A 72,089-nucleotide genomic window follows, 5' to 3' on the forward strand; every position below is an offset into this window, starting at 1 on the left:
ACAGGATTAGATCAACACGAGTATCCTTATTGTGGGGCTATTTCCACATAATCTAAACAATGTGACCCATATTACACTCCACTGTTCTTCAGGAAGATGAAAATGATAAAGATGACGGCTATTTCTACATAATATAAACAATGTGACCTTTATTACACTAAACTGGTCATCAGGAAGATGGAAGTAGAGGTGGTGGTGGAGGTGATATTGATGATGATAATGATGATGATGATGATGATTATGATGATGGTGGTGGTGATAAAAATTATGATGATTATCGTTATTGTTATTATTGTTATTATCACTGTCATCATCATCATCATTATCATTATGTCCACGTCAACACTACATACCCTAAAGTAATTACATAGTACCCAAAGGGTTCATGGAAACCATTTGCCCCAAATTGAGATAACCAACTCACCACAACGACGAAGTACACCATTTTCGAAAACATACGAAGAGTGTCCAGAGGATCTGAAGGAGTGCCAACAATGACCACCAGCTCGAAGGCCATTTTTCAGGTCTTCGGCAAAGCCCTTCGTGCGGCTTCGAAGAAGCTTCGCCAGGCTTTCCGAACCATTTGCTGTTGTGAAGCCTCAGCACAGCGACCTTCAGAGGACAAAATGGCACAGGTAGACTTCGAGGAAAGGGAAGTTGATGGTGGTACAGAAGGACTCCTGCAACCGGAAGACAGGAAGAACCTTCTCGAAGAACGAGAGACGCTTCAAGAAATCCAGAAGACTTCTGTCTCTCATGAAGACTCTTCCCAACGGTCTTCCGACGGGAATCAAGAGCCCGAAGTAACTGAAGAGGTTCCTACTCCTCCTGAAGAATTATGCAAGGAGGACATCGTGGACATGGAAAGACAAAAGGAAAACAATTCCACTACATCAACGGAAAGCACTACAATGCTTCAAAAGCCTTCTGAGGAAACAGAGGAGGAAAGAGTGCCCTCAACTTCCGCGATTGACTCCGTTCCAAAATCGTTCCAAAATCCGATGGAGGACTTAGAAAGAATGTCCACCCACAAGGCCATAAGGAAAATGGCCGAATCTGCAAGAGAGCCTCACATCAACACTGCATCCACGGAAAGCACTGGAATGCTTCAAAAGTCTTCTGAGGGTGAAAAGAAAGACCCAGAAACAGAGGAGGAAAGAGTGCCCTCAACTTCCGAGATTGGCCCCGTTCCAAAATCGTTCCAAAATCCGATGGAGGACTTAGAGAGAATGCCCACCCACAAGGAACGACGAACTCGGAAATATAAGACCTATTTGGCAGAAGTGATGAGGGAAGAGTTTGGTAAAGTGCCTCAAACCAACTCTGCACTTCAACGAAAAGCCAAAAGGAAAATGGCCCAATCTGCAAGAAAGCCTCACATCAACACAAGCCACACACCAGACCACCATCGGACTGGTAACAACATCAAAACCAGAGGCCACAACAACTATAAAAAAAAAATCAATACAATTATCATTCAAATCATGATAACAACACCCATCACCAGTACCACCAAAACCACGATACTAGGAGGGGCCAGGTACACAACTGAGGGCAAATGGTTTACTACAACTACCCTAGCTACCACTACAACGCCCGAGGCATTCACGACTACGATACCATGAGGGGCCAGGTATACAACTCGAGGCAAATGGTGTACTACAACTACCCTAGCTACCACTACAACGCCCGAGGCATTCACGACTACGATACCGTGAGGGGCCAGGTATACAACACGAGGCAAATGGTGTACTACGACTACCCGAACTACTACTACTACAACGCCCGAGGCATTCACGAAGAGGACCAAAGCACTCCAAACCGTTACTATCGCGGTCAAAACCAAAATAGAAGACGTCTTCGACATTAAGGTTTAAAAGAAAAATGGCCTATAAACTGATTCCAATCAAGTCGGCACGATTCAAAGCAGGAAAATCATAAACTCCTCCTCCAGACCATGTAATACGGCGACTACTATATGTGCCAGTACAATAAAAGTTATCTACATAATAATAATAAATTCCTGTTGATATAGATCTAAATCGGCCCGGAAACCGGGAATCCCTCAAGGGGACACGTTCCCTCCGGCCCCTGATTGGCTGAGAGAGTGGTGACGTGACGGCAACGGAGACAACTGATTTGGCCAAGAGCGGTGACGTGACGGCAACAGAGACGATCGATTGGCCGAAGGCGTCTGCGAGCGAAGCGAGGTCACCCGAAGTGCCTCAGGCGTAGCGGGGTCGGACGTAGCCTGTGTGTGTGTGTGTGTGTGTGTGTGTGTGTGTGTGTGTGTGTGTGTGTGTGTGTGTGTGTGTGTGTGTGTGTGTGTGTGTGTGTGTGCGCGCGCGTGCGTGCGTGCGTGCGTGCGTGCGTGCGTGTGTGTGTGTGTGTGTGTGTGTGTGTGTGTATCAGACGATTGTAAATGTTGCAGCCAACTTTCTCTTCCAAAAAGCAGAATTCTGTGTAATCCAGGACCACTATCTCCAATCAGGAAATTTTCTTCTCTCCCTTCTTCTGGAATGTAAATCTTGTACTGGTGTGGCAACTCTAATTCTTGAAGATCTACAGGAGTCGGAGGGGGGGCACTTACGGCTCTCCTTTTGCGTTTAATCGTTTTTCTCATAGCTGAAGCATCAGGTAATGATCCAAGTGTAACTTGTGAAACATTAGTTAATATTTCACTTATTACTACACTTGGTTTTTCAATGGTGTCTACGGCGCGTCGTTTCAAGGCTGTGTAAGCTTTAGCCACTTCTACATTGGATACAGATGAATTATGGGAATGCTTGTTTACTTCCTTGATAACAGACCCAAATTGTGTATGAATCCTTGCATTGCACCTAGAACCTTGATCACAACGCCAAAATTTTATATTATTATCTATTTTACTAAACTTATCAAACACAAACTTATGTCCTTCGTATGCAAATTTCTCTTTTCCTCTTTGACTAAGTATTTCCATTTTGGGTGTGATGAAAAAATTATATATATATTTTTTCACAAATATCTTTCAAAATTTCTAAGTCGTAGACCGATGTAAAGAGATGGACAACCAACACTGGTATTGAGCTATGCTTGCTTCGTGTTACTACTGTGGCAAAGTTGGTCAATTTATATGACAAAAGAAGGAACGTGGCAAAGTGTCAGGTGTGGCGGGCTGTCACAGCGGGTGGACCAAGTATCCGCCTGTTGTTCGCGTGGCTGAAACGTCCGTCTGGATCTGTGGCTCTGTGTTTATTGTTCATTACGACAAAGCGTGCTGCTGCTTTAGCCCATATTAAATCCCCAGTCCTCTTATTGATGTTATCATAGATGTTGATAAAAACGGACTCCATCGCCTTTCTTTCCTGCCGATCCAGAGCCCCTGATCCAGACGGACGTTTCAGCCACGCGAACAACAGGCGGATACTTGGTCCACCCGCTGTGACAGCCCGCCACACCTGACACTTTGCCACGTTCCTTCTTTTGTCATATAAATTGACCAACTTGACTTCAAACTATGTTCCTCTGAAGAAGCCACTTAGGCGAAACTAGTCAGGAATAAAAGTATTTCCCTCAGCTCGTGTTCCCTTGCCTCCTATCCACATTCGTCACAATGTATACACATTATTATTATTATTATCATATCATTATCATTATTATTATTATTTTTATTATTATTATCATTATTAAGGCGAAGTGGTTTATAAAGCAAATGGTAAATCTGATCTAACGAAGTCAACTATGATATTCACAAATATGTTTTTCAAAATTATCATTTACATTTCTTTTCATTGTCTCCTATCTATTTCTTCATTCTGATTACCACACTTTTGGTTCTTTTCATTGTCTTTGCATTTTTTTTCATTGTCTTTGCATTTTTTTTCATTCGGGACAACTCAACACCTCTCCCGGTGTTGAGTTGTCCCGGTGTTGAGTTGTCCCGGTGTTGAGTTGTCCTGGCGTTGAGTCGGCGGTGTTGAGTTGTCCCTTCCCGATTTCCCCCCTGGAAGAGAGCTCAGAGCTCGTATGACCGATCTATGGGTAATGCTGTGACCATGCACACACGCACCCAACTCCCCACCCACGAGAGTTGGAGTAACGACTCGAAGAGCAGCGATACTGAAATGATTTCAGCCCTGGGCAGCAGTCGAACCCGGACCGCCGTAGTGGTAGGCGAGAACTATAACCACAGCGCCACGAAGTGTGTGTGTATGTATACGTGTGTATGTATGTGTATTTACCTAGTTGTATTTACCTAGTTGTATTTACCTAGTTGTATTTACCTAGTTGTATTTACCTAGTTGTATTTACCTAGTTGTATTTACCTAGTTGTATTTACCTAGTTGTATTTTACGGGAAGGGGAGCTATGCTCGTGGGGTCCCGTCTTCATATCTCATTTTATCTAAACTATTTTTAAATTCATGTATTGTTTTTGCACACACCACTTTCTCATCTAATTTGTTCCAACTGTTTATTACTCTGTGAGGAAAGCTGTTCTTTTTCAAGTCTCTTCTATAGCTATCTTTTTTTATTTTCTTTCCATGTCCTCTTGTATTTCTGTTATCCCATTTTATCAGATTCTCTCTATCAGTAATTTCTATGCCTTTCATGATTCTGTAAATAGCTATCAAATCTCCTCTCTCTCTTCTTTGCTCTAGTGTCTGTAGTTCAAGTTTTTCTAGTCTCTCTTCATATGATAGTTTTGAGAGCGTTGGTGCCAGTTTTGTAATTGCTCTTTGTATTCTTTCAAGTTTTTTTTATACATTTTTTTGTACTTGGTGACCATATCGTTGCTGCATATTCCAATCTTGGTCTTATCAGGGTGATAAGGATTTTCTTCACCATTTCTTCATCCAGGTATGTAAATGCAACTTTGATTGTTCTTATTAAATTATAAGTTTGTCCAAAAATCTTATTTATATGTTTCTCAGGTGACATATTATTCATAACAATGACTCCCAGGTCCTTTTCATTTTCTACTTTTTTTATTCCTTCTTCTCCCAATTTATATGCTCTTGTTATTCCTGTTTTTGCTTTTTCCAAATTCCATTATACTACACTTTTTTGTATTGAACTCCATCTCCCACTTCCTACTCCATTCCTGTACTATATTTAGATCTCTCTGTAGTGATTCACAATCTTCTTCAGTTTCCACTCTTTTCAGTAGTTTTGCATCATCTGCAAAGAAGCTCATATAGCTTTCTATTCCTTCATCCATATCATTAATATATAAAGCAAACATTATTGGGGCCAGTACTGTTCCCTGCGGAACACCGCTTATTACTTCATCCCATTTTGAGTGCTGGTTTCTTATCACTACTCTCATTTTTCTTTCTTGCAAAAAGTCTTCCATCCAATTTAGTAGTTTTCCCTGTATTCCTCCTTCAGTTTCTAATTTCTTAAGCAACTTCTTATGTGGTACTTTGTCAAAAGCTTTCATTAGGTCTAGAAATGCACAGTCCACCCATCCATCTCTTCCTTGTATTATATCTATTAGCCTTGAATAGAACCATATTAAATTGGTGACGCATGATCGTCCTTGTCTGAATCCAAATTGCCTTGGATTTAACACTTTGTCTTTTTCTAAATATTTTACCCATCTACTTTTGATCATACTTTCACAAATTTTTGCTATTGTACTTGTTAGAGAGACTGGTCTATAGTTTGTAGGTTCTTTATTTCCTCCTTTATATATAGGTACTATATTTGCTTTTTTCCAATCTTTTGGAACTTTTCCTTCTTTCAAGGAACTGTTTAGTATGCTATGTATTTTGTCTGCCAGTTCATTCCTGCATTCTTTCAGAATCCAGTTTGCTATTTCATCTGGTCCATGCGATTTTCTGACATCAAGATTACTCAAGTGTGTCAATATTTCATTCTTTGATGCTTCTATTTCTTCCATAGGGGGGACTTTCTCTTTCCATTCAATCTCTTCAGGTTGTATGTTCTCCCTTGTAAACACTGATTTAAAATGTTTGTTCATAATTTCCGCCATTTCCATTTCCTCAGTGTATTCAACTCCCTCTTGTCTTAATTTCTCCAAGTCTTGTTTGTTTTTCAGTGTATTGTTTACAAATCTGTAGAATAGTTTTGGTTGATCTTTACACTTTTCTATGACATCTTTTTCATATTGTGTCTTTTCCTCTCTGCACGTTTGTACATATTAATTTCTATAAACGGTATATAAATTCAATTTTTCAGTTCTTCTGTCTTTTTTCCATCTGGTCCAGGCTTTGTCTCTATTGTCATTTAACTCCCTACAACTATTGTTTTACCAGCATTTTACATATTCTTTTTCTTGTTTTTGTCTTGGGACATACTTTTCCACTCCTTTTTTGTAAATTTTTGTCAAAATATTCCATTTCTCTTCCACTGTTGTTTCTTCTTTGTATATTTCTTCCCAGTTTTCTTGTTGAAAGAATTCTCTTATTTTATCAAAGTTTATTTTTTCATACATCATTCTTCCTTTTCTATATTGCTCATTTCTTTTCCTATATTTTTCTTCATTAAGTTCCAGTTCAATCAATATGTGGTCACTTTTGCTTATTGGTGTTTTATATTCAATCTTGTCCACTATTCTAGGTTCAGATGTAATTAATAAGTCTAGTCTCGATGGTTCTTCTTCATTTCTATACCTGGTGTTCTCCTGTATCCATTGTGTCATTGTATGGTCAGTAATCATCTCAAGTAGAGCGTTTCCCCATGAGCCGTCTCCACCCTTTACTGTCATTTCTTCCCAGCAGATTTCTTTGCAATTAAAGTCGCCCATTATAACTATTCTTCCTCCATCTTCCATTATTTTATTTAATGTTATCTTTGTGTCCTCTAACATACTTTTATGTTCACTCTCCTCCCATGAGGCTGTTTTCGGTGGCACATAATTGATCACAAATTTTCTGCTCTTCTTATCTCTGTCTTCCACTTCTATCATAATCATCTCTACTGTATTCTTTCCATATATGACACCCTTCACGTTTATATCCTTCTTAGTCAGGAACATAACTCCACCCCCTTGCTTTTTCTCTCTGTTTTTAATCCAATGATTATATGCATCATGTCCTACACTGTTGGGTGGTAGTGGGCCTTTTAATTTTGTTTCTACAATTCCCATTATGTCCGGTTCTTTTTCTTTCAAATAATCATTCAGCTCATTCAATCCTGTTATTAATCCATCTATATTTGTGTAAGACACTCTTAGTTTTCTGTCACTTCCATTGTGTTCTCTGTTTCCCTTTTGTTTTTCTCTTGTATGTCGAACTGCCTTAGTTTCATATTCACTACTCTCCAATAGAATCTCTCTTTCTCTGACTCCGTTCTGTTCTCGTTTTTTGTCTTAGCTTCAAGTCTTTTCTGCTTTTCTTCCTCTCTTTCCTCTTTATTCATTTCCCTTTTTATCCATACTTTTTCATATTGTTCACTTGTTGCTAGTTTCCCTGTTTTGGATAAGATATTCTCTGCCGTCGTTTGTGACCTGAATTTAATCTTAATTGGTCTGGTCTTATCCTTACTATACTTTCCGAGCCTGAATTTTTCCTCAATTTCCTTCATAATTTCTGGTTCATCTTCCTGAACTTATTTTAGTTAAATGGTTACTTTTTAATTTTCCTCATTGGTTCTTGAGGTTCTATCAGGGTTATGTTTCTCTTCCATTCCTAATATAATTATACATTTCTTTTTGTCAGCTAAGTCTCTTACTATATTCTCCTTCTGTCTCATTACTTTAATAACTGAGTCTCCAGTTTGTTCTCTCATTTGCTGTTTAATTATATCAGTAAATGCAACTTTACTGTTTTCTTTTATAGACTTCCATCCCTCTCTGTTTTCTTTGCTATTCCTCTTCAATTCCTCATTCTCCACCTTTACTTCTTTTAACTGTCTTTTCAGGTTTTCTATTTCATCAGTTAAGTTTTTGTTCGCCTTCTCTAGTTCTTCCAATTTTTCAACCCGCCTTATAATATTGATCACAAGACCGAACCTACGCTCCAAGTCCTCGATCATCTTATCGACCTTCTCTTCTAGTCTTGTCAGTCGGGGGGGGGGGGGTTGTGTCCCCCCACCCTCTTTAAATCCCTGGAAAATATTCTCATCACTTTCTACTGTATTGCTCTTATCTATACTTCTAATCTTTACATTTTTATTAGACATTTCATCGTCGTCGGGGGGTCTTTTGTTTACCTTTCGCCTGTCTGTCTGGGCCAAGTCTACTCCTTCCTCATTTCCTTCCATTTCCCTCAGTAATCCCTCCCCTTCTCCTCTTTCCCTACTTTCCTACTACCTCACGAGCAATTTCCCCCCCACCCTGTAAATACAATAGGCACTTCTCTTTGCGTTGGGATCCACAATACTTCAATTTTCTTCAGAACGTCTTCTAAGCCGTCCGTTCGTTGAAGTGTGTGTGTGTGTGTGTGTGTGTGTGTGTGTGTGTGTGCGCGCACGCGAGCACGTATGTATGTGTGTATGTTTGTGTGGGTGTGTGGACTGGTGAGCGTGCATTGGTATATGTTTGCATGTTTATGTTTGTGTTTCATATAATGTGCTCATTCTTAAACAGCTGCAGAAAAAGACGATAATAATGTCACGCACTGAAAATAGCAATACTTATCTTTTGTTTAGCAAATATCATACAAGCTGCAGAGTTAATGTTCAGAAATGAAAAATAAAGTCGCTTTGTTGAAGTAAATTATATTTTACCTAAAAAAAAAAAAAAAAAACTCCATCATGCTTGTAAAATTTCAACACAACCACCATTTGAGTAGATCATCTGAGTCGAAGATTTAATGAGAAAAAGAAGAAGGAGGGAAAATATGGCACCACAAAACTACAAATTAACCCTTTACCTCCTGAGAAAAAAAGGTTTCAAATTTTGTTATAATCTTCTTAGTATTATTCTATTGATTGTAAAAAAGATCAGAAAGACCCCTAAAGTGAAAGTTATATATCGAATATTGAGATATATATGGTGACCATATGGTTACCTAAGGAGACAATGGGTACAAAAATTCCACATTCCTTAAACACTGCTTTATTGACTATAAAAACAAACCATTTTCTGTGGTATACTTAAACATAACATAAACGAAAATTGTCTCTTCTACTAAAATGACATTCCATTTTGTAACCTCTGTTGGCACTACTGGAACAAACAAACTTACATACACATGTGTATCTTAGATACGCTTGTGGTAAGAAGCAAAACATGGAATACATAGTCCGACATCACATTTGCAACACTCTGTACGTACTACAGATTTACAGTTTTCACCCATGCACTTCCTTCTTGCATGACCCTGAAGTGGTTGTACATAGTGACCCAAGTTGTCATATCTCATTTCTTCAGCACCAGGTACAGAAAGCTTCCTTCTCCCAGGGGCTTTTGGCTCTACTTTATACCTGAATAGGTATGCCATGGCTACCTCTCTCCTAAACATCAACTGGTCAATGTTTGTTCCTCTTCTTCGAGCTATTTGCCAAGCATTGTGAATAGCAGCATCTACCATCCACGTAAAGAGACACCACCACCACTTTTTTCCTCGAATTCCAATACGATACGCATTCATATTCTGATCCATCCTATCCGTCCCACCCATGTTACTGTTGTAAACCTGAACAGCTTTAGGAATATTTATTTGCACATGCTTATTGTCTTTCTTTGACCACCTTTTGGCTTTTCCTGTAGGATTTTCACCATGGAGTGTAGAACATACAGTTACGACAGCATTATCTTTCTATCTTGTTACTTCTATTTCTTTTGAATGTACTTTTCCTGACACAGATGAAACAGTCCCCCTTTCTTTCTTATCTATTTGAGCAACACTGAGTAGAGGGCAGGATTTATCTAACCTATTGCTTCGCATGGTTCCTGTTCCATCATAGCCTCTCTTGGCTAACTCTACTAACAGTGGAACTGTAGTGAAAAAGTTGTCAAAAAAGAAATGGTAAGGCAGACATTTTGCACTATCACTATACCCACTAATGAGATGCATAACAGTAGATGCAGCTTTTCCAAGGTCACTCTCCATTTTTTCATCCCCTTTGTAAGTCTTGCCTTGGTATGGATCAATTGCATGGAGGTAGCCAGAGGTAGTGTTTTGACACCATATTTTATAACCAAAACGAATGTGTTTGTTACGAATGGACTGTTTACAGCCATGTTTCCCAAAGTATTTCACCATTGCTTCATCATGTGATATACACTGTGAAGGGATGAAGTGTTCCATAAACTTCTCTTGGAGATGAGTGATCAGAGGGCGCAATTGGTGTATTTATCATTCTTGTCTTGATTAGTAGTGGCATTGAAATGAAGGCATTTCTTGATGGAATCAAATCTGTCCCGACGCATTGCATCACCTATAGCTTTGTTGTGTAGATCCGGGTCATGTGACAAATACATAGATTTGCTAGGCAATGAGTTGTAGCCAGAAACAATCAAAATGGCCAGAAAAACCTTGAGCTCATTTATGGATACAAAAATATCAGGCCAATTTTTCATCAAACAGTACTTCGTCACTTGTTCTTTCGTGTGTGCAAGGATTTCCTCGTCAAAGAAGAGCTTGAAAAGTTCTACAAAACTAAAGTCTCTATACTTACTGCAATCTACTTCAGGGAAAATACCTGCTCGAGCAGCTGTTCCCTTATTCTTCCCCCACTTTATCTTTGCAGAAGTGTCTGACACTTTACGTCTCTTCCTTGTAGGTTTTTTTCTTGTTTCATTCTGTTCTACAAGAGATTCTTCTTCCTCTTTTTCTTCAGTTTTTTTCTTCTTCCTCCTCTTCTTCATGACGAGATGCTCGAAATTCAGCAGGGGCTAACAATTGGTTTCCAGATAGGCTTTCTGGGTGACAGACGGTGCCTTCATCCTCCAGTCCAGAATCTTCGTCAGTCAGGTTGCTTACATCTGGGGGCTCGATGTACAAACCTCTGACATCATCCAACGCTTCAAGAAGATATAAGGCTTCATTGACAGTCAGAAATTTTTGTCTGAAAAACATAAAAAAACATTTATCAATAATAATGTAACTGAAATCACACACTCATGAACAAGAATAATTGTGCACACGTACACCTAAGGTAACCATATGGTATTCAACAATAAAAATTTCAATATCTACAAGTAAAAATGAAAATTTTCAAGTGGCACTTTTTTTTTAGTAAATCACTCATATATCACTATAGTATGCCACAAAATAATTGAATTTACCAAAGTCAATCAATATTTCCAAGGCTCACCTTTTTGCAGCTGACATTGTAACCCCAACCAAAATGGATATACTGTAGTTGTCTTGAAGAGTGTCCATACCCTATGAGTGCAGCTCTGAAACTGAGCTCACCACAATATATGTAAGAGGGATGCCTCACACTCACGTTGAAGCCTGTTTTAGCCTGTTTCCTGTAAATGTGCTGTTGCTAGCCTGGAGGGGAAAAGGATCTATTTTTAGTAACCATATGGTCATCTTAGGAGATAAAGGGCTAAGATTGTGACTTCACAAGGTAATTTCAAAATTATCCTAAAATATAATCTATTATGAGTGCATAACCCTTATTGGATTTCAGATACATTTTCAGTTCTAAGAAAACATGGTTTTGCTTTGCAAGGGAACTTCAGTCTGTCCGTTATATAATGTGTTAAGATATACACTTTTTTAACCTTCTATGTGAAAGGAAATGATTAATGTTATTCCAGAGTCTGTTACTGTTGACCTGAGGTCAACCGATCATCCTTGTACTTGGAAGACCACCTCCAATAGGGAGACCTGACCTCAAGATATTCATTTTCACATTCCTCACTGGTATGCTGAATGATAACTTGTCTTCGGACAACTGGTCCGCAAAACTGCAAACTTGGACAACTCGTCCACAAAAATGTGGACAACTCGTTCACGCAATTGATTCACCATCACACACATACCTCATTTTAGCAGCACATCTATCAACTTGGTATACGTAATACCAGACGTGTAATACAAGGTACCCTACAGCCTCTAATCCTCCTATTCTTATCTCATTTATCATTTATATATGGTTGTATTAAATCACCAATTGATAATAAGAAAATAATAACTGAAATTTTAAGCTGATTATCCTATTTTAACTTGACAAGTTACTGGGAAAACTAAATGTCCACATTTTTCAAAGGAAGACTAATTGTCAAAAGACTAATTAGTGGAGGACTAATTGTCCAGAAGACTAATTGTCAGAAGACTAATTAGTGGAGGACTAATTGTCCAGAAGACTAATTTTCAGAAGTCTAATTGTCAGAAGACTAATTAGTGGAGGACTAATTGTCCAGAAGACTAAATATCCGAAGACTAAATGGGTGGATCCCAAATGCAACAGACTTAGTAACCATGTAGTGAGCACTGAAAATATAAGTTGTTTTAAGAAACTGTTAGACAACTTTATGGGTGGGGATGACGGGTGGTAATGGACATGGAACTGCCTAGCAATCTCCTTCATTCTTATGTTCTTATTCCATAAAACAGATAAAAAAAAAAAAATGGGTATTGCACAACAATTCTTTTTTTATGAAAGGTAAAAACTTTAGTTCATTTGATAGTTGTGTGCTATTCCTCTGGGATATTGTTTCTTTCGCCATTATATTCATAAACAATTGTTTTTATTCTTTCGTCCGCGTCTATATTTTTTAGCTTTGTTGGTGGTGGGCAACCCGCTATCAGCTGTTAAGAGTACATAATAAAGCAGAGTAACATTGGTACGATATTAACTTGAGTTTGATTATTCGTATTCACTTTTTGGTTTCTGTTTTCCTGTGTTGTTTCTAACATTACAAAAAGGGCGAATATGGCTTGTAACGGCTGTAAGAATTTGGAAGACCGGCTCAGGCGTTGTGAGGAAGAGGTTTCACTTCTCACTGAATGGAGATTAATCTGAAATATATGAATAAATATATGAGTAAGTGAATAAGTAGATATATAAATAACAAATAAATGGATAAATAAATTAAATGATAAAATTACAAAAAAATCGGTTACTCAATCAATCAAAAACAATCGATCAATCGCTTTTAAATTTACTAACCCCACGTTCTTCTTCTGCCCTTGACAAATCTTCTTTACCTCTACTATGACTCCTCCTTTTCGATGTGATATTGTCCTCATGGATAGAAGTGTTGGTTGTTGCTGACAAAACATAACCTTGAATGTAGGATCTAGGACAGTTGTGTCCCGGACAATTGCAGCTGTCCGTTCATCTTGAAAGTGACACCCATTCCTTCACCAATCAATTTGTTCATATGTTATATATTTTTCGGCTTCTTTTAATTTGTTATATTTCTCAATCTAATGAATTCTCATTGTCTTTATATTAACTAATTTAATTTTTCTCTATGAATAATGGATGACTCGTAAGAGGTGGCTTGTTGAAAGAAAACTTAAATAACAAGAAACATGCGGGATATTTTTAAAATGACTGAAGGAAACAAAAGATTGATAACATAATTTATTTAGTTAATTTTTTTTTTAAATCTATTTATATTGCACTACAACTCGAATGCAAACATAAAAAATAAACGAAATGCAGCAAAATCCACATACGTTTTAAAAAATGCGAAATAAAGACATTTATCATACATTGTACATTCACAATAAACTTCTAATTTGACTTCGTGAAGAACTTTTGGCTGACATTCCTGTGATGTCCTGACGATCTTTTTTTGAGAGATGTGGTGGTGACTTTGGCATTTCTCTGTTTGTGCATGTGGATCTTGGATGATAGTCCAAAGAACATTCAATTCCATTGGCCCGACATGAACACTTGTCTGTTATGCAGCTACCCTTGCAGGAACAGTGCGTTTCCAGGAATCGATTTTCTGGATTAAACTTCTGAGCCGCCTCACGTAGACTTACGCGTTTTTCACTGTTCATCTCAACATCACCGCTGTACGCCTGGAGGTCGCCTCTCGTGAATTTCGTGTTGATTACCTCGTAAGCTGTGCTGAGCGAATATGTCTTGACCATGCTCCCATGGATGGCGCTTATGATGGCTGGTATAGGAGGCAAGTCTGTTGATGTTCGGTCCAACTTTGGTACAGCAACGCTGACACAATCTCCCACAGAAAACTCTTGAACTTTTTTTTTTTTTTTTTTTTTTGCGAGTTGACGGTTGCTTTTAAGGCGTTACTGGTGGTTCAGGTTGCGGTGGCAACGGTGGTGCGTCTTGACTGTCATCCAGTGGACTCGAACTCATGTGTGGTAGTGATTGGGAAGGTGTCTTCATGTGGCGAGGGTGATGACTGGTTGGTGGCATCTTCTAGTGGTGGCTGTGATGATGGTGATGGCTGTTTGTCTTCTAGTGGTGCAGGCTTGAAAAGACGTGGCGCTGGGATAGACTTCAATATCAGGTTCTTCCTTGGCGACAGCTGGCTGATTAGTTCTTGGGCTAGGGGTGGAGACAATTTGTGCTACAATGGTTACATGTATGTTAAAAAATTAAAGAAAAGAGTATGTAAGATGGCAATGTGTTAAACAGAGGAGTGAAGGCTGTAAAGGAGGCCTGACCAGCGATCTCACAGTAAGTATGAGAGCCACGATATTTTACTTTTTCAAAAAGTTATCTCCTGGTAGTTTTTGGTAGCTATACAGATTTTCATTGATATTTAGCATTTTAATTAGTAATATGATACAAGTAAATTTGCCTAGCCCTTTGCCTAACCAAAAACAAACTATAGAACTTTATGTACAGGGATGCACAAAATATTGAAACTTTGTCATCAACTATTATCGAATCGTCACCAACCCGAACCAATGAAATTCGTTAATTGAATTAATCGGTGAACATTTCTCTTCAATATTTTAGTAATTGACGGCATCTTTTGATAAAGTTAACCCATCTCACTAGGCAGCAGCGATCGCAGTGACCCTCCTGTACATTGAGGACATTTTAGTACAGTATAGATCATTTAACTTTGAATATTCAACATTTTTAAGAATTATGATTTTAGCGATTATTCCTTTTTCTTTCTTTTTGATTTTCTTTAAACTAGCTGTTGTGGTAACCAAAGAATTTTTAAAATACACAAGTTAATAGTTGGACATAGCCCCACATATACAATTTTATATTTAAACTGCCGGATTTGGAAAAAGACCATTTATTTAACTACAACAACAAACAAACAAAAATAAAAGAACAAACCAGAGCATTTTAAGTTTGGCATTTGAAAATTCATCTGCTTTATTTTGTAGTGGCTATAAAGTTTAATCTTTGTTCTAAAAATACAGAATTTTCCTCTTCTGCTGACTAAATCAACAAAGACTTGAACTGACCAACTTCTCACTATATCACATCCTCTTCAGTAATTAGCCCATATAAATAGAATCACAGTTTTTGCATGGTATGTTATAAATACAACCTTCTTTACTTCTTGGAGAATTTTTGATTAACAGGCTCTTAATGTTATTGTTTTTAAATACTATCTGGATACCAAATTTATTAAAAATGCTAGGAAGAATGATTAAGTTTTCGTGGTACAGAACTGTTAACACATTTTTATAATTAAATTGTTTGACCTGCTAGGAAATGTTTTCTTAATACTTCGCAGGTCAAAATCATAAAAATATGTTAACAATTCTCTACCACGAAAATTTAATTAATCTTCCTAGCATTTTTAATAAAATTGGTATCCAAATAGTAATAAAAAACAATAATAACATTAAGAGCCTGTTAATTAAAAATTCTCCAGGAGGTAAAGACGGTTGTATTTATAACATACCATGTAAAAACTGATTTTATTTGTATAGGCCAAAAAGGCAAAGGTTTAGATAAAAGAATAGGCCAACATAAATATAGTATTAGAACGGGGCAAGTGTCAAGTGGAATATTTGTCCACCAAAGGGAGGGTCATAATATTGACTGGGGGAAATTCTAAAGTAGGTAATTACTTCTTGTAATAATATTATAGAAAGAAATATTATTGAATCTTGTTTCATAAAAAGAAATTTTGGAAATTATATGAACTTGTTTGGGTTTATTTAAATTGGACAATTTTATTATTGACATAATTGTGATATGTAACATGGGACATTTCCAAATATCCTGTCTTCTTATGTATATATTGTTTCTTTCTGTATTGCTTTTCTGTACCTTTGAAAATGTCTTAATAGAGGAACACATTCGGTATCTGTTTTTTTTCTTCAATTTCCCGGTGGTTTCTGCAAAACTGTGTATACATGTGTATATGTATACTGTATATATGTGTGTATATATATATGTGTGTATATATATATGTATATGTGTATTTACCTAGTTGTATACGGGAAGGGGAGCTATGCTCGTAGGGTCCCGTCTTCATATCTCATTTTATCTAAACTGTTTTTAAATTCATGTATTGTTTTTGCACACGCCACTTTCTCATCTGACTTGTTCCAAATGTCTATTACACTGGGGGAAGCTGTTTTTTTTTAAGATCTCTTCTATAACTGTCTTTCTTGATTTTCTTTCCATGTTCTCTTGTATTTCTATTATCCCATTTTATTAGATCCTCTCTATCAATAGTTTCTATGCCTTTCATGATTCTATAAATAGTTATCAATTCTCCTCTCTCTCTTTGCTCTAATGTCTGTAGCTCAAGTTTTGCTAGTCTCTCTTCATGTGATAGTTTTGAGAGTGTTGGTGCCAATTTTGTAATTGCTCTTTGTATTCTTTCAAGTTTTGTTATAAATTTTTTTGTACTTGGTGACCACATCGTTGCTGCATATTCCAATCTTGGTCTTATCAAAGTGATTAGTATTTTCTTCACCATTTCTTCATCCAGGTATGTAAATGCCACTTTGTTATTAAATTATAAGTTTCTTCAAAAATCTTGTTTATATGTTTCTCAGGTGACATATTATTCATAATAATGACTCCCAGGTCCTTCTTATTTTCTACTTTTTTATTCCTCCTTCTCCCAAATTATATGATCCTACTATTCTTTTTTTGCTTCCAAATTCCATTATACTACACTTCTTAGTATTGAACTCCATCTCCCACTTCCTACTCCATTCCCATATTTTATTGAGATCGCTCTGTAGTGACACAATCTTCTTCAGTGTTCACTTTTTTCAACAGTTTTGCATCATCCGCAAAGAAGCTCATATAACTTTCAATTCCTTCATCCATATCATTAAAATATATAGCAAACATTATTGGGGCCAGAACTGTTCCTTGTGAAACACCACTTATTACTTCATCCCAATTAGTGTTTGTCTCTTGTCACTACTCTCATTTTTCTTTCTTGCAAAAAGTCTTCCATCCATTTAAGCAGTTTGCCCTGTATTCCTCCTTCAGTTTCTAATTTCTTAAGCATTTTCTTATGTGGTACTTTGACAAAAGCTTTAAGGTCTAGAGATGCAGAATCAGCCCATCCATCTCCTTCCTGTATTATATCTATTAGCCTTGAATAGAAACACATTAAGTTTGTGACGCATGATTGTCCTTGTCTGAATCCAAATTGCCTTGGATTTAGCTCATTGTTTTTTTCAAAATACCTTACCCATGTACTTTTGATAATTCTTCCACAAATTTTTGCTATTATACTTGTTAGAGAGACTGGTCTATAGTTAGTAGGGTCTTTTTTATTTCCCCTTTATATATAGGTACTATATTTGCTCTTCTCCAATCTTTTGGAACTTTGCCTTCTTTCAATGAACTGTTTATTATGCTATGTATTTTGTCTGCCAGTTTATTCCTGCATTCTTTCAAAATCCAGTTTGCTATTTCATCTGGTCCATGCGATTTGTCTTCCCATTCGATATCACTAGGTTGTATGTTCTCCCTTGTAAACACCGATTTAAAATGCATGTTCATAATTTCTGCCATTTCTATTTCCTGTGTATTCAACTTCTTGTCATAATTTCTCTAATTCTTGTTTGTTTTTCAGTTTGTTTACAAATCTGTAAAATAGTTTTGGTTGATCTTTACATTTCTCTGACATCTTTTTCATATTTTCTCTTTTCCTGTCTGCACACTTGTACATATTCATTTCTATGATTAGTATACATTTTCCATTTTTCAGGTCTTTTGTCTTTTTTCGATTTTGTCCAAGCTTTATCTCTTTTGTCTTTTAACTCCCTACAACTTTTGTTGTACCAGCTCTTTACATATTCTTTTTCTTGCTTTTGTCTGGGGACATACTTTTCCTTTTTTTTATAATTTTTTTTTTATAAATTGTTGTCATAATATTCCATTTCTCTTCCAATGTAGTTTCCTCTTTGTATATTCTTTCCCAGTTTTATTTGATCAAAATTTGTTTTTTCATACATCAATCTTCTTTTTCTATATTCATTTCTTTTCATGTATTTTTCCTCAATTCCAGTTCAATCAGTATGTGGTCACTTTTACTTATTGGTGTCTTGTATTCAATTTTTTTTCCACTATTTCAGGTTCTGATGTGATTATTAGGTCCAGTCTTGATGGTTCTTCATTTCTATACCTAGTGTTCTCTTGAATCCATTGGGTCATTGTATGGTTAATAATCATCTCGAGTAGAACATTTCCCCATGAGTTGTCTCCCCCCCCCCCTTTACTGTCATCTCTTCCCGGCAGACTTCTTTGTAATTAAAGTCGCCCATTATAACTATTCTTACATCTTCCATTATCTTGTTTAATGTTATCCTTGTGTCTTCTAACATACTTTTACGTTTCTCTTCCCACGAGGCCGTTTTTGGAGGCACATAATTTATTACAAACTTTCTGCTCTTCCTATCTCTGTCTTCCACTTCCATCATAATCATCTCTATTCTTTCCATATGTGACATTCCTCATGTTTATATCCTTCTTAGTCAGGAACATAACTCCACCCCCTTGTTTTGTCTCTTTCTAATCCAATAATTATATGCATCATGTCCTACACCTGTGGTTCTTAACCTGGGGTACGAAAACTTAAACCTGGGGGTACGAGACATGATAGCCATTGCAATGGTACTGTATATTTACGAGAAAGCAAACAAGGTTTGCATCACTCATCCTTTTCATATATTTGCATTGTATTTGTATTGGATGGGGGTATGAGAAATTTTTCCAAGATATCAAGGGGTATAGGCACTGAAAAAGATTAAGAACCACTGTCCTACACTGTTGGGTGGTAGTGGACCTTTAAATTTTGTCTCTACAATTCCCATTATGTTCGGTTCTTTTTCCTTAGGATAATCATTCAGTTCGTTCAAGCCTGTTATTAATCCATCTATATTTCTGTAAGACTCTTAATTTTCTGCTAATTCCATTGTATTTTCTGTTTCCCTTTTGTTTTTCTCTGTTATGAGCCATTTCCTCACTTTCATATTTACTACTCTCCAATAGAATTCCTCTTTTTCTGACTTTGTTCTGTTCTCGTTTTTTTCCCTTAGCTTCTTTTCGTTTTTTCCTCCTCTCTTTCCTCTTTATTCATTTCTCTTTTTATCCATACCTTTTTATATTGTTCACTGTCAATTAGCTTCTCTGTTTTTGCTAAGATATTCGCTGCTGTCGTTTGTGACCCAAATTTAATCTTAATTGGTTTGATCTATCTGTACTATATTTCCCGAGCCTATACATTTCTATTTGTTTCCCAATTTCAGGTTCATCTTACCGAACTAATTCTAATAAATTGTTTACTTTTTCTTCTTCCTCCTTAATTCTCGTAGCCCTGTTTAAGTTATACTTCTCTTCCATCCCTAATATACAAGGTAACCAAAAAAGTTCTGTCCGTTATTAAAGGGGGGAAAAAAAAACCGCTTTCCAGTATGTGTAACTTATATTTAGTGTTTGAAGTAATTGCCATCGGCATCCAGGACCTGCCAACGTGTCTCCAGCTGTTCAATCCCTTTGTGGTAAAACTCGCGGGTTTTGGATGCAAAGAAGTCCGTGAGGGCTAAGGGCAAGTCTCCTTCATTGGTAAAGGATTTCCCACGAAGATGATTATCCAGGGAGTGGAAGAGGTGGTAATCGGATGCGCAAGGTCAGGTGAATAAGGTGGATGGCACAAAGTCTCCCACCCAAGTTGCTGTATGGTATCCCTGACCACTTGCGCGACATGCGGCCTGGCGTTGTCATGGAGGAAAAGCACGCCTTTGCGATTCACCAGTGCTGGCTCCTTCTGGCGCAGTGCCGGTTGCATATGTTTCAATTGCTGCGAGTATAGGTCTCCAGTGACCATTTGGCCCGTTGGTAGCAGCTCATATTGAACCACTTGACGACCTGTCCACCAGACACAAAGCATAATCTTGCGTGGGTGCATAGGTGGTCTTGCGGTGTGAGGGACAGCATCCTGAGGTGACAACCAATGTCTGGAACGCTTGGGAGTTTCGTACAGAACCCACTTTTCATCACTGGTAAGCACTCGATTGAATAATGATGCGGTATGGTGGCGAGATAGCAGCGATATGCAGGCTGCCACTCATTGTCTCTTGTGGACCTCCAACAGCGTGTGTGGAACCCACTTGCTCAGTTTGAATGTCTTACCTAGGCAGTGCCTGTTTCATCGGAAATGAACCGTTTTGCAAGTTCACCACACGTTAGACTACTGTCCTCTTCAATGGCCGCCTTCAGGACTCCGTCATTCAAAACCTGTGGTCGTCCGCTGCGAGGGTCATCACAGAGGGACAAATCTCCCGACTTGAATTTTTTAAACCAACGCCTTGCAGTACGTTCATTCACAGCACTATCCCCAAATGCTTGAGACATGCGGCAACTTGATGCAGCTGCTGATAAGCCCACTTTGAAGTCGTAAAGCAAACAGCCCCGAACGAGATCTGTAGACACTTCCATCTTTCTCCGCTGCTGTCCGGTGTGTAACTGATGGGTGGGCCTGGGGTGCCGCCGATTCTTTGCTTGTGTGGATGAACGGTTACCAGTTAGCCTTTAAACGTGTACAAACATAGGAAAGTCTGTAGTTTCACTGAAGCTACCATTTTCTAACCATTAGGTGAGAAAGAAAATGGATATAATACTAATTAACCATATACCATGTTATTTAACCATATAATGTCTTGGGGAGAGTAAAAGATTGTGCGTCAACAGTTAATGTGCCTCAAACATATATGCCTAAAATGTAAAAAAGTAGCAAATACGTAAGGTTAAGAGTTGTTAAAGGGAACATATGAACATATAGATAACACTGGGGAACACTTATTTTGTTGCATTTAAAAAAAAGACTTTTATATAGTCAACTTGAGTGTGCTGATTTCAAATCTGAAGTCGGGTTTTGTCTGCAAGCTACAGATTTTATGCAATTTGACATTTTTATTTTTTAAATTTTCGTTATTATAGGAAAGTGCAATATCAGCCACAATTCTTTTGTTCACTTGAATCTTAAAACAGTATGAAAGCCATTTCTGTACATTTATTAAGGCAAAAGAAACAGAACATTAACAGAACATCTATCCCAAAGTTAGATTAGCATCCTTCAGAACATCACCACAGCTGATGGAAGCTTATCAATTTCTTTGTGTATTTTTTTCAGACAGGAATTTGCGTTTGTAACTTTTGCGTTTGTACATTTCATCTGGGCAATTTCGTTTAATGCTCCAGCAGTAGTCAGCCATCATACTTTTGTCCCAGCGCCCTTGGTAGCGTTCTTCCATGATCTTTAGGTCTTGGTGGAATCGTTCTCCTTGTTCGTCACTCACAGCCCCCAGGTTGTCAGGGAACTGATCAAGGTGGCTGTTCAAAAAATGAAGCTTGATGCTCATGTTGCACCCGAGATCATGAAAAGCGAGGAGCATTCTGTTCACAAGTTCACTGTAGTTCTCCGCCTTATTGTTTCCAAGGAAGTTCTGAAAGACTGCCACAAAGGATAACCATGCTGCCCTTTCTAAAGCGGTCATCTTAGCAACAAACTGATCATCACGAATTAGGGTTCGAATCTGTGGGCCATCAAACACGCCTGCTTTGATTTTCTCAAATGATAACCCTGGTAAAGCTGTGATGATGTGTTGGAAACATTCACCTTCGGTTTCCAGTGCCTTGACAAATTGTTTCATCAAACCTTATTTGATGTGAAGAGGAGGAAAGATGATCTTATCTCTGTTTACAATTGGGTCTTGTATGATATTTGGCATGCCTGCTTCAAGGGTGTCACGAATAGGCCAGTCCTTCTGGACCCAATGTCTGTCTCGTGCTCGGCTGTCCCACATACAGAGGAAACATGGAAACTTGGTGAAACCTTTCTGTTGTCCAAGAAGAAAGTTGACCATCTCTAAGTCTACACAAATTATCCAATTGTGCTCATGATACTTTAATAAGTCCATGACCATTCTCATATCATCATAGTCTTCCCGCAAATGCACTGAGTGACCGACAGGTACTGCTCCATAAACATTGCCATTATGTAAAAGAACACACTTTAGACTGCGTTTTGAACTGTCTAAAAAGAGTCTCCATTCAGCAGGACTATAGTAAGGTACACCCAGTTCTTTGAGAAGCCCTGGGATGTCATGGCAGTAAACAAACTGTCTGTCTTTTGAAAAGAAGGTCACAAAAAGCTGGTCACGCTTTCTGAAATATGATACTTTAACAGAGTGATCAACAAGATTTCTGCCTTGTAATCTTGATGCCAAAAGCTCTGCTGCTTTCTTTGAAAGACCTAAATCCCGCACTAAATCATTCAGTTCAGCCTGGGGAACAGGCTTAGGGACGGGGAAAGGTTCAGTGTCTGAAGAACAGTCCTCCGATTGTGAACACTTTTCTGACAATTCACTGTCACAACTGTCTTGCTGGCTTGTATCATGTCCAATGTCTTTATCGTCCAATGAAGGCAAGCCTTTGAAAACTGGAACAGGTACTTCTTCAGAGTGCGGAACAGGCCGAATAGCTGAGGGAATGTTCGGATACGTAATCTTATGTCGGTTTTTCTTCCCAACACCCGTTGTGTTTACCATGCAGAAATAACAGTCAGTTACATGGTTGGTGGGTTCGCGCCAAATCATTGGAACTCCAAAAGGCAGACCTTTACGTTTTCCTTTGGTCCAGTCTCGAAGCATTTCCTCACAATTGATGAACTTCAAAATATGCCTTGTAGGCACGCTTGACGAACGAGGATATGTTACGTCTCTGACGATTGAGTGTGTAGCGTCCACATATGTAGCAAAAGGCATCAGGCTTGTTTCTGCAATGATGTCTCATTCTGGAAGCCATGTTTGAACTGAAACAAAAGAAGAATGATCAAAATATTAGAAGCTATCTATATATATGGACGTTAAAATGCTTATACATGGTTTACACAAGTTCACATATGTACAATTTCATTAACCTCAAATTGCATACAAACTAGAGCTATGGTAAGGTGTCCGAATGGTTAGGCTCAATGACTAAAACACGTAGAAATGTGTTGGCTCTTTATTGTAGCACAGAATATGATATGTGTGTCGGAGGCTGAATGGGGGAGAGAACTAATCGGCACTGTGAATATGCTAGCACTTACTCTTTCGTGTCCTGAACCAGCACTTGCTTGACCACGACCGCCTGGTAGCGTAGTCAGAGATAATCTGCGTATTGTCCGGAGCGGGCTAGTCGCCCTGCTGGTTCAGCTTAGCGAGTGACCAATCAGATGCTAGGATCTGGGTCACGTGATGACGCGCAACTGGGTCACGTGATGACGCGCATCTGGGTCACGTGATGACGCGCATCTGGGTCACGTGATGACGCGCATCTGGGAACAATGGCCATGCTAGTCGCGTCTCTCCGCCAGCTTTACGCGGGAACACGTGACCCAACGCGAGACGCTTACCATAGAAATAGTCATGCGTTCTACTCATACCACATCCCTCCCCCTGCCAACAAAAGGCAGCGACAGCCGCCGAAACACAAATACCAATTCAGCGTGAGGGAAAAACCGATGTGTACGACGTAAAGAGGTGGCCCACCAAAAATGGGTCGCCTAGTTACGTCAATCACTACGATAAAAAAAACCCTCCGCGGCAAAATGCCAACGGAAAGAAAATTAACAAACAAACACAAATGGGAAATAAAGGTACAAGGGCTTCTGCCCCTCTGCAGGCGATGGTGTTGTCATGAGAAGGGGTTGGTGTCCTTCACTTGGCGGTGCTGAGCCCTCTCGTCATCAGAGAGGTGTTCGACGTCCCACGACCAGCAGAGACTGGTAACCTGTAAAAACAACAACAGCAGAATCTTGTCCCAGAGGGGGGGGGGGTTAGCTGTCATGCAACCGAGGCAGGGTGCGAAGGAAGTATATTGATGTTTTCACAAATGGGGAAATGTGTGCACAACTGAAAAGGGAAAAAAAAAGTATGGACATGACAGGTTCCAACTTACGTGGACGTACACGGAGAGGTCACATGGCTGTATCTTCCCGTCAACCTGGTGCGTGTGCGTGAAAGATGCTGCTTTACCCTGTCGACGCGCTGTGGAGCTCCAACCGCTCCATGCCACAAGGCATTTAGCTGCCTGCTACAGACTTATGCTTTGCAGAGCTGTAAAAATGAGCAGCGGCAGAAACTTTGCACAGAAGAGGGGGGGGGGGTTACGAGTGGATCACACTCCTAAGAAATATGTATATACAACAACCATTATTTACATGAAATATTTCAGAACGAGGGGAAAAAATATGCACCTGATCGCTGCCAAATGACGGCAGGTGTGAAGAGAAAGTCTCTACCATGATGGTAGGTTGGAATCCTTCTCACGAGTGATTACTCGGAGGGGTCAGACTCGCTACTCTGGAGTAGGTCTGTAACCTCTTGCTCATGTGTGGGGAAAGCTCGTCGTACGTTTTTATTCTCACACACAGAGAGATTGCCCTCGAGTTTGATCCGGTCCGTGTGGACACAGAACTCACGTCCCGACTTGATATGCTTGATGGCATAAATGACATCGCTCACCCTTCTGATTACTCTATAGGGGCCTTGGTATAATGGCTGCAGTTTCTTTGACACCCCCTGTCTAGGTTTTGCGGTTACGTACACTCTATCACCAAGGGCGAGCTGCTTTACTCTAGCCCTGGGCCGTTTCGTGTGCCTGTCAATAGTGGCAGCCTCTATGAACTTTTGGCACCTATCGAAACATGCATTTGCTAACGCCATTGTTTCGGCTGCAAGGTTTTCGGCGTTGTACCAAGGGGCACTTGTCCTGGTAAACTCAGTTATAGGTAGGACGGGGTCTCTGTGAAAAAGGAGGAAATGAGGGGAATCTCTGAGGACTCTATGGTACGCGGAATTGTACGCCAACACCGCCAGAGGAAGCATCTGGTCCCAGCCGGTTTGATTATCCTGTACTAGGGACCGTAATATCTTAATTATAGTACCATTTACCCTTTCCACTATACCATTACTCGAGGGATGCATAGGGGTGATTTTGTGGTGGCTGATGTTTGCCATCGCCATCACCTCTTTGAACGTCTCGTTCATGAATTCACCACCGCCATCTGAGATTACCTGCCTTGGAGCGCCATGTATGGCCAGGACGTTTTGTAGAAAGGCACGGGCTACTGTCCTCGCTTCCTTTGAATTAATAGGTACAGCGACCAGGAAGCGGGTTAGTACATCGACTACGGTCAGGATGTACTTCGCACCAGTTAGCGTGGTGGTTAGTGGACCAATGAGATCAACGTGCACTCTCTCAAATGGAGCTTTCACGTCAGGAAACTGTCTAAGTGGAGCTGGGAGGTCATAGGAAGGTTTGCAAGTAATGCAGATTTTGCATTTTTTGATAAAATCCTTCACATCCTCAGACATCTTAGGCCTGAATGCAAACTTCTGTAGGCGTTCCAGAGTAACTTGGATTCCGCCATGGCCGGCCATCGGAAGGGAATGGGCGATGCGTAACGCTGCGGCCTTTGCTCCATCAGGGCATACCAGGCGAAGCTCTTCCAACTGGTATGCATTCCTACGCGCATGATATAGGAGTCCGTCGGGGAGGAGTCGGAACTCCCCGATTGGCACTCTTAGGCGCGGGATCTTTGGCACTTCTGACGTCACTCCTTTGAGGTATTGTTTTACACGACCCCAATCAGGGTGTGTATCCTGATCCTGTCGGATCTCAACCTGGTTCCAGGTGATGGTATCCTCCTCAGTAGTTGTGCATGAGTTCCCTCGGCCATCCGTGGTTACGGCCGAAACTATGAAGTCATCTATAGGGTGGTCAGCCCCCCGTATCCGAGAGAGTGCGTCCGCAACAATGTTGAGTCTCCCAGGTATGTACTCGACCTGGATGTCAAAGTCGGCGATGGCCATCTGCCACCGGAGGATCCGAGTGTTTGTGCCCTTAACAGTGAAGAGCCAGACCAATGGCCTGTGATCACTCATCAACCGGACAGGATAGCCCATGATTAGTGGGCGGTTAACCGTGAGACCGTACACTGCCGCTAACGCTTCTCTCTCCACGGTGCTGTACCGTTTCTCATGCGTGTTCAGCGTGCGACTGAAGTACGAGAGTGGACGTCTCGCACCTCCTTCGCCCTCCTGCTGAAGCACGCCCCCGATAGCCGAGGCACTAGCATCGGTGGTGAGTAAGAACGGTTTGGAAAAGTTGGGGTATGGAAGGACCACCGTTGACGACAAATGATGCTTGAGGGACTCAAACGCATGCAACTGAGGAGGTGTCCATGCACCAAGCACACGATTGTTGTGCTTCCCTGCGACGTCACCCTTTGTCATATCTATTAGGGGCAACGAAATGGCCGCAAAGTGCGGGATAAATTTGCGGTAATATCCCGCCAATCCCAAAAAGGAAAGCAACTCTTTCCGACGCGTTGGCCGGGGGAAAGCTTTGATGGCTTGGACTTTCTCTGGCTGGGGCATTATCCCTTCCTGGGATATTACATGGCCTAGGTAAGCGACCTCCTTCTGGAAGAAATGACATTTCTCCAGCCTCAATGAGAGGTTTGCTTCTTGCAACCTCCTAAGGACATCCTCAAGATTCTTGAGGTGGTCGACCCAGGACGTACCCAGAACAATTATATCGTCCATGTACACCATCGCACTGACCCCTAACAGCCCCGTTAGTACCTGGTTCATCACCCTTTGAAAACAGGATGGAGCGTCCTTTAACCCGAAGGGCAGAGACGTGAACTCGTAATGCCCTTCGGGAGTCGAGAATGCCGTTTTCTCGCAGCTGCTCTCCATCAATGGGATCTGGAGATAACCCTGCTTTAAGTCAAGCAGAGAGAAAATGACGCTGGAGCCGAGACTGCGCAGCATCGAATCGATGTGGGGGAGAGGGAACCTATCATCAACCACGTGTCTATTTAGAGCACGAAAATCAAGACAAAGACGAAGGGTTTTGTCCTTCTTCACAACCGGAACAATAGGAGCATTGTAAGGAGAACGAGATGGGCGAATGATCCCCTTACTGAGCATATCCCCAATGAGGTCTCTAATCTCACCTCTATACTTCTCAGGGAAGGGATAAGATTTGCGGTAGACTGGCGGTCCAAATGTCCGAATCTCGTGTAAGAAGTGAGGCGTCACGGTAAGTGGATCCCCCGGTAAGGCAAAAACATCGGCATATTTGACCACTAAAGAGGTCAGAGCCATACTTTCCCTGCCATGTCTATTAGGGAAAATTTTCCCTACTTCCACACGTAACTTGTGTACGCGAGAGCCATCCACTACGTTAGACGCCTGGACCATTCCCACCGAGACGTTAGTTCCACCGTCTATTAGCGCAATCTCCCCTAAGAGAGAAATGTCTCCGACCACCTGGTCCTTACGAACCTCATGGGTGTCCGGGCCCAAATTCAGGAATGGAACTTTACACCATGCCTTGCCATCTTCCATCCTGATCAGCTCTACTACTCCCTGGCCGAGCAGGTTGGCGCCTTCGGCATATGGGCGTGCTGTAAACAGCGCCGAGAAAACCTGACCTGCGGGAGCGAGCTCGTTTGCCCTCTCGAGCATCAATCCTACGGTTCCCCCTGAGAACCCAGGCACCCACTGATGTTCAATTGACTTAACCGGGAAAGTGGGAGTTTCACTTTCCCGCTGGAAACTATGACGCTCCTCGCACACGGCGATGAATGGCGGTGAGTGCTGAGCCGTCCCCGCAAGGATTACGGGAATATCCTTGCCCTTAACTTGGAATGTTAAAGGACTGAACGTCAATGTCACTTTGTGCGCCGCGAGGAAATCAAACCCTAAGATAATTTTGGCCGGCAAACCGTCAGCAGGGATGATAAAGAAAGGATGGTGGAACGAAAAACCAGCTAGATCAAAAGGAACATCTACCTTGCCAAGATTTGGCATCTCCGAACCGTCGGCCACTATGATTCTAGTGGTACCGACCTGGGAGCCTTCCATGGCGGTAGGCAAAATGCTCTTATGGATAAGAGACACCGCCGCTCCCGTGTCCAAGAGGGCACAAATAGACTTACGCGCGAGTGGCTCTAACAAGGTAACTGCGACCATGGCTAAGCTTCCACTCGGCGTACGGGAGCTAGCTAGATCGACGTGAACAATTGTCACTGCCGACTGCTGTTCAACCGTCACCTTGGATTGTGGACACTCCTGCGCTGGCCGTTTTTTGACGAGCCACTTGCTGCACGACCCCTCTGAGCCTCATGACCGACACTAAACTCAGTCTCCCGAATTTGCCCTACACCCCCGCAAGACTTGCAACACGTGGTAGGTCGACCGCGTGGTCTATAATAACACACATCAGTCGCGTGTCCTGCTTTCTTGCAATGGGTGCAGTATGGACGCCACCTATTGCGATTACCACGGCCCCGGGGACGCTTCCACGTGTTCCTTTGTCCCCCATGTCTGTGAGTCGAGTGCATGGCTTCCTCGTGAGGGCACGTTGCGATCTCTCGCTCATGGCGAGGGCGCACCTCCACCTCTTGCGAATAGCGAGAGGGTGTCTCTGACTCTCGCAGATTGCGAGGAGAGGAAGAGCCTGGGACTCTGTGTACAGTGGAAATGTTATGTGATTGTGAAGTTGAGTGGGAAAAGACGTCTGTGGCCGGATATTGGTGGGTCACGGCAGGGGCGGCTGGGTACAAAGCCATAGGGGAATCGGCACCGCCCGCGTACACCGTCTTAACCGAACCAGGATGCCGATGGGCATAGTCAATAGCCGCATGGAGAATGGCAACAATGGACGCTTGCTGGTCTGAGGTGAGGGTGGTGCCGAATTGAGAGGGCATAGCCCGTTTAATGCGGGTTACCGCAGTAAAATTAGCCCACTCATCGCGCTCTGGGTGATACACCGTGTAGGCCGAGACCATGTCGGCCAGACGAAGCGCGAATGAAGTGAGTGTTTCGGCTGGATGCATAGTTGCTTCCGCCAAACGATCAGCTAAAGCGCCAGCCGACGCGGGCGCGTAGAAAAAAGTGCGGAACGCTAGTTTGAACGCGTTCCAATCATCAGGATGCCCACTTTTGGCTAACCGAGCGGCAATCGCGGCATCACCGGCAGTTTTCTGCTGAGTGACGGCGATTTTGTCAGCCTCCGGGATCTCGGAGGACCACCTTTCATCTAACAGGGCGAGCCATGATTGCGCGTCCGTGCAAGCAGGCAGATTGGTAGTGGGATGATAATTTATCCCTGATGAAATGAATATTGGGACATCTGCAGCCGCCTGCAGTGCCCTCGCCTGGTTGCTGACGGGTACACTCGTACGCCGCGACATGGCAAAGAAATAACCGGCCTAGCTCTAGCTAGCACTCCTGTATGTGCACTGAGTATTTGGAGAATGTGGACTTTGTAATTTGTATGTATGTTCACTGAGTAATAGGAATGGGTACGTATACACGAGTTAGTCAAACTCTAACCACCGCTTGCCACCACTATGGTAAAGTGTCCGAATGGTTAGGCTCAATGACTAAAACACGTAGAAATGTGTTGGCTCTTTATTGTAGCACAGAATATGATATGTGTGTCGGAGGCTGAATGGGGGAGAGAACTAATAGGCACTGTGAATATGGTAGCACTTACTCTTTCGTGTCCTGAACCAGCACTTGCTTGACCACGACCGCCTGGTAGCGTAGTCAGAGATAATCTGCGTATTGTCCGGAGCGGGCTAGTCGCCCTGCTGGTTCAGCTTAGCGAGTGCCCAATCAGATGCTTGATCTGGGTCACGTGATGACGCGCAACTGGGTCACGTGATGACGCGCATCTGGGTCACGTGATGACGCGCATCTGGGTCACGTGATGACGCGCATCTGGGAACAATGGCCATGCTAGTCGCGTCTCTCCGCCAGCTTTACGCGGGAACACGTGACCCAACGCGAGACGCTTACCATAGAAATAGTCATGCGTTCTACTCATACCACAGAGCTTGTAGAGAAAAACTAATTTCAGATTTGAAATCAGCGCCTAAGACTCTTTCAAAAGCCGTTGAAATATCCAATGCAACTCAAAGTTACTGAAAAAGTGTTCCCCTGTGTAATTTATTTTCATCAATATATAAAGATGATGTATAAATGATTAAATGTTCACAAAGTACAGTATAGTAAAAAAAATTTACGTGGTACTGCATGATTTAATGAAAATACTTTTATATAAAGAATATATACACAGCAAAGCTATAATTTCTAAACAAAATTGTTAACATTATTAATCAACATATGTGTAAATATGTTGGAAATACCCGTGCTAGTTTATGTACAGTTCAACATAGATCCGGATGGCTTTAACTTGTAACAAGCTCCTTGTCCTCTGACTGCTTCAGATATGTGACAGAGGGCTTTTACAGAATCAAGATTTAATTTATTTCTGATATGTTTTTATTAGTTGTAATTTAGAAAACAACCGTTCAGCGGCTGTGTTTGTGACAGGCAGCCAATATCTGTAGTGCAAATGTAGTCACAGTTTTAAAGGGATACTCATCACCGTATTTCACAGTTGCAAGCTTGTTATAAAATTCTATTGGCTCTCCTGCTTTCTCTGTTACCTCGGTGGGCAATGGAACACTGTCTAAGCTTCTCCAATTGTTGTCAAGTGTTTGAATACAGTGGCGGCTCACAGCTAAAATTAGTGGGGGTGCTGCTCTAGAAAATTTTTAGCCTTTGTTTTAGTATTGTGTAAAAGGAAACAAACAGGTATAAAAAGAAAATTTATTATGAAACTTGACAAAATAAAAAAAAAAAAAAAGTAAAATTGAAAATTTTTATTTACTTAAACCCAAATTGTTACAATTCAAGGTTGATCCATTCATTTAAAAACAAAATCAGTTCTTGTTTTAGTTTGCGCGAAAAGATCAATAATTTTCTCCTTGATGTCTGCATGACAACTAACGAAATTTTTCTCCATTGAAAACACTGCAAGTGCATTTAGTCTTTCAGATTTCATTGCTTCTTAGGAAAGTTTTTATTCTTTTCAGTGTTGAAAAGCAGCGTTCTGCCTCTGATGTAGTCATGGGAATTGTCAAGAGGATTTTTATCAGTTTCGTAATTTCACTAAGAACATCATCTAGATTATTTTCCAAGATAAATTTCAACAGCTCAATTAATTTGCAATATTCATGAATATCAGATCTACAATAGAATACTTTTAGTTCAGTTTCAAGCTTTTCTTTGTCAATCATGGGATATGCTTCAGTGGTCAGTACTATTTCTTGTGTAGGAAATTCATTCTTAAAACTAGTGAAGCATTTCTTGTTGAACAATTTAGCAGCTACTAAGTGTTTAGTGGAAGAATATGTCCATTATATCAACACATATACAGTCACACACTTCCTTAGCTTCTGCCATGAGTGTCTTTGAAGGATTCTCACAGTACTTTGAGTTTATTTCTAAAATAGCAGTTTTGAAATTTGCTATGTATTCATTAACTTTAAACACACTAATTTCTCGAGATTGCATTTGGTTGTAAATTATTTCAACATGAGGCATAATCTGATGAAAAAGCTCTAACCAAAACTTGAAATTATCATCATTCAGGTATTCTAAAATTCCTGTTGCCTCTGCAATGGTTTGATCTGTATTTGATGTTGACTGAATTTCAGTAAGGCAGTTTTTTAAAGGTTGCAAATGTTCATGAACTCTGTTTATGGTCCGTATGTTGAAGTTCCACCTTGTAGAAGATGGACGTGGAATACTGATGTCCATATGCTTCTTGAGAATGGACACACGTTGTGGTGATCTTGAGAAGAATGTTGGAATAGCCAGAATGTTAGAGAAAAATATTCTTGCATTTCGTGTAATACTTGCTGCATTTCTCATTATTAAATTAAGTTGATGTGCATAACAGTGAATGAAATGTGCATTGCTATAAACTGCTTTTATTTTTGCTTGAACTCGTGCTTTTTTGCCTTTCATGACATATGCACCATCAAATGTCTGAGCTATCAGTTTTTGTCCATTTCCTTGAAGGATTATGTCCAATTGTTCTAAAATATGTTTTGATATGCCATCTGCAGTTTGATTTTCTGGAATAAAGAATCCCAAAAAACGCTCAAATATTTCTCCATTCAATACGTACCGTAGAACAAGGACCATTTGAGTGTGCTCTGAAACATCTGTTGTGTCATCAGCCATCACAGCTACAAAGGAAGCTTTCCTAATTTCCGTCCTTATCTCCTCATGGTATATTTGTAGCAGGCAGTCAAGTATCTCATTCTGAATGGTCTTAGAAACCAGTAAAGTCTTCAAAGGTGTGTTTCAAAGTGATTTTTCAAATCTGAATCTAATTTAGATGCAAAATTTACTAATCCTCTAAATACCCCTGGATTTACTGAATTGTCTTTTTCATCATGTAAGGGAGTTTCAAAGTTTCAAATGCAGTCTATTATTTTAGACAAATTTCACGGTTCTTTTTAACCTTTATATTATGCTCATTGATTGAAAGTCTGTATGCCTCACTAAGTTTCTTCTTAATATTTACGGTTCCTAAGAGTGACAGCAAAACCACATTATCAATGTGCTTCTTTGACTTCTCATGTTTTTAAATTTTTTCTTTCATTTTGTTTATATTTCTAAAACCATCTTTTGTCCACGTTACATCACCTCCAAACAGCAAACATGGGAAGCAAAACAGAGCATTTTTTACTTCACAGCCGCAAAGCCAATTTTTCCGTTGGTACCATTCAGAATTAAAGCTACGAATATATTTCTTGTTGTTGCTTATGCCAGGCTGAGATATTTGAATATCTGGTGTTGAACGGCCTCTTTTCTTAACTGTAACTTTCTCATGTAGAGACAGCTGTGAAAACTTAAGCTGCTGAAGTTCACTTACAGTCACAAAACTTATTTCTTGGGGATGCAAGGACGCCACCACAGAATTGATTTCTTGGGGATGCAAGGCCATGGTTTAAGTTTTGTGTAAAATAAAAGAACCGAAAATAATAATAATGATAATCAAATAGAATAACTGGAAGCAGGATGATAATCTAATTCTACACACTATTACATTGAAGAATATGGTACAGTATACGGTTTTTAAGCGTAATACACGCGGAGTCAAAAAGAAACGCTACCTTTCTCTAGCACGCCAGGGTCGGCACTGCGGGAGCGACATAATGAGTTCGACGCGCGTTCTCACAGTCAAACGGTTTGTGGACAATAAAGTCCCGCCGCGCCGTCAGACTCAGACAGACTTTCTTCAAACCGTTTAATCAGCGTGTTCGACAACCAGCTACCCCGTTCACACATCACTTTTAACACGTGTCTGTCGAACCGCGTTTGACGAACCGTTAGACTGCGCACTCAATTCAAATTTTGTAATTCGTTCTGTACGTTGGTCCTACTCTCCACTGTCCGCTCTCACACGTTTTATGTGACAAGATCTAAGAATATAAGGTCTAACCACTTCCGCCCGAATTTCGAGGGAGTTGGCGCAGCGGGCCCGTGAACGTCACCTGGCTGTTCAAAGTGGGGTTGGCGGGTCCTATAGCTGTCAGTTGAAGCTGGTGCAGCGTATAGGAAAGACGTTGCCTTCGCACGCACTGCTCCACGCAATTAGTTATATTCTGACAAATATTATATAAAATATATATATAAATATATATAAAATATTATAGTTCCTGTCTATATATATGAATATATAATATATATGATATATAATATATATATATATATATATAATATAAAATATTATAGTTCCTGTCTTCCTTGGCGTTTCACAGTTTTCTTCAGTGTATCACAAAGAGAAAATGGACTCAGCCAAATGACGTCAGAAGCTGCGCACAAGAATTCAAACGGTCTGACCTGTATATTTAGACCTTGCTATGTGATATCACGCTCGCGGTCCCGTGAGACGTGCAAAACATTCTCCTTCTTTACCTCTATAGGTTCTGTACGTATACATACATCATATAACGGGACATTAAGCAATAAAGATTAAATGTGATGTTTTTCGTATTAGGGTAGACTTACCTATAATATAATCGGTATTCGGTAGTCTTAATTTCTTTACGAGTGCCTATTTATCTACAAATTTAGGGCACTTGTCACATTTTTATCTTGGTTAATGAAAAACTACAAGGCATCCAGTTTCTGCAGAGGCCCAAGCTATTTGGGGGGGGGGGGTACAAGGCATCCAGTTTCTACAGAGGCCCAAGCTATTGGGAGGGGGGGGGGGTACAAGGCATCCAGTGTCTGCAGAGGCCCAAGCTATGGGGGGGGGGGGCACTCCAAGACAACCATTTTCTGCATAGGGCCAAGCTATTGGGGGTACAAGGCATCCAGTGTCTGCAGAGGCCCAAGGTATTGAAGGGGCGGGGGCTGGGGTACAAGGCATCCAGTGTCTGCAGAGGCCAAACTATTTGGAGGAGGGATCCTTCTCAGCTGATTTTGACCAAACTTGTATCAGAGACAAAGTAATATACAGTCAACCTCGCCCAAGTCGAACCCGCATAAGATTAATTTCATCTAAGTTGAAGGAAATTCAGGCAGGTTTCATACCTTTTCTGTTGACATGGTTGAATTATCATGTTTCTGTTGAATTATCAAGTCGAAGAAAAATTTCTGGTCCCAACAGATTCGACTTAGGCGAGGTTGACTGTGTATACATGGCAGCAGTCAGCCATATCCAGAATATTGATTCCGAGTGTCATCCATGCAATCAAGCATTGGCTCTGATTGATATCCAATTGCATCAATTGATGAAATAATCAATCCAACAATCTATTTCAAACATAAAAACAAATTGGATTTTTATTCAGATTATACAAAGATAGAAATGATACTTACAAAAATGTACATGTTTTTGGATAATTACTCATACAGTACAAATACTACTATCCCCCCTCTACATGAAACAGGAAGAACAGGGTGTCTCAGGTCTTTGTACAGTAAATTACATGTTCTCTCTTCAGTGATCATACAGTATTGATACACATTTATGAAACAGGAATCAGTTGCAGTGTGTCTAAGGACACACTACAGTAAATTACATGTACTTTTTTCTCTTGAATGATCACACAGTATTGATATATGGCAGTCAATGTCTCATGACTTGAATGATCATACAGTATTTTGTACAGGTGTTTGACAGTCCAACACTACCTGATTTTTGTTCAATACTGTCAGATTTTACATGGGAGAGTGTGTTTTACCCAGACTTTGGTTAATTTTTACACATACACGAATGTTGTGTGGAGCCTTGCGCCGGGGCATAACTTGGGAACTGAAGGGTATATCGCCCTTTACATACTTGAAACTGTTCAGTGTAGGTCTGCCTGCACCAACACGGTTCTTTCCACCACCTATCATCTTCCTACAAGATGTTGCAGTAGGCTGCACACCAATCGTCTTGGTGCTCACAAGATGTTTTCTCTATCTTTTCCCATGGGCATTGGCAGCACCTGAGTATCATCCAAAACAATGAAGCACTGAAGCCAAGGCAGTATCAGTCCCTGAGGCAAGTTTCTGCACTTGTTTGGTGAAGGTTTTTACAGATTCCCCAAGAGAATCTTTCTCCTGCATGTACCTTCGTTGAATTGCCTGAAATGCCTCGTTCAGTCCATTCAATAATGGATCATTTTCACAGCTGTCATCACCAGAATTTGACGTGTTTGAAGCGAAACTGCGGGCGTCATACTTGTTTTGCAGCACACGTTGATGGTAAACTGTCAAGCGGTCTCATAGCACAAGGAGAAGAGCCAGCGTTTCCACAGTCCATATTCACCCCTGGTGCATCGTCTCCGCAGTCCTCCCCTGGTGGATTTTCCTCACAATCCTCCACTGGTGGATTTTCCTCACAATCCTGCACTGGTGGGTTGTCATGATCGATCTCTTGGTCATTTGCATTCCCAGAACTGGTTTCCCATGGGCATGATGGGTTGTGTGGCCTTCTCAGGTTCCGTGGGTTTCTGCTGGTGATTAAGTGACACAAACCAATCCATCTGGGACATTAGCACAGCCAGTTGCAACTTTGTACAAAAGCATCCTCATTGCTGGATCGTTGACGGGAATGAAGTTCCAACAGGACTGGGCATTGTACTTCTTTATAACTAGGTACTGATGCTTGCATGGTCCACCTGTAATGCAAAATGAAAACGTAAGAGATTTTGTTTAATATTCATTGTCAGGTGTAGGGATCATTCAAGTGTTACTAATGCAGTGAAGGGGAGGGGGTTCTGTTCAGAAGCGTACAGTGCGACCGGAAAGTTTAAGCATATTACAGAATAAGCGTGAATATTGTCATGTAAATGAAACAAGTAAAAATTCCATCATCTTCAAATAAATCATACAGTAGATAATACACATTATAAAGTAAATATACATTGATATTTGAAAAATAATAACAATAATGACTGAAAATTTATTTAGTCCAATCTTCAGTGAATGAAAACTTTATGCAGAAAACACAAAAATATTCAAAATATCAAAAACAGAATATTATTTGATGACCTTATGTGTTGATTGTTACAACATATGCCTAATAAACGTAATGCTACGACCCATCATCAACATTGTAACGACAAACTCGAACAATTACCGTTTATTTATCAATTTTCTTTCCTCCCGTTTCTAAGACCTTAATAAGGCGTTTATCAACAGAATTAATCAGGTTCCGTACTTCAGATGGAGTAACACTGCTGCAGGCCCTCTCTATTTCAGTCCACAAGGCGTTACACAAATTGTACTGCTGTCCATTTGAATAATTTTTTCTTTTTATGAGTGCCCACAATCCATTAACTTCGGTCCATGAAGTCCGTGAGACTTAAGAAATTCTTTAGTGTACTTGGAAGCATGTGCTGGAGCGTTATCTTGCATCAACAGCAAGGTAGCTCTTTTCAAAAGTGGTTGATCTTCAAGGCAAGGGATGAAATTGTCTTCAAGAAATCTACAATAATTAACTGAGTTGATCTTGACGCCTTCTTGCACTTTAAATGGTCCTATTATTTTATTTTCGAGGATTGCAGCCCAAAACATCATCCCTCCACCCCACCCTGCTGCCGTCGAAACCGATGTTGAGGTTTTTTGGCCTGACATGAGCCACCCTCTTGCCCAGCCGTCAGGCCCGTCAAGTGTAGCTCTGCACTCGTCTGTCCAAATGACTTTAGTGAAATCTTGCTTGAGATACTTTTTGGACCATTCAACCCGTTTTTCCATGTGTTTTTTAGTCAGAACTGGAGTGCTTTTCATTTTTCTGACATCTCCGATCTCCCTTAAGTAATCATTCCTGGTCGATTTAGGAACATTCGATAGACCAGCCCTCTTAAAAATGGCTTTACTGGTTACATGAGGCATCTTTCTTAAAGTATTCTTTAATTTTCGCCTATCCCTGGGACTCAAAGCCTTGGGTTTCGTGCGTTTCGGTTTGGCACGGGTAACTTCACCTACAGATAAAAATTTCTTAATTGTACGGTGATCTCTTTTCATCAGTTTTGATATTTCTAGACTGGTATTTCCATCTGCAGATAACTTAATAATTTTCTTAGTCTAGACTTTGCGTAAACTATTCGTTCACTGAAAACTCTGAGAAATACAAGAAACTTATATTTATGCAGAATTGTCTATCAATTTTTAAAAAGAAAGAACATTTCATAGATAAATATCAACACAGAATAAGAATTTTACAACAAAATTAAAGTTGCCACTATAGAAATGCCTCAAAATGCCATAATAGCATCTTGCATAAACTTTCCGGTCGCACGGTAGATGCATGTACTATCCTGTACATTGTTGGGGGTGGGGGAATTCCAGATGATTTTGCACATGTGATAATTGAATGGTCCCCTATGATTTTCCATTAAGAAAATAGACCTGATATTAAAGGGGATAGACTGGGATACTGCCAGGGGGGTATTTGTCTACATGTAGCTCTCCCATTGGCATTTTTGCCAACTGCTAGTGCTATGGTGTCGCAGTGCAATTTCGAAGATGATTTTGCAATAATTTACAGGTGCACATACAGGAAAATACATCCCGTGTACATGTTCCTGTAAGGAGATTAAAGCCGGAAAGGCTAATACATGTACGCTGGATCTTCATTAGCTGTGAAACTGAAGTTATTGCCAGCAGTCAGCTTAATTAGCTAATCAGTTAAATCTATCATCTGGATCCCATTCAATTGGCTTGGGCAGTCTAGTGCCAGCCATAACTCAAATATAAGAAAGTCTCACCTGTCATGTTCTATCCTATCTCACAAAGGGCCACTTCAGACAGAAATGACGATTCCTCCAGTGAGATGTCTGGTTCTTCTGCTGCATCAATCGCCAGGAGGAGGAACCTGAAGAAGAGAAGCAAGTCAGCATATACAGAAGCCTCCACCCCCACCACAACAGATGAGCAGACGGTATCCGGACACACCATCATGGAGCTCCTGCACAAGGCCAATATCCTGACGCAGAAGAAAGAGGCTGAAGGACCTGAGGCCGAGATCCAGGACTTCTCAACGTACCTGTGCTCACGACTGAGAAGAGCGTCTCCCGAGAACTTAAAGGTGCTGTTCGGGAAGATCCTGGAGGGGGTATATATACATACACACACACACACACACACACATATATATATATATATATATATATATATATATATATATATATATATATATATATTATACAAGCAATGATGAAAATAGTAATAAATATATCGGTCGTATGACGAGTTGAAGTTGGCAATGGAGAACACAGGTGTCCTTTCGCGCTCAGCCAAATTGACCACGGGCTAATAACTATAGGCCTATAAGTTTGACTTCAATCGTAGGAAGAATAATGGAAACTATCATCAGAGATTCTATCGAACATCATTTAGAAAGTAACCGTTTGATAAATGATAGCCAACATGGTTTCAGACGGAAACGTTCTTGCGTGACTAACTCGAATTCTACAACACATTTATCTCGAGTTATGACAAAAGAAACAATATAGATTTAATATATCTAGAATTTGCAAAAGCTTTTGATTCCGTCCCCCACGAAAGACTACTAAATTAGCTTCACACGGAATAAGTGGTAGCCCATTAAGTTGGACTAATAATTGGTTAAATGATCGAAAACAGTTGTTTTAAATGGAAAAACTTCTAGATGGAAAAATGTTACAAGTGGAGTTCCTGAGGGTTCCGTTCTTGGGCCACTTCTATGCATAGTATATATAAATGATATAGACCATGGACATGTACTATTTCCAAATTTGCTGATGATACAAAACTGTGCGGAATGGCAAATGATCACTTAAATCAATTAGATATTCAAGAAGATTTAGATCAATTACAGCAATGGTCTGAAAAGTGGCTAATGAAATTTAACACAAGTAAATGCAAGGTAATGCACATAGGTAAAATAACAGTAAGTACGATTACAAGTTATTTGGAAATTCGTTAACAAAAGTGAATAGTGAAAAAGATCTCGGCGTAATTATCAGTAACGATCTCAAATAATCCAAGCAGTATATTTCAGCCTCTGAGAAAGCAAATAAGTTTCTAGGACTGATTGCGCGATCTTTATTATTATTTACTATTTACCTATTTGTTTGTTGTTTGACTGTGCCTATGCGTTTATTTATGTATCTTATTTGATACTTACATTATTATAGTATTTATTTATTATTGTTGGAAGCTCACTGGCTGAGCGGGTTAGGGCGTCGTTACTTGCAGCGAAGGTCGAGATGAGGTCGGTTCGAATCCTGCCACCAGCGAAGTTGAACCAAGGGCATGGTTCATTAAATTCCACGCTACAAAGCCCTCTGTGAGGGGCACCCTCCTAGCCTCCCGATAGGGGTGGAGTGTGTGACGTTGAACCTCATCATCATCATCATTATTAGTTTTTTTTCGCATCCGACCTAAATATGGACCAAAAGGTTTCCTGTCGGCATGCTCCGCCTTTGTAATCCTTTGTAAAATGCGTGCGTGTGCACACTGGACATCTCAGGGGTTGAACATTTCGTTCAATCATCTTGCAACATGTCACACCTGAAAACGATATGACGTCATGTTGACTGCAACGATAATTTAAACAAAGGTGTCAACCTTATTCGTAACTCAATAAATCGAGAAATTCAATCTCATAAAGCTCATTAACGTTTCTGTAATCAAATATTAAAACGTTTTTGGTTACCATGGCAGCCTGGACGCCAAACGTTGTTGAAATGAATTCGAAATGGATTGAATGATGAACGTTTAAAAAGATGGATTGTAAGCATCAGCTGAAGGGATAATACGTTTTGTAATAACCTGAATTTGTTCGTTTACACTTGCACAAATGTATATGAATATATCAGCATAGTATTTGTTGTAGTAATTATGAATTAGATAGTCATGGACAGTTATATATACCGTACATAGCTATGTATATATATAAAGGATTAAAAAGGATTACAAAGGCGGAGCATGCCGAAAGGAGACCCATTGGTCCATATCTACTGTAAGTCGGATGCGAAAAAATTTATAATAAATGAATAAATAAAAAGTATAATAATTTAAATAACAAATAAAATACATAAATGCATAGGTATATTTAAATAATAAACAAGCAGGTAAATAGTAAATAATAATGAAGTGACAGGTAACTAATAATAAATGAGAATCAAATAGACAAATGATAACACAAAAATAAATAATATAAAATAAATGATGATCATTACAGCATCTTGCTTAGGTATTTATCTAAATGATTCTTAAAGCTTCGAACTGAACTACATTGCTCTGCCTCTGAATTTTAAAGACCTGTATCAAGTCACCTCTGTGTACGCTTTTTTAGGGAAAACAGATTAAAATGTTTTAGTCGATTGTCGAATGATTTATTTTTGACATTTGGAATCAGTTTTGTGGCTCACCGTTGTACTTTAATGAGATTCAGTGACCATACGGAAACAGCATATTCCAAATGTGGACGAACTAACGATTTATATAGCTTGTTAATGAGTGATGGACTTTTGAAGTCAAAAGATCGCGCAATCAGTCCTAGAAACTTATTTGCTTTCTCAAAGGCTGAAATACACTGCTTGGATGATTTGACGTCGTTACCGGTAATTACGTCAAAAACATGTAATCGTACTTACATACATACATACATACATCCATATACCAAGGCTTTTTTCCCCTTACGAGGGGGGTAGCCAAAAAGAAAAAGGCATAAAATCATTCCCACCCATTCCATCCCTGAATACACTCCACACCCCTCCACCCTCCCTCTTATCTTACTATTATTTTCACCTATGTGCATTACCTTGCATTTTCTTGTGGTAAATTTCATCAGCCTTATATGTATATATGTGTGTGTGTGTATGCATGCATATGCATTAATGCATATGTATGAACAGATCCGTATTCATTAATTGTTTTGTTGTGTTTGCGTTTGTGTGTGTTTTGTTCAATAGGCTAGGGATTTTTTTTTGTGAGAGAGAGACAGACAGAGAGAGAGAGAGAGAGAGAGAGAGAGAGAGGTGAAAGGAAAGGTGAAGCATGAGAGTTTTTTTAAGAACAATGGTAATCAAGCCCAGGCAACGCCAAAGATCATCTAACAATGACGTCGCTTTGATGACGTCACAGTTACGTCACCACCTTTCCCCAAGGAGTTGTCGGTGGAATTATGGTCAACGACAGCTAGAACGACGACTACGACGTCGAGGTCACAGCGCTGCTTCAACGGATCCTGACCCTGCAGGAGAAGGAAATCACCCGGCTGAGGAGCGCCAACCGCCAACTGGAGGACCGGCTCCAACAAAAGGACCAGGAACATGGCGGTCACCTGCAGGAGATCCAACAGCGCTTAGAGCTCCTTCTAAAGGACGTGTTTGAGGGCTACACGCAGGAAATTAATGAATTAAAGGATGAAAACAAAATTTTGAAAGAAAACGCCCTTCTCCTGCAGTAGGCGCTCCTCGACAAGAGAAGAGCCGAAGCGTCTCAGTAGGAAGACGAAGATCAACAAGAGGACGATCCGGTCGAGGACGACTGGAACCTCGTCGAGGAATGGATCCCCGACGAGAAGAACGACGATGCGTCAGCGTCCTCACAGGGCCCAGCCAAAGAACTCGACAAGGACGACTGTGCAAAGAGCTTCGAGGCTGCGGACCCTGCTCCTCATATTTCGACATCGACCGTGACCGCCTCGGAGGCTCGCGTCACGACGCCAGCCTCTCCAGCACCACCGTCGCCGCCTCAGTCCTACGCCCAGATAACTGCCCAGTGCGCTTGGGGACACCCCTGGGGGTCGGGCAGGACAAGGCTTCAGGAACCACCAACGACCCGACAAGCTCCTCCGCCACAAAGTCCCCCTTCCTCCTCTCGTCCAGGGCCCGCCGTCGTCGTCCTCAGACCCTACGTCTGGGAAGGACCCCAGACGCATGATAGGGTCCTCCAGACAGCGCCCAGGAGGAGATTCGGAGCCGAGAGGACACCGCCGCTGGAGGGGACGCAGAAGAAGGTGGAGGACACGAGGAGGCCTCCACCTCCCCCTCCACCTCCGGCTCCTGCAGCAACAGTGACGAGAGACACGAACAGGAACCGATTCGGCGGCAGAAGGGCCTATGAACGACCGGCAGCACCGAGGCGCAACAACTACCGGCGCCAGGGCGGGGGTCCTCCTCCAGGTCCTCCTCCTCCTCCTCGAAGAGACGACGTGGGCAGGGGACAGTGGCGTGTCCCCTCGCTGAGGTCTCAATGGGAGGACGACCCCAGGACGCCCGCTGCCGGAGCCCCCGTCGCGTCGCCACGAAAGGATCCAAGGCCAGGAAGCAGGCCAAGTAGAGAAATAGAAAATGAAGGAAATTTGAAAAAATAAAATAAGATATCAAAAAAGAAAAAATGGAAATTAAGAACTTTTGAAAAAATTGAAAAATACAAAGGAAAGAAAAATTGAAATCAAGAAAATATGTAATAAAGAAAACAAAAGGGAAAGTGTAAAATATAAGAAATACAAAAATGAATGAAAAAAATATACTAAAGAAGAATGTATAATAAAAATTAAGAAAACATATTGAACACACATATGTTTTAATGTACTTAATGGTTTAAACCATTAAACACATTACATTGGTTAGCCCTTTGACCGTGCGGGGTTTCCCCCAGCTGAATAAAATCGCCTGACGGCAGACATATGTTATAAAACTTGCCATACTATGTAATGATGAATCACACAGAATTCATTAGAATATTGAAATTTCGGAAAATACAATATATAAACTCATAGAACCAATAGAATAAGAAACTATATTTCAGAAAATTGACCAATATTTGTTACTAAAAATACAAAAATAAAATATAAAACTAATAGAAAAAATTTAAATCTTGACATAGTTAAATGAATTTACAATTACAAACAGGATTGTATCTTATTAAGTTTGATACATTTATTAATTCATAAACTCGAGAAAATACAATTTTGTAAATGTATAAATGTACAGATGTATACATTTATAAATATATAAATTCATAAAATTAAACATACATTTATACCTTCATATAGATACACACACACACAAACACACACACACACTTCAACGAATGTACTGCTGAGAAGACTTTCTGATGAAAATTGAAGTCTGTGGATCCCAACGCAAAGAGAAGTGCCTAGTGTTTTTGCAGAGTGGGGGGGAAATTGCTCGTGGAGTAGTGGGAACGTAGGGAAAGAGGAAAAGGGGAGGGATTACTGAGGGAAATGGAAGGAAATGAGGAGGGAGTAGACTTTGCCCAGCCAGACAAGCGGAAGGTAAACAAAAGACTTAGCGAGGATCAAATGTCTAATAAAAATGTAAAGATTAGAAGTATAGAGAGGAGCAATACAGAAGAAAGTGACGAGAATATGTTCCAGGGATTTAAAGAGGGTGGGGGGGACACAACCCCCCCCCCCCCGACTGATAAGACTAGAGGAGAGAGTTGATAAGGTGATCGAGGACTTGGAACGTAAGTTAGGTAATGTAGACTCCATTTTCCAGAGAATTGAAAGGTTGGAACAACTAGAGAAGGCTAACAGAAACTTAACTGAAGAAATAGAGGACCTAAAAAGACAGTTAGGAAATGTAAAGGAGGAGAATGAGAAATTGAAGAAGAATAGTAATGAAAATAGAGAGAAAATAGCTACAGAAGTTAAAAATTGGAGAATAACTCAAGAAGGGAATAAGGTTTCATTCACTGACATAGTCAAACAGCAATTGAAAGAACATAATGAAGACTCAGTTATTAAAGTGATGAGACAGAAGGAGAATATAGTAAGAGAATTAGCTGACAAAAAGAAATGTATAATTATATTAGGAATGGAAGAGAAACATAACCCAGATAGAACCGCAAGAATCAAGGAGGAAAATGAAAGAGTAAGCAGTTTATTAAAATTAGTCCAGGAAGAGGAACCAGAAATTATAAAGGAAATTGAGGAAAAATTCAGACTAGGAAAATATAGTACAGATAAGACCAGACCAATTAAGATTAAATTCAGGTCACAAACAACGGCAGAGAAAATTCTATCCAAGACAGGGAAACTAGCAACAAATGATCAATATAAAAAGGTATGGATAAAAAGAGAAATGAATAAGGAGGAAAGAGAGGCAGAAAAGAAGAAAAGAATTGAAGCTAAGGCAAAAAACGAGGAAAGAACGGAGTCAGAGAAAGAGAGATTCTATTGGAGAGTAGTGAACATGAAAATAAAGCAGTTCGACATACTAAAGAAAAACATAAGGGAAACAGAGAACACAATGGAAGTGGCAGAAAACTAAGAGTGTCTTACACAAATATAGATGGATTGATAACAGGATTGAATGAACTGAATGATTATTTGAAAGAAAAAGAACCGGACATAATGGGAATTGTAGAAACAAAATTAAAAGGCCCACTACCACCCAACAGTGTAGGACATGATACATACAATTATTGGATTAGAAACAGAGAGAAAAAACAAGGGGGGGGAGTTATGTTCCTGACTAAGAAGGATATAAACGTGAAAGGTGTCATATATGGAAAGAATACAGTAGAGATGATTATGATAGAAGTGGAAGACCGAGATAAGAAGAGCAGAAAATTTGTGATCAATTATGTGCCTCCGAAAACAGCCTCATGGGAGGAGAGTGAACATAAAAGTATGTTAGAGGACACAAAGATAGCATTAACTAAAATAATGGAAGACGGAGGAAGAATAGTTATGATGGGCGACTTTAATTGCAAAGAAATCTGCTGGGAAGAAATGACAGTAAAGAGTGGTGATGACTCATGGGGAAATGCTCTACTTGAGATGATTACTGACCATTCAATGACACAATGGATACAAGAGAACACTAGGTATAGAAATGAAGAAGAACCATCGAGGCTAGACTTAATAATTACATCTGAACCTAGAATAGTGGACAAGATTGAATATAAAACACCAATAGGTAAAAGTGACCACATATTGATTGAACTGGAACTTAATGAAGAAAAATATATGAAAAGAAATGAACAATATAGAAAAGGAAGAATGATGTATGAAAAAAACAAACTTTGATAAAATAAGAGAATTCTTCCAACAAGAAAACTGGGAAGAAATATACAAAGAAGAAACATCAGTGGAAGAGAAATGGAATATCTTGACAAAAATTTACAAAAAAGGAGTGGAAAAGTATGTCCCAAGACAAAAACAAGAAAAAGAATATGTAAAATGCTGGTACAACAAAAGTTGTAGGGAGTTAAAAGACAAAAGAGACAAAGCCTGGACCAGATGGAAAAAAGACAGAAGACCTGAAAAATGGAAAATATATACTGGTTATAGAAATGAATATGTACAAAAGTGCAGAGAGGAAAAAAGAAAATATGAAAAAGATGTTATAGAAAAGTGTAAAGATCAACCAAAACTATTCTACAGATTTGTAAACAATAAACTGAAAAACAAACAAGACTTGGAGAAATTAAGACAAGGAGGAGTTGAATACACTGAGGAAATGGAAATGGCAGAAATTATGAACAAACATTTTAAATCAGTGTTTACAAGGGAAAATATACAACCTGAAGAGATTGAGTGGAAGGAAAAAGTCCCCCCTATGGAAGAAATAGAAGTAACAAAGAATGAAATATTGACACACTTGTGTTTTTTTGATGTCAGAAAATCGCATGGGCCAGATGAAATAGCAAACTGGATTCTGAAAGAATGCAGGAATGAACTGGCAGACAAAATACATAGCATAATAAGCAGTTCCTTAAAAGAAGGAAAAGTTCCAGAAGATTGGAAAAAAGCAAATATAGTACCTATATATAAAGGAGGAAATAAAGAAGAACCTACCAACTATAGACCAGTCTCTCTAACAAGTACAATAGCAAAAATATGTGAAAGAATTATCAAAAGTAGATGGGTAAAATACTTGGAAAAAAAAACAACGTACTAAATCCAAGGCAATTTGGATTCAGACAAGGACGATCATGCGTCACCAATTTAATATGTTTCTATTCAAGGCTAATAGATATAATACAAGAAAGAGATGGATGGGCTGATTGTGCATTTCTAGACCTAAAAAAAGCTTTTGACAAAGTACCACATAAGAAGCTGCTTAAGAAATTAGAATATGAAGGAGGAATACAAGGTAAATTGCTAAATTGGATGGAAGACTTTTTGCAAGACAGAAAAATGAGAGTAGTGATAAGAGATCAGCACTCAAAATGGAATGAAGTAATAAGCGGTGTCCCGCAGGGAACAGTTCTGGCCCCAATAATGTTTGCTATATATATCAATGATATGGATGAAGGAATTGAAAGCTATATGAGCTTCTTTGCAGATGATGCAAAATTACTGAAAAGAGTGAAAACTGAAGAAGATTGTGAATCACTACAGAGAGATCTAAATAAAGTACAAGAATGGAGTAGGAAGTGGGAGATGGAGTTCAATACAAAAAAGTGTAGTATAATGGAATTTGGAAAAAGCAAAAACAGAATAACAGGATCATATAATTTGGGAGAAGAAGGAATAAAAAGAGTAGAAAATGAGAAGGACCTGGGAGTCATTGTTATGAATAATATGTCACCTGAGAAACATATAAATAAGATTTTTGGAGAAACCTATAATTTAATAAGAACAATCAAAGTGGCATTTACATACCTGGATGAAGAAATGGTGAGGAAAATCCTAATCACCCTGATAAGACCAAGATTGGAATATGCAGCAACGATATGGTCACCAAGTACAAAAAAATGTATATAAAAAAACTTGAAAGAATACAAAGAGCAATTACAAAACTGGCACCAACACTCTCAAAACTATCATATGAAGAGAGACTACAAAAACTTAAACTACAGACACTAGAGCAAAGAAGAGAGAGAGGAGATTTGATAGCTATTTACAGAATCATGAAAGGCATAGAAATTACTGATAGAGAGAATCTGATAAAATGGGATGACAGAAATACAAGAGGACACGGAAAGAAAATAAAAAAAGACAGCTATAGAAGAGATTTGAAAAAGAACAGCTTTCCTCACAGAGCAATAGACAGTTGGAACAAGTTAGATGAGAAAGTGGTGTGTGCAAAAACAATACATGAATTTAAAAATAGTTTAGATAAAATGAGATATGAAGACGGGACCCCACGAGCATAGCTCCCCTTCCCGTAAAATACAACTAGGTAAATACAACTAGGTAAATACACACACTTCAACGAATGGACGGCTTAGAAGACGTTCTGAAGAAAAGTGAAGTCTGTGGATCCCAACGCAAAGAGAAGTGTTTTTGCTGGGGGGGGGGGACGTTGCGCGTGGAGTAGTGGGAAGGTAGGGAACGTGGTCTGGGGGAGGGATTTGTGGGGGAAAGGGAAGGAAATGAGGAGGGAGTAGACTTTGCCCAGCCAGACAAGCGGAAGGTAAACAAAAGACTTAGCGAGGATCAAATGTCTAATAAAAATGTAAAGATTAGAAGTATAGAGAGGAGCAATACAGAAGAAAGTGACGAGAATATGTTCCAGGGATTTAAAGAGGGTGGGGGGGACACAACCCCCCCCCCCCGACTGATAAGACTAGAGGAGAGAGTTGATAAGGTGATCGAGGACTTGGAACGTAAGTTAGGTAATGTAGACTCCATTTTCCAGAGAATTGAAAGGTTGGAACAACTAGAGAAGGCTAACAGAAACTTAACTGAAGAAATAGAGGACCTAAAAAGACAGTTAGGAAATGTAAAGGAGGAGAATGAGAAATTGAAGAAGAATAGTAATGAAAATAGAGAGAAAATAGCTACAGAAGTTAAAAATTGGAGAATAACTCAAGAAGGGAATAAGGTTTCATTCACTGACATAGTCAAACAGCAATTGAAAGAACATAATGAAGACTCAGTTATTAAAGTGATGAGACAGAAGGAGAATATAGTAAGAGAATTAGCTGACAAAAAGAAATGTATAATTATATTAGGAATGGAAGAGAAACATAACCCAGATAGAACCGCAAGAATCAAGGAGGAAAATGAAAGAGTAAGCAGTTTATTAAAATTAGTCCAGGAAGAGGAACCAGAAATTATAAAGGAAATTGGAGGAAAAATTCAGACTAGGAAAATATAGTACAGATAAGACCAGACCAATTAAGATTAAATTCAGGTCACAAACAACGGCAGAGAAAATTCTATCCAAGACAGGGAAACTAGCAACAAATGATCAATATAAAAAGGTTATGGATAAAAAGAGAAATGAATAAGGAGGAAAGAGAGGCAGAAAAGAAGAAAAGAATTGAAGCTAAGGCAAAAAAACGAGGAAAGAACGGAGTCAGAGAAAGAGAGATTCTATTGGAGAGTAGTGAACATGAAAATAAAGCAGTTCGACATACTAAAGAAAAACATAAGGGAAACAGAGAACACAATGGAAGTGGCAGAAAACTAAGAGTGTCTTACACAAATATAGATGGATTGATAACAGGATTGAATGAACTGAATGATTATTTGAAAGAAAAAGAACCGGACATAATGGGAATTGTAGAAACAAAATTAAAAGGCCCACTACCACCCAACAGTGTAGGACATGATACATACAATTATTGGATTAGAAACAGAGAGAAAAAACAAGGGGGTGGAGTTATGTTCCTGACTAAGAAGGATATAAACGTGAAAGGTGTCATATATGGAAAGAATACAGTAGAGATGATTATGATAGAAGTGGAAGACCGAGATAAGAAGAGCAGAAAATTTGTGATCAACTATGTGCCTCCGAAAACAGCCTCATGGGAGGAGAGTGAACATAAAAGTATGTTAGAGGACACAAAGATAGCATTAACTAAAATAATGGAAGACGGAGGAAGAATAGTTATGATGGGCGACTTTAATTGCAAAGAAATCTGCTGGGAAGAAATGACAGTAAAGGGTGGAGACGACTCATGGGGAAATGCTCTACTTGAGATGATTACTGACCATACAATGACACAATGGATACAGGAGAACACTAGGTATAGAAATGAAGAAGAACCATCGAGGCTAGACTTAATAATTACATCTGAACCTAGAATAGTGGACAAGATTGAATATAAAACACCAATAGGTAAAAGTGACCACATATTGATTGAACTGGAACTTAATGAAGAAAAATATATGAAAAGAAATGAACAATATAGAAAAGGAAGAATGATGTATGAAAAAACAAACTTTGATAAAATAAGAGAATTCTTTCAACAAGAAAACTGGGAAGAAATATACAAAGAAGAAACAACAGTGGAAGAGAAATGGAATATTTTGACAAAAATTGGAAAAGAAGGAGTGGAAAAGTATGTCCCAAGACAAAAACAAGAAAAAGAATATGTAAAATGCTGGTACAACAAAAGTTGTAGAAGGAGTTAAAAGACAAAAGAGACAAAGCTTGGACCGGATGGAAAAAAAGACAGAAGACCTGAAAAATGGAAAATATATACGGGTTATAGAAATGAATATGTACAAAAGTGCAGAGAGGAAAAAAGAAAATATGAAAAAAGATGTTATAGAAAAGTGTAAAGATCAACCAAAACTATTCTACAGATTTGTAAACAATAAACTGAAAAACAAACAAGACTTGGAGAAATTAAGACAAGGGAGGAGTTGAATACACTGAGGAAATGGAAATGGCAGAAATTATGAACAAACATTTTAAATCAGTGTTTACAAGGGAGAATATACAACCTGAAGAGATTGAATGGAAGGAAAAAAGTCCCCCCTATGGAAGAAATAAAAGTAACGAAGAATGAAATATTGACACACTTGGGTAATCTTGATGTCAGAAAATCGCATGGACCAGATGAAATAGCAAACTGGATTCTGAAAGAATGTAGGAATGAACTGGCAGACAAAATACATAGCATAATTAGCAGTTCCTTAAAAGAAGGAAAAGTTCCAGAAAATTGGAAAAAAGCAAATATAGTACCTATATATAAAAGGAGGAAATAAAGAAGAACCTACCAACTATAGACCAGTCTCTCTAACAAGTACAATAGCAAAAATTTGTGAAAGAATTATCAAAAGTAGATGGGTAAAATACTTGGAAAAAAACAACGTGTTAAATCCAAGGCAATTTGGATTCAGACAAGGACGATCATGCGTCACCAATTTAATATGTTTCTATTCAAGGCTAATAGATATAATACAAGAAAGAGATGGATGGGCTGATTGTGCATTTCTAGACCTAAAAAAAGCTTTTGACAAAGTACCACATAAGAAGTTGCTTAAGAAATTAGAATATGAAGGAGGAATACAAGGTAAATTGCTAAATTGGATGGAAGACTTTTTGCAAGAAAGAAAAATGAGAGTAGTGATAAGAGATCAGCACTCAAAATGGAATGAAGTAATAAGCGGTGTCCCGCAGGGAACAGTTCTGGCCCCAATAATGTTTACTATATATATTAATGATATGGATGAAGGAATTGAAAGCTATATGAGCTTCTTTGCAGATGATGCAAAACTACTGAAAAGAGTGAAAAACTGAAGAAGATTGTGAATCACTACAGAGAGATCTAAATAAAGTACAAGAATGGAGTAGGAAGTGGGAGATGGAGTTCAATACAAAAAAGTGTAGTATAATGGAATTTGGAAAAAGCAAAAACAGAATAACAGGATCATATAATTTGGGAGAAGAAGGAATAAAAAAAAGTAGAAAATGAGAGGGACCTGGGAGTCATTGTTATGAATAATATGTCACCTGAGAAACATATAAATAAGATTTTTGGAGAAACTTATAATTTAATAAGAACAATCAAAGTGGCATTTACATACCTGGATGAAGAAATGGTGAGGAAAATCCTAGTCACCCTGATAAGACCAAGATTGGAATATGCAGCAACGATATGGTCACCAAGTACAAAAAAATGTATAAAAAAACTTGAAAGAATACAAAGAGCAATTACTAAACTGGCACCAACACTCTCAAAACTATCATATGAAGAGAGACTACAAAAACTTTAACTACAGACACTAGAGCAAATAAGAGAGAGAGGAGATTTGATAGCTATTTACAGAATCATGAAAGGCATAGAAATTACTGATAGAGAGAATCTGATAAAATGGGATGACAGAAATACAAGAGGACACGGAAAGAAAATAAAAAAAGACAACTATAGAAGAGATTTGAAAAAGAACAGCTTTCCTCACAGAGTAATAGACAGTTGGAACAAGTTAGATGAGAAAGTGGTGTGTGCAAAAACAATACATGAATTTAAAAATAGTTTAGATAAAATGAGATATGAAGACGGGACCCCACGAGCATAGCTCCCCTTCCCGTAAAATACAACTAGGTAAATACACACACACACACTTTCAACGAACGGAAGGCTTGAAGAACGTTCTGAAGAAAAGTGCAGATTGTGGATCCCAACGCAAAGAGAAGTGCCTTTTTGTATTTACAGGGGGGGGGAATTGCTCGTGGGGCAGTGGGAAAGTAAGGAAAGAGGAGAAGGCAAGGGATTGCTGGGGAAATGGAAGGAAATGAGGAAGTAGAGGACTTGGCCCAAGCAGACCGCCGAAAAGTAAACAAACGACCACAAGACCAGCTGGGAGAAGACGAGATGTCTAATAAGAATGTAAAGATTAGAAGTATAGATAGGAGCAATACAGTAGAAAGTGATGAGAATATTTTCAAGGGATTTAAAGAGGGTGGGGGGGACACAAACCCCCCCCCCCGACTGACAAGACTAGAGGAGAAAATTGATAAGGTGATCGAGGACTTGGAGAGTAGGTTAGGTCATATGAACACCATTTTACAAAGGGTTGAAAGATTGGAAGAACTAGAAAAGGCGAATAAAAACTTAACTGATGAAATAGAAGACCTAAAAAGACAGTTAAGAAATGTAAAGGTGGAGAATGAGGAATTGAAGAAGAATAGTAAAGAAAACAGAGAGACAATAGCTAAAGAAACTAAAAATTGGAAAACAACCCAAGAAGGAAATAAGGTTTCATTCACTGACATAGTCAAACAGCAATTGAAAGAACATACTGAAGACTCAGTTATTAAAGTGATGAGACAAAAGGAGAATATAGTAAGAGATTTAGCAGACAAGAAGAAATGTATAATTATATTAGGAATGGAAGAGAAACACAACACAGATAGAACCACAAGAATCAAAGAGGAAAATGAAAGGGTAACCAATTACTAGAATCAGTTCAGGAAGATGAACCAGAAATTATGAAACAAATCGAAGAGAAATTTAGACTCGGAAAGTATAGCACAGACAAGACCAGACCAATTAAGATTAAATTCAAGTCACAAACAACGGCAGAGAATATCTTATCCAAAACAGGGAAACTAGCAACAAGTGAACAATATAAAAAGGTATGGATAAAAAGAGAAATGAATAAAGAGGAAAGAGAGGAAGAAAAGCAGAAAAGACTTGAAGCTAAGGCAAAAAACGAGAACAGAACGGAGTCAGAGAAAGAGAGATTCTATTGGAGAGTAGTGAACATGAAACTAAGGAAGTTCGACATACAAAAGAAAAACATAAGGGAAACAGAGAACACAATGGAAGTGGCAGAAAACTAAGAGTGTCTTACACAAATATAGATGGATTAATAACAGGATTGAATGAGCTGAATGATTATTTGAAGGAAAAAGAACCGGACATAATGGGAATTGTAGAAACAAAATTAAAAGGCCCACTACCACCCAACAGTGTAGGACATGATGCATACAATTATTGGATTAGAAACAGAGAGAAAAGGCAAGGGGGTGGAGTTATGTTCCTGACTAAGAAGGATATAAACGTGAAAGGTGTCATATATGGAAAGAATACAGTAGAGATGATTATGATAGAAGTGGAAGACAGAGATAAGAAGAGCAGAAAATTTGTGATAAATTATGTGCCTCCAAAAACAGCCTCATGGGAGGAGAGTGAACATAAAAGTATGTTAGAGGACACAAAGATAGCATTAAATAAAATAATGGAAGATGGAGGAAGAATAGTTATGATGGGCGACTTTAATTGCAAAGAAATCTGCTGGGAAGAAATGACAGTAAAGGGTGGAGACGACTCATGGGGAAACGCTCTACTTGAGATGATTATTGACCACACAATGACACAATGGATACAGGAGAACACTAGGTATAGAAATGAAGAAGAACCATCGAGACTAGACTTATTAATTACATCTGAACCTAGAATAGTGGACAAGATTGAATATAAAACACCAATAGGTAAAAGTGACCACATATTGATTGAACTGGAACTTAATGAAGAAAAATATATCAAAAGAAATGAACAATATAGAAAAGGAAGAATGATGTATGAAAAAACAAACTTTGATAAAATAAGAGAATTCTTTCAACAAGAAAACTGGGAAGAAATATACAAAGAAGAAACACCAGTGGAAAAGAAATGGAATATTTTGACAAAAATTTACAAAAAAGGAGTGGAAAAGTATGTCCCAAGACAAAAACAAGAAAAAGAATATGTAAAATGCTGGTACAACAAAAGTTGTAGGGAGTTAAAAGACAAAAGAGACAAAGCCTGGACCAGATGGAAAAAAGACAGAAGACCTGAAAAATGGAAAATATATACCAGTTATAGAAATGAATATGTACAAACATGCAGAGGAGGAAAAGAGAAAATATGAAAAAGACGTCATAGAAAAATGTAAAGATCAACCAAAACTATTCTACAGATTTGAAAACAACAAACTGAAAAACAAACAGGACTTGGAGAAATTAAGACAAGGGAGTTGAATACACTGAGGAAATGGAAATGGCGGAAATTATGAACAAACATTTTAAATCAGTGTTTACAAGGGAGAACATACAACCTGAAGAGATTGAATGGAAAGAGAAAGTCCCCCCTATAGAAGAAATAGAAGTATCAAAGAATGAAATATTGATACACTTGAGTAATCTTGATGTCAGAAAATCTCATGGACCAGATGAAATAGCAAACTGGATTCTGAAAGAATGCAGGAATGAACTGGCAGACAAAATACATAGCATAATAAGCAGTTCCTTGAAAGAAGGAAAAGTTCCAGAAGATTGGAAAAAAGCAAATATAGTACCTATATATAAAGGAGGAAATAAAGAAGAACCTACCAACTATAGACCAGTCTCTCTAACAAGTACAATAGCAAAAATTTGTGAAAGAATTATCAAAAATAGATGGGTAAAATACTTGGAAAAAAACAACGTACTAAATCCAAGGCAATTTGGATTCAGACAAGGACGATCATGCGTCACCAATTTAATATGTTTCTATTCAAGGCTAATAGATATAATACAAGAAAGAGATGGATGGGCTGATTGTGCATTTCTAGACCTAAAAAAAGCTTTTGACAAAGTACCACATAAGAAGTTGCTTAAGAAACTAGAATCTGAAGGAGAAATACAAGGTAAATTACTAAATTGGATGGAAGACTTTTTGCAAGAAAGAAAAATGAGAGTAGTGATAAGAAACCAGCACTCAAAATGGGATGAACTAATAAGCGGTGTCCCGCAGGGAACAGTCCTGGCCCCAATAATGTTTGCTATATATATTAATGATATGGATGAAGGAATTGAAAGCTATATGAGCTTCTTTGCAGATGATGCAAAACTACTGAAAAGAGTGAAAACTGAAGAAGATTGTGAATCACTACAGAGAGATCTAAATAAAGTACAGGAATGGAGTAGGAAGTGGGAGATGGAGTTCAATACAAAAAAGTGTAGTATAATGGAATTTGGAAAAAGCAAAAACAGAATAACAGGAGCATATAATTTGGGAGAAGAAGGAACAAAAAAAGTAGAAAATGAGAAGGACCTGGGAGTCATTGTTATGAATAATATGTCACCTGAGAAACATATAAATAAGATTTTTGGAGAAACTTATAATTTAATAAGAACAATCAAAGTGGCATTTACATACCTGGATGAAGAAATGGTGAGGAAAATCCTAATCACCCTGATAAGACCAAGATTAGAATATGCAGCAACGATATGGTCACCAAGTACAAAAAAAATGTATAAAAAAACTTGAAAGAATACAAAGAGCAATTACAAAACTGGCACCAACACTCTCAAAACTATCATATGAAGAGAGACTACAAAAACTTGAACTACAGACACTAGAACAAAGAAGAGAGAGAGGAGATTTGATAGCTATTTACAGAATCATGAAAGGCATAGAAATTACTGATAGAGAGAATCTGATAAAATGGGATGACAGAAATACAAGAGGACACGGAAAGAAAATAAAAAAAGACAGCTATAGAAGAGATTTGAAAAAGAACAGCTTTCCACACAGAGTAATAGACAGTTGGAACAAGTTAGATGAGAAAGTGGTGTGTGCAAAAACAATACATGAATTTAAAATAAGTTTAGATAAAATGAGATATGAAGACGGGATCCCACGAGCATAGCTCCCCTTCCCGTAAAATACAACTAGGTAAATACAACTAGGTAAATATACACACGCACACACTTCAATGAGTGGACGGCTTAGAAGACGTTCTGAAGAAAACTGAAGTCTGTGGATCCCAACGCAAAGAGAAGTGCCTAGTGTTTTTACAGGGTGGGGGGGAAATTGCTCGTGGAGTAGTGAGAAAGTAGGGAAAGAGGAAAAGGGGAGGGATTACTGAGGGAAATGGAAGGAAATGAAGAGGGAGTAGACTTGGCCCAGGCAGACCGGCGAAAGGTAAACAAAAGCTGAGCGACGATGAAATGTCTATGTAAAGATTAGAAGCATAGATAAGAGCAATACAGTAGAAAGTGATGAAAATATTTTCCAGGGATTTAAAGAGGGTGGGGGGGACACAAACCACCCCCGACTGACAAGACGAGAAGAGAAGGTCAATAAGATGATCGAGGACTTGGAGCGTAGGTTCGGTGATGTTAACAAAATTATACGGAGAGTTGAAAAATTGGAAGAACTAGAGAAGGCGAACAAAAACTTAACTAAGAAAATTGAAGAATTAAAGAAACAGTTGAGGGAAGTAAAAGATGAGAATGAAGTCTTAAAGGAGAATAATAAGGAGAACAAGGAGGGTTGAAAAAAAATTCAAGAAAATAGCAAAGTTGCATTCACTGACATAATCAGACAGCAAATGAATGAACAAACTGAAAACTCAGTTATTAAAGTGATGAGACAGAAGGAGAATATAGTAAGAGACCTAGCAGACAAAAAGAAATGTATAATTATATTAGGAATGGAAGAGAAACATAACCCAGATAGAACCACAAGAATCAAGGAGGAAAATGAAAAAGTAAGAAATTTACTAGAATTAGTTCAGGAAGATGAACCAGAAATAATGAAACAAATCGAAGAGAAATTCAGGCTAGGGAAATATAGTACAGACAAGATCAGACCAATTAAGATTAAATTCAGGTCACAAACTACGGCTGAGAATATCTTATCCAAAACAGGGAAACTAGCAACAAGTGAACAATATAAAAAGGTATGGATAAAAAGGGAAATGAATAAAGAGGAAAGAGAGGACGAAAAACAGAAAAGACTTGAAGCAAAGGCAAAAAACGAGATAAGAACGGAGTCAGAAAAAGAGAGATTCTATTGGAGAGTAGTGAATATGAAACTAAAGAAAGTCGACATACAAAAGAAAAACAAAAGGGAAACAGAGAACACAATGGAAGTGGCAGAAAACTAAGAGTGTCTTACACAAATATAGATGGATTAATAACAGGATTGAATGAGCTGAATGATTATTTGAAAGAAAAAGAACCGGACATAATGGGAATTGTAGAAACAAAATTAAAAGGTCCACTACCACCCAACAGTGTAGGACATGATGCATATAATTATTGGATTAGAAACAGAGTGAAAAAGGAAGGGGGTGGAGTTATGTTCCTGACTAAGAAGGATATAAACGTGAAGTGTGTCACATATGGAAAGAATACAGTAGAGATGATAATGATGGAAGTAGAAGACAGATATAAGAAGAACAGAAAGTTTGTGATAAATTATGTGCCCCCAAAAACAGCCTCATGGGAAAAGAGTGAACATAAAAGTATGTTAGAGGACACAAAGATAACATTAAACAAGATAATGGAAGAGGGAGGAAAAATAGTTATGATGGGCGACTTTAATTGCAAAGAAATCTGCTGGGAAGAAATGACAGTAAAGGGTGGAGACGGCTCATGGGGAAACGCTCTACTTGAGATAGTTACTGACCATACAATGACACAATGGATACAGGAAAACACTAGGTATAGAAATGAAGAAGAGCCATCGAGACTAGACCTAGTAATTACATGACTTTAAATACATGACTTTAAAAATAGTTTAGATAAAATGAGATATGAAGACGGGACCCCACGAGCATAGCTCCTCTTCCCGTAAAATACAACTAGGTAAATACACACTTCAACGAACAGACGGCTTAGAAGACGTTCTGAAGAAAATTGAAGTTTTTGGATCCCAACGCAAAGAGAAGTGCCTATTGTATTTACAGGGTGGGGGGAAATTGCTCGTGGAGTAGTAGGAAAGTAGGGAAAGAGGAAAAGGGGAGGGATTACTGAGGGAAATGGAAGGAAATGAGGAAGGAGTAGACTTGGCCCAGGCAGACAGGCGAAAGGTAAACAAAAGGCCCCCCGACGACGATGAAATGTCTAATAAAAATGTAAAGATTAGAAGTATAGATAAGAGCAATACAGTAGAAAGTGATGAGAATATTTTCCAGGGATTTAAAGAGGGTGGGGGGGACAAGACTAGAAGAGAAGGTCGATAAGATGATCGAGGACTTGGAGCGTAGGTTCGGTCATGTTAACAATATTATACGGAGAGTTGAAAAATTGGAAGAACTAGAGAAGGCGAACAAAAACTTAACTAAGAAAATTGAAGAATTAAAAAAAACAGTTGAGGGAAGTAATAGATAAGAATAAAGTCTTAAAGGAGAATAATAAGGAGAACAAGGAGGGTTGAAAAAAAATTCAAGAAAATAGCAAAGTTGCATTCACTGACATAATCAGACAGCAAATGAATGAACAAACTGAAAACTCAGTTATTAAAGTGATGAGACAGAAGGAGAATATAGTAAGAGACTTAGCAGACAAAAAGAAATGTATAATTATATTAGGAATGGAAGAGAAACATAACCCAGATAGAACCACAAGAATCAAAGAGGAAAATGAAAAAGTAAGAAATTTACTAGAATTAGTTCAGGAAGATGAACCAGAAATAATGAAACAAATCGAAGAGAAATTCAGGCTAGGAAATATAGTACAGACAAGACCAGACTAATTAAGATTAAATTCAGGTCACAAACTACGGCTGAGAATATCTTATCCAAAACAGGGAAACTAGCAACAAGTGAACAATATAAAAAGGTATGGATAAAAAGGGAAATGAATAAAGAGGAAAGAGAGGAAGAAAAACAGAAAAGACTTGAAGCTAAGACAAAAAAACGAGATAAGAACGGAGTCAGAAAAAGAGAGATTCTATTGGAGAGTAGTGAATATGAAACTAAAGAAAGTCGACATACAAGAGAAAAACAAAAGGAAAACAGAGAACACAATGGAAGTGGCAGAAAACTAAGAGTGTCTTACACAAATATAGATGGATTAATAACAGGATTGAATGAGCTGAATGATTATTTGAAAGAAAAAGAACCAGACATAATGGGAATTGTAGAAACAAAATTAAAAGGTCCACTACCACCCAACAGTGTAGGACATGATGCATATAATTATTGGATTAGAAACAGAGTGAAAAAGGAAGGGGGTGGAGTTATGTTCCTGACTAAGAAGGATATAAACGTGAAGTGTGTCACATATGGAAAGAATACAGTAGAGATGATAATGATGGAAGTAGAAGACAGATATAAGAAGAACAGAAAGTTTGTGATAAATTATGTACCCCCAAAAACAGCCTCATGGGAGGAGAGTGAACATAAAAATATGTTAGAGGACACAAAGATAACATTAAACAAGATAATGGAAGAGGGAGGAAGAATAGTTATGATGGGCGACTTTAATTGCAAAGAAATCTGCTGGGAAGAAATGACAGTAAAGGGTGGAGACGGCTCATGGGGAAACGCTCTACTTGAGATGGTTACTGACCATACAATGACACAATGGATACAGGAGAACACTAGGTATAGAAATGAAGAAGAACCATCGAGACTAGACCTAGTAATTACATCCGAACCTAGAATAGTGGACAAAATTGAATATAAAACACCAATAGGTAAAAGTGACCACATATTGATTGAACTGGAACTTAATGAAGAAAAATATATGAAAAGAAATGAACAATATAGAAAAGGAAGAATGATGTATGAAAAAACAAACTTTGATAAAATAAGAGAATTCTTTCAAGAGGGAAAACTGGGAAGAAATATACAAAGAAGAAACAACAGTAGAAGAGAAATGGAATATTTTGACAAAAATTTACAAAAAAGGAGTGGAAAAGTATGTCCCAAGACAAAAACAAGAAAAAGAATATGTAAAATGCTGGTACAACAAAAGCTGTAGGGAGTTAAAAGACAAAAGAGACAAAGCCTGGACCAGATGGAAAAAAGACAGAAGACCTGAAAAATGGAAAATATATACCAGTTATAGAAATGAATATGTACAAATGTGCAGAGAGGAAAAGAGAAAATATGAAAAAGATATCATAGAAAAGTGTAAAGATCAACCAAAACTATTCTACAGATTTGTAAACAACAAACTGAAAAACAAACAAGATTTGGAGAAATTAAGACAGGAGGGAGTTGAATACACTGAGGAAATGGAAATGGCGGAAATTATGAACAAACATTTTAAATCAGTGTTTACAAGGGAGAACATACAACCTGAAGAGAACGAATGGAAAGAGAAAGTCCCCCCCTATGGAAGAAATAGAAGTAACAAAAAATGAAATATTAACACACTTGAGTAATCTTGATGTCAGAAAATCGCATGGACCAGATGAAATAGCAAACTGGATACTGAAAGAATGCAGGAATGAACTGGCAGACAAAATACATAGCATACTAAATAGTTCCTTGAAAGAAGGAAAAGTTCCAGAAGATTGGAAAAAAGCAAATATAGTACCTATATATAAAGGAGGAAATAAAGAAGAACCTACCAACTATAGACCAGTCTCTCTAACAAGTACAATAGCAAAAATTTGTGAGAGAATGATCAAAAGTAGATGGGTAAAATATTTAGAAAAAAAAACAAAGTGTTAAATCCAAGGCAATTTGGATTCAGACAAGGACGATCATGCGTCACCAATTTAATATGTTTCTATTCAAGGCTAATAGATATAATACAAGAAAGAGATGGATGGGCGGACTGTGCATTTTTAGATCTAAAGAAAGCTTTTGACAAAGTACCACATAAGAAGTTGCTTAAGAAATTAGAAACTGAAGGAGGAATACAGGGCAAACTACTAAATTGGATGGAGGACTTTTTGCAAGAAAGAAAAATGAGAGTAGTGATAAGAAACCAACACTCAAAATGGGATGAAGTAATAAGCGGTGTTCCTCAGGGAACAGTTCTGGCCACAATAATGTTTGCTATATATATTAATGATATGGATGAAGGAATAGAAAGCTATATGAGCTTCTTTGCAGATGATGCAAAACTACTGAAAAGAGTGAAAACTGAAGAAGATTGTGAATCACTACAGAGAGATCTAAATAAAGTACAGGAATGGAGTAGGAAGTGGGAGATGGAGTTCAATACAAAAAAGTGTAGTATAATGGAATTTGGAGAAAGCAAAAACAGAATAACAGGAGCATATAAATTGGGAGAAGAAGGAATAAAAAAAAGTAGAAAATGAGAAGGACCTGGGAGTCATTGTTATGAATAATATGTCACCTGAGAAACATATAAATAAGATTTTTGGAGAAACTTATAATCTAATAAGAACAATCAAAGTTGCATTTACATACCTGGATGAAGAAATGGTGAAGAAAATCCTAATCACCCTGATAAGACCAAGATTAGAATATGCAGCAACGACATGGTCACCAAGTACAAAAAAAATTATAAAAAAAAACTTGAAAGAATACAAAGAGCAATTACAAAACTGGCACCAACACTCTCAAAACTATCATATGAAGAGAGACTAGAAAAACTTGAGCTACAGACACTAGAGCAAAGAAGAGAGAGAGGAGATTTGATAGCTATTTACAGAATCATGAAAGGCATAGAAATTACTGACAGAGAGAATCTGATAAAATGGGATGACAGAAATACTAGAGGACACGGAAAGAAAATAAAAAGACAGCTATAGAAGAGCTTTGAAAAAGAACAGCTTTCCTCACAGAGTAATAGACAGTTGGAACAAGTTAGATGAGAAAGTGGTGTGTGCAAAAACAATACATAAATTTAAAAATTGTTTAGATAAAATGAGAAATGAAGACGGGACCCCACGAGCATAGCTCCCCTTCCCGTAAAATACAACTAGGTAAATACAACTAGGTAAATACACACACACACATATAAATAAGATTTTTGGAGAAACTTATAATTTAATAAGAACAATCAAAGTTGCATTTACATACCTGGATGAAGAAATGGTGAGGAAAATCCTAGCCACCCTGATAAGACCAAGATTGGAATATGCAGCAACGATATGGTCACCAAGTACAAAAAAATGTATAAAAAAACTTGAAAGAATACAATGAGCAATTACAAAATTGGCACCAACACTATCAAAACTATCATATGAAGAGAGACTACAAAAACTTGAACTACAGACACTAGAACAAAGAAGAGAGAGGAGATTTGATAGCTATTTACAGAATCATGAAAGGCATAGAAATTACTGATAGAGAGAATCTGATAAAATGGGATGACAGAAATACAAGAGGACACGGAAAGAAAATAAAAAAAGACAGCTATAGAAGAGATTTGAAAAAGAACAGCTTTCCTCACAGAGTAATAGACAGTTGGAACAAGTTAGATGAGAAAGTGGTGTGTGCAAAAACAATACATGACTTTAAAAATAGTTTAGATAAAATGAGATATGAAGACGGGACCCCACGAGCATAGCTCCCCTTCCCGTAAAATACAACTAGGTAAATACAACTAGGTAAATACACACACACACACACACACACTTCAGCGAATGGACGGCTTGGATGACGTTCTGAAGAAAACTGAAGTCTGTGGATCCCAACGCAAAGAGAAGTGCCTAGTGTTTTTACAGGGTGGGGGGAAATTGCTCGTGGAGTAGTGGGAAAGTAGGGAAAGAGGAAAAGGGGAGGGATTACTGAGGGAAATGGAAGGAAATGAGGAGGGAGTAGACTTGGCCCAGCCAGACAAGCGAAAGGTAAACAAAAGACTGAGTGAGGATGAAATGTCTAATAAAAATGTAAAGATTAGAAGTATAGAGAGGAGCAATACAGTAGAAAGTGACGAGAATATGTTCCAGGGATTTAAAGAGGGTGGGGGGGACACAACCCCCCCCCCCCGACTGATAAGACTAGAGGAGAGAGTTGATAAGGTGATCGAGGACTTGGAACGTAAGTTAGGTAATGTTGACTCCATTTTCCAGAGAATTGAAAGATTGGAACAACTAGAGAAGGCTAACAGAAACTTAACTGAAGAAATAGAGGACCTAAAAAGACAGTTAGGAAATGTAAGGGAGGAGAATGAGAAATTGAAGAAGAATAGTAATGAAAACAGAGAGAAAATAGCTAAAGAAGCTAAAAATTGGAGAACAACCCAAGAAGGGAATAAGGTTTCATTCACTGACATAGTCAAACAGCAATTGAAAGAACATAATGAAGACTCAGTTATTAAAGTGATGAGACAGAAGGAGAATATAGTAAGAGAATTAGCTGACAAAAAGAAATGTATAATTATATTAGGAATGGAAGAGAAACATAACCCAGATAGAACCGCAAGAATCAAGGAGGAAAATGAAAGAGTAAGCAGTTTATTAAAATTAGTCCAGGAAGATGAACCAGAAATTATAAAGGAAATTGAGGAAAAATTCAGACTCGGAAAATATAGTACAGATAAGACCAGACCAATTAAGATTAAATTCAGGTCACAAACAACGGCAGAGAAAATTCTATCCAAAACAGGGAAACTAGCAACAAATGATCAATATAAAAAGGTATGGATAAAAAGAGAAATGAATAAGGAGGAAAGAGAGGCAGAAAAGCAGAAAAGACTTGAAGCTAAGGCAAAAAACGAGGAAAGAACGGAGTCAGAGAAAGAGAGATTCTATTGGAGAGTAGTGAACATGAAAATAAAGCAGTTCGACATACAAAAGAAAAACATAAGGAAAACAGAGAACACAATGGAAGTGGCAGAAAACTAAGAGCGTCTTACACAAATATAGATGGATTGATAACAGGATTGAATGAACTGAATGATTATTTGAAAGAAAAAGAACCGGACATAATGGGAATTGTAGAGACAAAATTAAAAGGCCCACTACCACCCAACAGTGTAGGACATGATGCATACAATTATTGGATTAGAAACAGAGAGAAAAAACAAGGGGGTGGAGTTATGTTCCTGACTAAGAAGGATATAAACGTGAAAGGTGTCATATATGGAAAGAATACAGTAGAGATGATTATGATAGAAGTGGAAGACCGAGATAAGAAGAGTAGGAAATTTGTGATCAATTATGTGCCTCCGAAAACAGCCTCATGGGAGGAGAGTGAACATAAAAGTATGTTAGAGGACACAAAGATAGCATTAACTAAAATAATGGAAGATGGAGGAAGAATAGTTATGATGGGCGACTTTAATTGCAAAGAAATCTGCTGGGAAGAAATGACAGTAAAGAGTGGTGATGACTCATGGGGAAATGCTCTACTTGAGATGATTACTGACCATTCAATGACACAATGGATACAAGACAACACTAGGTATAGAAATGAAGAAGAACCATCGAGGCTAGACTTAATAATTACATCTGAACCTAGAATAGTGGACAAGATTGAATATAAAACACCAATAGGTAAAAGTGACCACATATTGATTGAACTGGAACTTAATGAAGAAAAATATATGAAAAGAAATGAACAATATAGAAAAGGAAGAATGATGTATGAAAAAAACAAACTTTGATAAAATAAGAGAATTCTTCCAACAAGAAAACTGGGAAGAAATATACAAAGAAGAAACATCAGTGGAAGAGAAATGGAATATTTTGACAAAAATTTACAAAAAAGGAGTGGAAAAGTATGTCCCAAGACAAAAACAAGAAAAAGAATATGTAAAATGCTGGTACAACAAAAGTTGTAGGGAGTTAAAAGACAAAAGAGACAAAGCCTGGACCAGATGGAAAAAAGACAGAAGACCTGAAAAATGGAAAATATATACTGGATATAGAAATGAATATGTACAAAAGTGCAGAGAGGAAAAAAGAAAATATGAAAAAGATGTTATAGAAAAGTGTAAAGATCAACCAAAACTATTCTACAGATTTGTAAACAATAAACTGAAAAACAAACAAGACTTGGAGAAATTAAGACAAGGAGGAGTTGAATACACTGAGGAAATGGAAATGGCAGAATTTATGAACAAACATTTTAAATCAGTGTTTACAAGGGAAAATATACAACCTGAAGAGATTGAGTGGAAAGAAAAAGTCCCCCCTATGGAAGAAATAGAAGTAACAAAGAATGAAATATTGACACACTTGGGTAATTTTGATGTCAGAAAATCGCATGGGCCAGATGAAATAGCAAACTGGATTCTGAAAGAATGCAGGAATGAACTGGCAGACAAAATACATAGCATAATAAGCAGTTCCTTAAAAGAAGGAAAAGTTCCAGAAGATTGGAAAAAAGCAAATATAGTACCTATATATAAAGGAGGAAATAAAGAAGAACCTACCAACTATAGGCCAGTCTCTCTAACAAGTACAATAGCAAAAATTTGTGAAAGAATTATCAAAAGTAGATGGGTAAAATACTTGGAAAAAAACAACGTACTAAATCCAAGGCAATTTGGATTCAGACAAGGACGATCATGCGTCACCAATTTAATATGTTTTCTATTCAAGGCTAAGAGATATAATACAAGAAAGAGATGGATGGGCTGATTGTGCATTTCTAGACCTAAAAAAAGCTTTTGACAAAGTACCACATAAGAAGTTGCTTAAGAAATTAGAATATGAAGGAGGCATACAAGGTAAATTGCTAAATTGGATGGAAGACTTTCTGCAAGAAAGACAAATGAGAGTAGTGATAAGAAACAGCACTCAAAATGGGATGAAGTAATAAGCGGTGTTCCTCAGGGAACAGTTCTGGCCCCAATAATGTTTGCTATATATATTAATGATATGGATGAAGGAATTGAAAGCTATATGAGCTTCTTTGCAGATGATGCAAAACTACTGAAAAGAGTGAAAACTGAAGAAGATTGTGAATCACTACAGAGAGATCTAAATAAAGTACAAGAATGGAGTAGGAAGTGGGAGATGGAGTTCAATACAAAAAAGTGTAGTATGATGGAATTTGGAAAAAGCAAAAACAGAATAACAGGATCATATAATTTGGGAGAAGAAGGAATAAAAAAAGTAGAAAATGAGAAGGACCTGGGAGTCATTGTTATGAATAATATGTCACCTGAGAAACATATAAATAAGATTTTTGGAGAAACTTATAATTTAATAAGAACAATCAAAGTGGCATTTACATACCTGGATGAAGAAATGGTGAGGAAAATCCTAATCACCCTGATAAGACCAAGATTGGAATATGCAGCAACGATATGGTCACCAAGTACAAAAAAATGTATAAAAAAACTTGAAAGAATACAAAGAGCAATTACAAAATTGGCACCAACACTCTCAAAACTATCATATGAAGAGAGACTACAAAAACTTAAACTACAGACACTAGAGCAAAGAAGAGAGAGAGGAGATTTGATAGCTATTTACAGAATCATGAAAGGCATAGAAATTACTGATAGAGAGAATCTGATAAAATGGGATGACAGAAATACAAGAGGACACGGAAAGAAAATAAAAAAAGACAGCTATAGAAGAGATTTGAAAAAGAACAGCTTTCCTCACAGAGTAATAGACAGTTGGAACAAGTTAGATGAGAAAGTGGTGTGTGCAAAAACAATACATGAATTTAAAAATAGTTTAGATAAAATGAGATATGAAGACGGGACCCCACGAGCATAGCTCCCCTTCCCGTAAAATACAACTAGGTAAATACAACTAGGTAAATACACACACACACTTTCAACGAACGGACGGCTTGAAGAACGTTCTGAAGAAAAGTGCAGATTGTGGATCCCAACGCAAAGAGAAGTGCCTTTTTGTATTTGCAGGGTGGGGGGAAATTGCTCGTGGGGTAGTGGGAAAGTAAGGAAAGAGGAGAGGGGGAGGGATTGCTGGGGAAATGGAAGGTAATGAGGAGGTGGAGGAATTGGCCCTGACGGGCCGCCGAAAGGTGGACAAGCGACCGCAAGACGAGCTGGATGATGACGACATGTCTAATAGGAATGTGAAGATTAGAGGTATAGATAGGAGCAATACAGTAGAAAGTGATGAGAATATTTTCAAGGGATTTAAAGAGGGTGGGGGGGACACAGGGCCCCCCCCCCCCCCCCCCCCCCCCCCCCCCCCGACTGACAAGACTAGAAGAGAAGGTCGATAAGATGAACGAGGACTTGGAGCGTAGGTTCGGTAATGTTGACAGTATAATTCGAAGAATTGAAAAATTGGAAGAACTAGAGAGGGCGAACAAAAACTTAACTAAGGAAATTGAAGAATTAAAACAACAGTTAAAAGAAGTAAAAGATGAGAATAAAGTCTTAAAGGAGAATAATATGGAGAACAAGGAGGGTTGGAAAAAAAATCAAGAAAATAGCAAGGTTGCATTCACTGACATAATCAGACAGCAAATGAATGAACAAACTGAAAACTCAGTTATTAAAGTGATGAGACAGAAGGAGAATATAGTAAGAGACTTAGCAGACAAAAAGAAATGTATAATTATATTAGGAATGGAAGAGAAACATAACCCAGATAGAACCACAAGAATCAAAGAGGAAAATGAAAAAGTAAGCCAATTACTAGAATCAGTTCAGGAAGATGAACCAGGAATTATGAAACAAATCGAAGAGAAATTTAGACTCGGAAAGTATAGCACAGACAAGACCAGACCAATTAAGATTAAATTCAAGTCACAAACAACGGCAGAGAATATCTTATCCAAAACAGGGAAACTAGCAACAAGTGAACAATACAAAAAGATATGGATAAAAAGGGAAATGAATAAAGAGGAAAGAGAGGAAGAAAAGCAGAAAAGACTGGAAGCTAAGGCAAAAAACGAGAACAGAACGGAGTCAGAGAAAGAGAGATTCTATTGGAGAGTAGTGAAAATGAAACTAAGGAAGTTCGACATACAAAAGAAAAACATAAGGGAAACAGAGAACACAATGGAAGTGGCAGAAAACTAAGAGTGTCTTACACAAATATAGATGGATTAATAACAGGATTGAATGAGCTGAATGATTATTTGAAAGAAAAAGAACCAGACATAATGGGAATTGTAGAAACAAAATTAAAAGGCCCACTACCACCCAACAGTGTAGGACATGATGCATACAATTATTGGATTAGAAACAGAGAGAGAAAGCAAGGGGGTGGAGTTATGTTCCTGACTAAGAAGGATATAAACGTGAAAGGTGTCATATATGGAAAGAATACAGTAGAGATGATTATGATAGAAGTGGAAGACAGAGATAAGAAGAGCAGAAAATTTGTGATAAATTATGTGCCTCCAAAAACAGCCTCATGGGAGGAGAGTGAACATAAAAGTATGTTAGAGGACACAAAGATAACATTAAATAAAATAATGGAAGATGGAGGAAGAATAGTTATGATGGGCGACTTTAATTGCAAGGAAATCTGCTGGGAAGAAATGACAGTAAAGGGTGGAGACGACTCATGGGGAAACGCTCTACTTGAGATGATTATTGACCACACAATGACACAATGGATACAGGAGAACACTAGGTATAGAAATGAAGAAGAACCATCGAGACTAGACTTATTAATTACATCTGAACCTAGAATAGTGGACAAGATTGAATATAAAACACCAATAGGTAAAAGTGACCACATATTGATTGAACTGGAACTTAATGAAGAAAAATATATCAAAAGAAATGAACAATATAGAAAAGGAAGAATGATGTATGAAAAAACAAACTTTGATAAAATAAGAGAATTCTTTCAACAAGAAAACTGGGAAGAAATATACAAAGAAGAAACACCAGTGGAAAAGAAATGGAATATTTTGACAAAAATTTACAAAAAAGGAGTGGAAAAGTATGTCCCAAGACAAAAACAAGAAAAAGAATATGTAAAATGCTGGTACAACAAAAGTTGTAGAGAGTTAAAAGATAAAAGAGATAAAGCCTGGACCAGATGGAAAAAAGACAGAAAACCTGAAAAATGGAAAATATATACCAGTTATAGAAATGAATATGTACAAATGTGCAGAGAGGAAAAGAGAAAATATGAAAAAGACGTCATAGAAAAATGTAAAGATCAACCAAAACTATTCTACAGATTTGTAAACAATAAACTGAAAAACAAACAGGACTTGGAGAAATTAAGACAAGGGGGAGTTGAATACACTGAGGAAATGGAAATGGCGGAAATTATGAACAAACATTTTAAATCAGTGTTTACAAGGGAGAACATACAACCTGAAGAGATTGAATGGAAAGAGAAAGTCCCCCCTATAGAAAAAATAGAAGTATCAAAGAATGAAATATTGATACAATTGAGTAATCTTGATGTCAGAATTTCACATGGACCAGATGAAATAGCAAACTGGATTCTGAAAGAATGCAGAAATGAACTGGCAGACAAAATACATAGCATAATAAGCAGTTCCTTGAAAGAAGGAAAAGTTCCAGAAGATTGGAAAAAAGCAAATATAGTACCTATATATAAAGGAGGAAATAAAGAGGAACCTACCAACTATAGACCAGTCTCTCTAACAAGTACAATAGCAAAAATTTGTGAAAGAATTATCAAAAATAGATGGGTAAAATACTTGGAAAAAAACAACGTACTAAATCCAAGGCAATTTGGATTCAGACAAGGACGATCATGCGTCACCAATTTAATATGCTTCTATTCAAGGCTAATAGATATAATACAAGAAAGAGATGGATGGGCTGATTGTGCATTTCTAGACCTAAAAAAAGCTTTTGACAAAGTACCACATAAGAAGTTGCTTAAGAAACTAGAATCTGAAGGAGGAATACAAGGTAAATTACTAAATTGGATGGAAGACTTCTTGCAAGAAAGAAAAATGAGAGTAGTGATAAGAAATCAACACTCAAAATGGAATGAAGTAATAAGCGGTGTCCCGCAGGGAACAGTCCTGGCCCCAATAATGTTTGCTATATATATTAATGATATGGATGAAGGAATTGAAAGCTATATGAGCTTCTTTGCAGACGATGCAAAACTACTGAAAAGAGTGAAAACTGAAGAAGATTGTGAATCACTACAGAGAGATCTAAATAAAGTACAGGAATGGAGTAAGAAGTGGGAGATGGAGTTCAATACAAAAAAGTGTAGTATAATGGAATTTGGAAAAAGCAAAAACAGAATAACAGGATCATATAATTTGGGAAAAGAAGGAATAAAAAAAGTAGAAAATGAAAAGGACCTGGGAGTCATTGTTATGAATAATATGTCACCTGAGAAACATATAAATAAGATTTTTGGAGAAACTTATAATTTAATAAGAACAATCAAAGTGGCATTTACATACCTGGATGAAGAAATGGTGAGGAAAATCCTAATCACCCTGATAAGACCAAGATTAGAATATGCAGCAACAATATGGTCACCAAGTACAAAAAAATGTATAAAAAAACTTGAAAGAATACAAAGAGCAATTACAAAACTGGCACCAACACTCTCAAAACTATCATATGAAGAGAGACTACAAAAACTTGGACTACAGACACTAGAGCAAAGAAGAGAGAGAGGAGATTTGATAGCTATTTACAGAATCATGAAAGGCATAGAAATTACTGATAGAGAGAATCTGATAAAATGGGATGACAGAAATACAAGAGGACACGGAAAGAAAATAAAAAAAGACAACTATAGAAGAGATTTGAAAAAGAACAGCTTTCCTCACAGAGCAATAGACAGTTGGAACAAGTTAGATGAGAAAGTGGTGTGTGCAAAAACAATACATGAATTTAAAAATAGTTTAGATAAAATGAGATATGAAGACGGGACCCCACGAGCATAGCTCCCCTTCCAGTAAAATACAACTAGGTACAACTAGGTAAATACACACACACACACACACACACACATATATATATATATATATATATATATTATATTTATATATATATATATATATATAATATATATATATATATATATATATATATATATAATATATATATATATATATATATATATATATATATATATATATATAATATATATATATATATATATACGTGGAGAACTGACGTTAGGTAACCAGTGCTCCCTTTTTTCTACCACTTATAATTGGTGACAGAAACATGCAAAATAATTAATTCCGAACTCAGACAGCAGTTTATTAATCCTTCTCATAAATTTTCGCTTTATTATAGATACATAATTTTGTTTTAGGTGCCTTTATGGGTACATATGTTTCAGCAGTCAGACATTATTCATTCACAAGTGACAAACATTAAAATTAGGGTCCGGGCAGCAATAGAGTGAAGCTTGTTGCAAATGGTGGTTATTAACCATTTTCATATTCTATTAGTTTGTAGCTGATCACTAACCAGTTTGATAAATTCCTTACAAAAGCATTAAACTATGAGGACGCTTTCTGCTTCTCTTTTTTAAGTAGGTGTGTCTGGTTTACGCCAATCAGAAGGACGGACTCCGTCAGGTGCTCCTTCATTTCAACGTAATTTTTGGCCTTGACTTTGATTTAAAAATATTATATACTTTTCCATAAAAAAAGTAATATCACTCCATAGAAATAAATGTTGTGATAAAATAAAACGTATTTTGATTAAGATAATAAAAATAAATATATCAAATTCTATATGTAATGCCATTTATATGATGGATTTTTTCAGTTAAGACCTTCAGACACTTTGTTATCATCATATTCGCTAGCAGACATGGCTGGAACACTGAGTGAAGGAAGAGAAAAGAAGACTATTGCCGAGATATTTGAAACTATGGAATATGGCCCTGCCCCAGAAGACGACAAAGTAGCAAAGGTATTTTTCAGAGTATATGATTCTATATCTCCTCCTGACATTCATTACAGCGGAAAGTTTTCACATCATCATATGCGCCGGCAGTTGTAAGTTGCAATACATAGCACATTGACAGTCACATTCCACTATGATATATTATAAGCTAATTAATTTAAAAGAGTAGTCTATTATGAGTTAGAATATTGCTTTGCCATGTCAGTGGTGAGTTCTGAGAGACAAACATAATGTTCAAATTGTGAACAAAAAAATTGTCACATGATGATCATACGGATTAGGTTAGGTAACCAGTCCGCACAAATCGTGCGAGTCTGTCCAGTTGAATGAATA

The 72,089-nt window shown here is 38.2% G+C and overlaps 2 protein-coding genes across 3 annotated transcripts in view; one reads left to right on the forward strand and one right to left on the reverse strand.

The window, feature by feature from the left end:
• Positions 1-31,530: 31,530 nt before the first annotated feature.
• LOC143027690 (zinc finger MYM-type protein 1-like) lies at positions 31,531-35,556 on the reverse strand. The gene is made up of 3 exons (XM_076189137.1): positions 35,400-35,556; positions 32,894-33,132; positions 31,531-32,490 (listed from the first exon to the last, which is right to left on the reverse strand). The coding sequence occupies exons 1-3, from the start codon at positions 35,554-35,556 to the stop codon at positions 31,531-31,533; spliced, it is 1,356 nt and encodes a 451-aa protein (XP_076045252.1).
• A 36,059-nt stretch (positions 35,557-71,615) lies between these two features.
• Positions 71,616-72,089, forward strand: part of LOC143032539 (aldehyde dehydrogenase family 16 member A1-like) — a 43,599-nt gene continuing 43,125 nt past the window's right edge. For both annotated transcript variants that reach the window (XM_076197410.1, XM_076197415.1), the window contains exon 1: positions 71,616-71,762. In XM_076197410.1, coding sequence (XP_076053525.1) covers positions 71,661-71,762 — 102 coding nt within the window. In that variant the 5' untranslated portion in view covers positions 71,616-71,660. The remainder of the gene's footprint in view (positions 71,763-72,089) is intronic.

Source organism: Oratosquilla oratoria, chromosome 1, assembly GCF_046742065.1.
Source record: "Oratosquilla oratoria isolate Oo_2021 chromosome 1, ASM4674206v1, whole genome shotgun sequence".
Classification (NCBI taxonomy): domain Eukaryota; kingdom Metazoa; phylum Arthropoda; class Malacostraca; order Stomatopoda; family Squillidae; genus Oratosquilla; species Oratosquilla oratoria.

Coding starts and splice junctions, on each gene's coding strand:
- LOC143027690 (XM_076189137.1), bottom strand. CDS start 35,556: ATGATAGGTGGTGGAAAGAACCGTGTTGGTGCAGGCAGACCTACACTG. Junction 33,133..35,399: donor AAAAATTAACCAAAGTCTGG/GTAAAACACACT, acceptor TGCATCCCCAAG/AAATCAATTCTGTGGTGGCG. Junction 32,491..32,893: donor ATTGGCTTTGCGGCTGTGAA/GTAAAAAATGCT, acceptor ACACCTTTGAAG/ACTTTACTGGTTTCTAAGAC.